At 43.9% G+C, this 72,089-nt stretch overlaps 2 protein-coding genes and 1 pseudogene across 3 annotated transcripts in view; 2 read left to right on the forward strand and 1 right to left on the reverse strand.

Annotated features, from left to right (window-relative positions):
- The window catches only part of LOC145867115 (NLR family CARD domain-containing protein 3-like), a 2,268-nt gene extending 594 nt beyond the window's left edge, over nucleotides 1–1,674 (forward strand). Inside the window, exons 1-2 of the mRNA XM_082971164.1 lie at nucleotides 1–1,206; nucleotides 1,470–1,674. The exon at nucleotides 1–1,206 is cut by the window's left edge and continues 594 nt beyond it. Coding sequence (XP_082827290.1) covers nucleotides 1–1,206; nucleotides 1,470–1,659 — 1,396 coding nt within the window. The 3' untranslated portion in view covers nucleotides 1,660–1,674. The remainder of the gene's footprint in view (nucleotides 1,207–1,469) is intronic.
- A 10,418-nt stretch (nucleotides 1,675–12,092) lies between these two features.
- On the forward strand, nucleotides 12,093–16,550 carry LOC145867093 (stonustoxin subunit beta-like). The gene is made up of 2 exons (XM_082971139.1): nucleotides 12,093–12,171; nucleotides 12,535–16,550. The coding sequence occupies exons 1-2, from the start codon at nucleotides 12,093–12,095 to the stop codon at nucleotides 13,062–13,064; spliced, it is 609 nt and encodes a 202-aa protein (XP_082827265.1). The 3' UTR covers nucleotides 13,065–16,550.
- A 22,034-nt stretch (nucleotides 16,551–38,584) lies between these two features.
- Nucleotides 38,585–50,715, reverse strand: LOC123741912 (tripartite motif-containing protein 16-like; annotated as a pseudogene). Its single transcript, XR_014383221.1, has 6 exons — nucleotides 50,047–50,715; nucleotides 49,519–49,614; nucleotides 43,034–43,267; nucleotides 40,040–40,200; nucleotides 39,855–39,914; nucleotides 38,585–39,623 (listed from the first exon to the last, which is right to left on the reverse strand). The product of XR_014383221.1 is annotated as a tripartite motif-containing protein 16-like (transcript).
- Nucleotides 50,716–72,089: the final 21,374 nt, after the last annotated feature.

Raw genomic sequence — 72,089 nt, forward strand, 5'->3', positions numbered from 1 at the left:
AGTGGATGTTCTGATGACAAATCTCATCAAGGGAAATCTGCTTCCCTCTGCTCTCCTCTGGATAACTACCCGACCTGCAGCAGCCAATAAGATCCCTTCAGGGTGTGTTGACCAGGTGACAGAGGTACGAGGGTTCAATGACCCACAGAAGGAGGAGTACTTCAGGAAGAGATTCAGTGATGAGGAGCTGGCCAGCAGAATCATCTCACACATAAAGACATCAAGGAGCCTCCACATCATGTGCCACATTCCAGTCTTCTGTTGGATTTCTGCAACAGTCCTCGAACACATGCTGAAACATAAGAGAGAAGAGATGCCCAAGACTCTGACTGAGATGTACACACACCTTGTGGTGTTTCATACCAACCAGAAGAATGAAAAGTATCTTGGGAAAGAAGAGACAGATCCACACTTGAATAACGAGAGCATTCTGTCACTGGGAAAACTGGCTTTTCAACAGCTAGTGAAGGGCAATCTGATTTTCTATGAAAAAGACCTGAAAGAGGCTGGCATTGATGTCAATGAAGCCTCAGTGTACTCAGGATTGTGCACACAGCTCTTTAAAGAGGAATGTGTGCTGTACCAGGACAAGGTGTACTGCTTCGTTCATCTGAGCATTCAGGAGTTTCTGGCTGCTGTGTATGTGTTCCTCTCATTCATCAACAACAATGAGAATCTAATGGACAAACCACAATCAATGTTCAGATACTTTTTCTCGCTGTTCAGAGACAAGCCTGAAGTTACTGAAGTTACTGTCTACAAGAGTGCTGTGGATAAAGCCTTACAAAGTGAGACAGGAAACCTGGACCTTTTCCTCCGCTTCCTTCTGGGCCTCTCACTGGAGTCCAATCAGAAGCACTTACGAGGTCTACTGACAAAGACAAGAATCAGCTCACAGACCCATGAAGAAACAGTCAAGTACATCAAGGAGAAGATCAGGGAGAATCCCTCTCCAGAGAGGAGCATCAATCTGTTCCACTGTCTGAATGAACTGAATGACCATTCTCTAGTGGAGGAGATCCAAAGCTACCTGAGATCAGGAAGTCTCTCAAAACCCAACCTGTCACCTGCACAGTGGTCAGCTCTGGTCTTTGTGTTGCTGACTTCAGAAAAGGAGCTGGATGTGTTTGACCTGAAGAAATACTCCAGATCAGAGGAAGGTCTTCTGAGGCTGCTGCCAGTGGTCAAAGCCTCCAGAGCTGCTCTGTGAGTACATAAAATGACATACAAGAACTAATCATCAGGAAGCAATATTCAGTTTAGAGAAAAATATGTAGTGTAATATGTATATAATATTATATTGAATAACATATTGAATAAATGCATTGATTTTCACATTAGTATAACATTATGACCATACAAATCTATATGTTGTTTGAGAGAATAAACCAAATGCATCGTCCATTGTCCTTCTACACTACTCATTAAATTAACAGTATGTTTGTGAAGTCATGATGATCTCGTTGCAGGCTGTCAGGCTGTGGAGTCACAGAGGAAGGCTGTGCTTCTCTGATCTCAGCTCTGGAGTCAAACCCCTCACACCTGAGAGAGCTGGACCTGAGTAACAATGACCTGAAGGATTCAGGAGTGAAGCTGCTCTCTGCTGGACTGGAGGATCCACACTGCAGACTGGAGACTCTGAGGTCAGTATTCCTGTAGTTGGTCAACAAGTGATAACTGTTCACCAGATCCACATGTGTTTACCAGGCACACATAGTCCACACCATATGTGTTTGGACAGTGAAGCTTATAGTTTTAAATGTGGTGCTATGCTCCAGCATTTTGGATTTGAGATAGAATTTTTCATATCAGGTGACAGTACAGAATGTCACCTTTTATTTGAGGGTATTTTCATACATAGCTGTGTTACTGTTAAGAAAGGACAGCACTTTATGTATTTAGTTCTCCCATTTGAAAAAGTTGTACATATTCGGACAAATTCACTTATATTGTATTAAAGTAGTCATAAGTTCAGTATTTAGTCCCATATTCCATGCCTGCAGTGATTACATCAAGCTTGTGATTCTACTAACTTGTTGAATGCATTTGCAGATTGTCTTGGTTGTGTTTTGGATTGTGTTTTTTCCTAATAGAAACTGAATGGTGAATAATGTCCTGTCATTTTGGAGTCACTTCACTTGTATTGTCAGTAAGAATAGAAGATGTTTCTGAACACTAATACATTCATGTGGATGCTACCATGATTATGAATAATCATGAATGAATCGTGAATGATGATGAATGAGAAAGTTACAGAGGCACAAAGATCAGACCCCCTCTGTTATTGGTGTTATTCTGTATACTTCTGGCCCTTCTTTGGACACTGTGTTAACTAACCTCCAGACGAGCTTCAATGCCATACAGCTCTCCTTCCGTGGCCTCCAACTGCTCTTAAATACAAGTAAAACTAAATGCATGCTCTTCAACCGATCGCTGCCTGCACCTGCCCGCCTGTCCAGCATCACTACTCTGGACGGTTCTGACTTAGAATATGTGGACAACTACAAATACCTAGGTGTCTGGTTAGACTGTAAACTCTCCTTCCAGACTCACTATAAGCATCTCCAATCCAAAATTAAATCTAGAATTGGCTTCCTATTTCGCAACATAGCATCCTTCACTCATGCGGCCAAACATACCCTTATAAAACTGACCATCCTACCGATCCTCGACTTCGGCGATGTCATTTACAAAATAGCCTCCAAATACCCTACTCAATAAATTGGATGCAGTCTATCACAGTGCCATCCGTTTTGTCACCAAAGCCCCATATACAGTGGGGGAAAAAAGTATTTGATCCCCTGCTGATTTTGTACGTTTGCCCACTGACAAAGAAAGGATCAGTCTATAATTTTAATGGTTTATTTGAACAGTGAGAGACAGAATAACAACCAAAACATCCAAAAAAACTCATGTCAGAAATGTTATAAATTGATTTGCATTTTAACGAGGGAAATAAGTATTTGACCCCGTCTCAATCAGAAAGATTTCTGGCTCCCAGGTGTCTTTTATACAGGTAACGAGCTGAGATTAGGAGCACACTCTTAAAGGGAGTGCTCCTAACCGCAACTTGTTACCTGTAAAAAAGATACCTGTCCACAGAAGCAATCAATCAATCAGATTCCAAACTCTCCACCATGGCCAAGACCAAAGAGCTCTCCAAGGATGTCAGGGACAAGATTGTAGACCTACACAAGGCTGGAATGGGCTACACGACCATCGCCAAGCGGCTTGGTGAGAAGGTGACAACATTTGGTGTGATTATTCGCAAATGGAAGAAACACAAAAGAACTGTCAATATCCCTCGGCCTGGGGCTCCATGCAAGATCTCACCTCGTGGAGTTGCAATGATCATGAAAACGGTGAGGAATCAGCCCAGAACTCCACGGGAGGATCTTGTCAATAATCTCAAGGCAGCTGGGACCATAGTCACCAAGAAAACAATTGGTAACACACTACGCCATGAAGGACTGAAATCCTGCAGCGCCCGCAAGGTCCCCCTGCTCAAGAATACATATACATGCCCGTGTGAAGTTTGCCAATGAACATCTGAATGATTCAGAGGACAACTGGGTGAAAATGTTGTGGTCAGATGAGACCAAAATGGAGCTCTTTGACATCAACTCAACTCGCTGTGTTTGGAGGAGGAGGATTGCTGCCTATGACCCCAAGAACACCATCTCCACCGTCAAACATGGAGGTGGAAACATTATGCTTTGGGGGTGTTTTTCTGCTAAGGGACAGGACAACTTCACTGCATCAAAGGGACGATAGACGGGGCCATGTATCGTCAAATCTTGGGTGAGAACCTCCTTCCCTCAGCCAGGGCATTGAAAATGGGTTGTGGATGGGTATTCCAGCATGACAATGACCCAAAACACACGGCCAAGGCAACAAAGGAGTGGCTCAAGAAGAAGCACATTAAGGTCCTGGAGTGGCCTAGCCAATCTCCAGACCTTAATCCCATAGAAAATCTGTGGAGGGAGCTGAAGGTTTGAGTTGCCAAACTTCAGCCTTGAAACCTTAATGACTTGGAGAAGATCTGCAAAGAGGAGTGGGACAAAATCCCTCCTGAGATGTGTGCAAACCTGGTGGCCAACTACAAGAAACGTCTGACCTCTGATTGCCAACAAGGGTTTTGCCACCAAGTACTAAGTCATGTTTTGCAGAGGGGTCAAATACTTATTTCCCTCATTAAAATGCAAATAATTGTATAATATTTTCACATGCGTTTTTCTTGATTTTTTGTTGTTATTCTGTCTCTCACTGTTCAAATAAACCTCCCATTAAAATTAGAGACTGATCATTTCTTTGTCAGGGTGCAAACGTACAAAATCAGCAGGGGATCAAATACTTTTTTTCCCCCACTGTACTACCCACCACTGCGACCTGTACCCTCTCGTTGTCTAGCCCTCGCTTCATACTCGTCGCCAAACCCACTAGCTCCAGGTCATCTACAAGACCCTGCTAGGTAAAGTCCCCCCTTATCTCCGCTCACTGGTCACCATAGCAGCACCCACCTGTAGCACGCGCTCCAGCAGGTATATCTCACTGGTCACCCCCAAAGCCAATTCCTCCTTTGGCCGCCTCTTCTTCCAGTTCTCTGCTGCCAATGACTGGAACGAACTACAAAAATCTCTAAAACTGGAAACACTTATCTCCCTCACTAGCTTTAAGCACCAGCTGTCAGAGCAGCTCACAGATTACTGCACCTGTACATATCCCATCTATAATTTAGCCCAACTACTTCTTCCCCTACTGTATTTATTTATTTAGCTCCTTTGCACCCCATTATTTCTATTTCTACTTTGCACTTTCTTCCACTGCATGTCTACCATTCCAGTGTTTTACTTGCTATATTGTATTTACTTTGCCACCATGGCCTTTTTTTGCCTTTACCTCCCTTATCTCACCTCATTTGCTCACATTGTATATAGACTTATTTTCTACTGTATTATTGACTGTATGTTTGTGTAATACCCTTGTTTGAACCAAGTATTGAGTTTATTTGTTATAATTAATTGGTATTATATTTAAAAGATGATTGAATTTCTCCTAAACTGTAATGTTGTTAATGCATTATGCTTTTTGAAGAAATATTTATTTAATGTATAAGTGAATAGTTTGTTTTACTTTGAAGTTTACGTTTTGACCAATAAGGTCGCTTGTTAAGTTGTGGCCAATGGGAGTTGACCTGGTTAACGGGAGGGAAAAAGACGTTGATGAAAGGATGGACGTTTTACCTCAGGACGGTTGGTGAAGAAAAATTATAAAAGAAGACGACAGAACTACAACAAAACCCATAGCTACTAAGACATGAAGGGAAATACATGTTTTATTTAATAAAAGAGTTGTTATAATTTAGCTAAAACTTAGTAAAGACTGAAGCTACCGTCTCGTTGTGGAGGTATTAGCCAGCTAGAGGTTAGCCTAGCATCGTGTGACACCGGGAGATAATTGCTTGGGAAGCTTAACGAGTTCGTGTTGCCATGGGGATATCGGTTACTAAGGAGTACTGTCTGCATGGGTAGCTGTGCTGCCTTGGACTTGGTGAGGAAACCTGCATGGAACTGCCATACTTCGCTGAGGGAATATCTACCATGTAGTGAGTAACCACAATGTGAGGTGCTTATAAATAAATACATTGGTAATGGTGAGAGGTTAGCATGTTTTATTGTAGTCTCTGTTATTGGTAATGGTGAGAGGTTAGCATGTTTTGTTGTATCCTCTGTTATTGGTAATGGTGAGAGGTTAGCATGTTTTGTTGTAGCCTCTGTTATTGGTAATGGTGAGAGGTTAGCATGTTTTGTTGTAGTCTCTGTTATTGGTAATGGTGAGAGGTTAGTATGTTTTGTTGAAGCCTCTGTTATTGGTAATGGTGAGAGGTTAGCATGTTTTGTTGTGGCCTCTGTTATTGGTAATGGTGAGAGGTTAGCATGTTTTGTTGTAGCCTCTGTTATTGGTAATGGTGAGAGGTTAGCATGTTTTGTTTTAGCCTCTGTTATTGGTAATGGTGAGAGGTTAGCATGTTTTGTTGTAGCCTCTGTTATTGGTAATGGTGAGAGGTTAGCATGTTTTGTTTTAGCCTCTGTTATTGGTAATGGTGAGAGGTTAGCATGTTTTGTTGTAGCCTCTGTTATTGGTAATGGTGAGAGGTTAGCATGTTTTGTTGTAGCCTCTGTTATTGGTAATGGTGAGAGGTTAGCATGTTTTGTTGTAGCCTCTGTTATTGGTAATGGTGAGAGGTTAGCATGTGTTGTTGTAGCCTCTGTTATTGGTAATGGTGAGAGGTTAGCATGTTTTGTTGTATCCTCTGTTATTGGTAATGGTGAGAGGTTAGCATGTTTTGTTGTAGCTTCTGTAACTTTCTCACTATTATTCATGATTCATTCATGATTTTTCTTAATCATGGCATCATCAGGATGCTTTTAGTAGTGTTTAGAAACATGTTATCTACTCACTTGTAAATAAAATGACTCCAGTCACCATCTGTAATGAACACGATGGGAGACAGAGAGCTGGTTTCAAGCGCAGGGCTCAGCAGGTGTTTATTGTAAAGGACCACAGGAGGAGGCAGGTAGCTGGGTCCAGGGGCAGGCAGAAGGTCATACACAGGGGGTCCAAAAAGGCAACAGTACAGGCAGGGAAACGGCAAAAGGCATCATTAGTGAGGCAGGCAAAAACTATCATTCACAGGAGGATTATATACAGTCACCTCATATGAAACATTTGATCTGAAATCCAAAATGTTGGAGTTTAGAGCCACATTTAAAATGTTATCTTCACTGTCAAAATAGATATGGTGTGGACTGTATACTCAATACAATCTAAATCTGATACCTCACTGTCTGTCTTTTGACTGATACTGCTTTTAAACTGGTCTGGTCAGTCTACTCAAATATTTGTACTATACATGTTTCTATCTGCAGGAAAAACTTTGATAATTTGTAATTTATAATATGATACTTTAATTTATGAGTAGATATGGCAGGTTTCAGGACACTGATATATCTGAATATGTTGAAGAAATATACTGCCACTATTTTCACCACCAAAGAATAGCAGTGTGGTTTTAATATGATTTGACTCTTTGCAGGCTGTCAGGCTGTCTAGTCACAGAGGAAGGCTGTGCTTCTCTGGTCTCAGCTCTGAGGTCAAACCCAACACATTATTTGTAAACGGGTAACAGCGTAAACAGAGGAAGCTAAGCGTATCATTTTAATACAAAGTGTCTGTCATTGTATTTCTTCTGTGTTGGCAGACTCACTGGCTGTAAACTCACAGACACATCCTGTAAAGTGTTGGCCTCAGTTCTCAGTTCAAACCCCTCACACCTGAGAGAGCTGGACCTGAGTAACAATGACCTGAAGGATTCAGGAGTGGAGCTGCTCTCTGCTGGACTGGGGAATCCCCACTGCAGACTGGAGACTCTGAGGTTAGTATTCCTGTAGTTGGTCAACAAGTGTTTCGTTGTCGTCTCTGTTATTGGTAATGGTGAGAGGTTAGCATGTTTTGTTGTAGCCTCTGTTATTGGTAATGGTGAGAGGTTAGCATGTTTTGTTGTAGCCTCTGTTATTGGTAATGGTGAGAGGTTAGCATGTTTTGTTGTAGCCTCTGTTATTGCTAATGGTGAGAGGTTAGCTTGTTTTGTTGTAGCCTCTGTTATTGGTAATGGTGAGAGGTTAGCATGTTTTGTTGTAGCCTCTGTTATTGGTAATGGTGAGAGGTTAGCATGTTTTGTTGTAGCCTCTGTTATTGGTAATGGTGAGAGGTTAGCATGTTTTGTTGTATCCTCTGTTATTGGTAATGGTGAGAGGTTAGCATGTTTTGTTGTAGCCTCTGTTATTGGTAATGGTGAGAGGTTAGCATGTTTTGTTGTAGCCTCTGTTATTGGTAATGGTGAGAGGTTAGCATGTTTTGTTGTAGCCTCTGTTATTGGTAAGGGTGAGAGGTTAGCATGTTTTGTTGTATCCTCTGTTATTGGTAATGGTGAGAGGTTAGCATGTTTTGTTGTATCCTCTGTTATTGGTAATGGTGAGAGGTTAGCATGTTTTGTTGTAGCCTCTGTTATTGGTAATGGTGAGAGGTTAGCATGTTTTGTTGTATCCTCTGTTATTGGTAATGGTGAGAGGTTAGCAGGTTTTGTTGAAGCCTCTGTAACTTTCTCACTAATTATTGTTCATGATCTTTCTCAATCATGGCAGTCACAAGCTTGATGTAGTCATTGCAGTCAAAGAATATGGAACCAAATAGTAAACTTTTGACTAATTTAATACACTATGAGTGAATTGGTCAGGAACCATATGACTTCTTTAACCTCTCTAGGGCAGGTGGCACCAAATCGTCCCACCTACGTAACAGCCAGTGTAATCCTGTGGCGCGTTATTCAAAAACCTCAAAAATGCAAAAACTTCAATTTCTCAAACATATGACTATTTTACACCATTTTAAAGACAAGACTCTCGTTAATCTAACCACACTGTCCGATTTCAAAAAGGCTTTACAACGAAAGCAAAACATTAGATTATGTCAGCAGAATACCCAGCCAGAAATAATCAGACACCCATTTTTCAAGCTAGCATATAATGTCACATAAACCCAAACCACAGCTAAATGTAGCACTAACCTTTGATGATCTTCATCAGATGACAACCCTAGGACATTATGTTATACAATACATGCATGTTTTGTTCAATCAAGTTCATATTTATATCAAAAACCAGCTTTTTACATTAGCATGTGACTAGCATGTGACTAGCATTCCCACCGAACACTGCCGGTGAATTTACTAAATTACTCACGATAAACGTTCACAAAAAGCATAACAATTATTTTAAGAATTATAGATAAAGAACTCCTCTATGCACTCGATATGTCCGATTTTAAAATAGCTTTTCGGTGAAAGCACATTTTGCAATATTCTCAGTAGATAACCCGGCATCACAGGGCTAGCTATTTAGACACCCAGCAGGTTTAGCACTCATCAAAGTCAGATTTACTATAAGAAAAATGTTATTACCTTTGTTGTCTTCGTCAGAATGCACTCCCAGGACTTCTACTTCAATAACAAATGTTGGTTTGGTCCAAAATAATCCATCGTTATATCCAAACAGCGGCGTTTTGTTCGTGCGTTCTAGACACTATCCTAAAGGCTAAATAAGGGTGACGAGCATGGCGCAATTCGTGACAAAAGAATTCTAAATATTCCATTATCGTACTTCGAAGCATGTCAACCGCTGTTTAAAATCAATTTTTATGCCATTTTTCTCATAAAAAAGCGATAATATTCCAACCGGGAATCTGCGTTTAGATAAACAGACAAAGGAAAAGAAAGCATTCGGTCGACGCGGGCACGCGCCTAAGCCCATAGTACTCTGAGTGGCCACTTGCCAAAAGCGATAAAGTGTTTTAGCCAGAGCCTGCCTCGATATCGTTCAACTTTTTCCCAGGCTGTGAGAGCCTATGGGAGCCGTAGGAAGTGTCACGTTAGAGCAAAGATCCTCAGTCTTCAATAAAAAGAGCCAAGATGAAACACAACTTGTCAGACAGGCCACTTCCTGCATGAAATCTTCTCAGGTTTTTGCCTGCCATAGGAGTTCTGTTATACTCACAGACACCATTCAAACAGTTTTAGAAACTTTAGGGTGTTTTCTATCCAAAGCCAATAATGATATGCATATTCTAGTTACTGGGTAAGAGTAGTAACCAGATTAAATCGGGTATGTTTTTTATCCGGCCGTGTCAATACTGCCCCCGAGCCCTAACAGGTTAAATAGGGGGACTAGATAGATAAAGTGCTTTTATTTTTCTAAATGGTGAAACAGATATGTATGAAAATATCCTCAAATAAAAATACATGTTTCTATCTGCATGCAAAACTTTGATCATTTGTAATTTATAATATGATACATTAATTTATGAATAGATATGGAAGGTTTCAGGACACTGATATATCTGAATATGTTGAAGAAATATACTGCCACTATTTTCACCACCAAAGAATAGCAGTGTGATTTTAATATGATTTGACTCTTTGCAGGCTGTCAGGCTGTCTAGTCACAGAGGAAGGCTGTGCTTCTCTGGTCTCAGCTCTGAGGTCAAACCCCTCACACCTGAGAGAGCTGGACCTGAGCTACAATCACCCAGGAGACTCAGGAGTCAGACTGCTCTCTGCTGGACTGGAGGATCCACACTGCAGACTGGAGAAACTCAAGTATGTAGAGGGTTTATGTCAATGTTCATATCAGACATGTTTGACTTTTCAGGCTGGTTAATACCAACATTCTTACCACCACTTGGACAAGGTTGTGTGTGTGTGTGTGTGTGTCCAGTGTGTGTGTGTGTGTGTGATTGTCTTGTGTGTGTCTGTGTGAAACACAGGACACATAAACACACACACTGGACAACCACACTGGACACACACACACACACACAGGACACACACACAGGACACACACACAGGACACAAACACACACAGGACACAAACACACACAGGACACAAACACACACACGACACAAACACACACACACACAAACTGGACACACAATCTGGACACAAACACTGAACGCAGACAAATATTCTTACCATGTGTGTGTCCTGTGTGTGTCCTGTGTGTGTCCTGTGTGTGTTTGTGTCCTGTGTGTGTTTGTGTCCTGTGTGTGTTTGTGTCCTGTGTGTGTTTGTGTCCTGTGTGTGTGTCCTGTGTGTGTGTGTGTGTGTGTGTGTGTGTGTGTGTGTCCTGGACAGGACACACACACACACACACACAGGACACACACACAGGACACACACACAGGACACACTCACACAGGACACTCACACAGGACACACACACACACACACAGGACACACACACAGGACACACACACACACACACTCACAGGACACACACACACTCACAGGACACACACACTCACAGGACACACACACACACACTCACAGGACACACACACACACACACACTCACATGACATACACAGGACACACACAGGACACACACAGGACACACACACACACACAGGACACACACACACACACAGGACACACACACACACAGCACACACACACACGGGACACACACACACACGGGACACACACACACACACACACGAGACACACACAGGACGGACACACACACACACACACAGGACGGACACACACAGGACGGACACACACACACACACACAGGACGGACACACACAGGACGGACACACACAGGACGGACACACACAGGACGGACACACACAGGACGGACACACACAGGACGGACACACACAGGACGGACACACACAGGACGGACACACACAGGACGGACACACACAGGACGGACACACACAGGACGGACACACACAGGACGGACACACACACACAGGACGGACACACACACACAGGACGGACACACACACACAGGACGGACACACACACACAGGACACACACACACACACACACAGGACACACACACACACACACACACAGGACACACACACACACACACACAGGACACACACACACACACAGGACACACACACACACACAGGACACACAGGACACACAGGACACACACACACACAGGACACACACACACACACACACAGGACACACACACACACACACACAGGACACACACACACACACACTGGACACATACACACACACTGGACACACACACTGGACACACACTTACTGGACACACACACTGGACACAAACACTGAAAATGTTCTTACCACGCTTGACCGTGTGTGTGTGTGTGTGTCCTGTGTGTCTTTTTGTCCAGTTTGTGTGTGTGTGTGTGTGTCCAGTGTGTGTGTGTTTGTGTCCAGTGTGTGTGTGTTTGTGTCCAGTTTGTGTGTGTGTGTGTTTTTGTCCAGTGTGAGTGTGTGTGTGTGTCCAGTGTGTGTGTGTCCAGGTGTCCAGTGTGTATATATGTCCAGTGTGTGTGTGTGTGTGTGTGTGTGTGTGTGTCCAGTGTGTGTCCAGTGTGTGTGTGTGTCCTGTGTGTGTGTGTATGTGTATGTGTGTGTGTGTGTATGTGTATGTGTATGTGTATGTGTGTGTGTGTGTGTGTGTGTGTGTTCAGGTGTATCCCTCAATGACTGTCTGTTTTTCTGCTTACCGCTACAGTGTGGAACATGGTGGAGAGAACAGAATGAAACCTGGGATTAGAAAATGTGAGTTGACTGCTGTGAAGAATATGACTAAGAATAAGTCTTAATTCAAGTTAAGTCAAAGACCACCATCATTACTGACTTGGTCATATTAAATATCATCTGTAGTTCTACAGAAGCAAAAATCAGGGACACCAACGTTTACAAAGACTTGATATGACAGTGTGTGTGTGTAATTATTGTGAATAAGTGTGTATTATATTACCATACAGTATAACATATGATCATTCAACAAGTCTCAAGTTACCTTAACTTCTCCTTTTGATACCTAGAAACATCTACATTAAATGAATTAGTGAAAAGTGAGTTAACATTCTAATGTGAATGATGATGATTTCTAATATTGTGTCTGGTTTCATCCATCAGATGTCTGTGATCTCACACTGGACCTAAACACAGTAAACAGACGCCTCTCTCTGTCTGAGGAGAACAGAAAGGTGACATGTAGGAGAGAGAAGCAGCCGTATCCTGATCACCCAGAGAGATTTGAGGTCTGTAGACAGGTGCTGTGTAGAGAGGGTCTGACTGGGCGCTGTTACTGGGAGGTAGAGTGGAGTGGGAGAGAGGCTGATATAGGAGTGACATATAAAGGAATCAGCCGGAGAGGAAGGGGTGATGACTGTTGGCTTGGATGCAATGACAAGTCCTGGAGTCTGTTCTGCTCTGACAACAGTTACTATGCCAGGCACAAAAATCATCTCACTACCATAGACGTCCTCCCCTCCAGCTCCCACAGAGTAGGAGTGTATCTGGACTGGTCAGCCGGCACTCTGTCCTTCTATAGAGCCTCTTCTGACACACTGACCCACCTGATCACATTCACCTCCACATTCACTGAGCCCCTCTATCCAGGGTTTGGGGTTTATTATATTGGCGACTCAGTGTCCCTGAAATAATAACTGGACACACACACACACACACACACACACACACACACACACACACACTGGACACACACACACACACACATTCTGGACACACACACACATACACAAACACATTCTGGACACACACACACACACACTGGACACACACACACACACACTGGACACACACACACACTGGACACACACACACACTGGACACACACACACACTGGACACACACAAACACACACTGAACACACACACACACACACACTGAACACAAACACACACTGAACACACACACACTGGACACACACACACACTGGACACACACACACACTGGACACACACACACACACTGGACACACACGTACACTGGACACACACACACAAATACATTCTGGACACACACACACTGGACACATACACACACACTGGACACACACAAACACACACTGAACACACACACACACTCAACACACACACACTGATCACAGACACTGGACACACATACACTCACTGGACACACACACACACACTGGACACACACACACACACTGGACACACACACACTGAACACACACACACACACTGAACACACACACACACTGAACACACACACACACACACTGGGCACATACTCACACACTGAAACACACACACACACACACTCTGAACACACACACACACACACCTGGAAACACACACACTGAAACACACACACACACACTCAATGGACACACACACATACTCACTGGACACACACACACACACACACACACACACACACACACACACACACACACACACACACACACTGGACACACACACACACACTGAAACACACACACACTGGACACAGACACACACACTAGGCACACACACACACGCTGGCCACCCACTCAAACTGGACAAACACCCATACACACACACACTCACTCAAACGGACATACAAACACACTGGAAACACACTGGACACACACACACACACACTGGACACACACACACACTGGACACACACAAACACACTGGACACACACACACACACACACACACACACACACACACACACTGGACCCACTAGATAAACACACTCACTGGACACACACACTCACTGGACACACACTGACACACACTGACACACACACGCTTGACACACACACGCTTGATACACACACACAAACACACTGGATACACACACACAAACACACTGGATACAGATACACACACACACACACACACACACACACACACACACACACACACACACACACACACACACACACACTGGATACACACACACACACACACACACTGGATACACACACACACACACACACACTGGATACACACACACACACACACACACTGGATACACACACACAAACACACTCTGGACACACACACACACACTGACACACATAACACTGAAACACACACAATTGACAAACACACACTGGAAGATGACACGTGTTAAATCAGTTTCTGGACCACAGGTTCTAGAACAGCTTATATCCCAGTTCTATCTGCCTGTTAAATCAGTTTCTGGACCACAGGTTCTAGAACAGCTTCTATCCCAGTTCTATCTGCCTGTTAAATCAGTTTCTGGACCACAGGTTCTAGAACAGCTTCTATCCCAGTTCTATCTGCCTGTTAAATCAGTTTCTGGACCACAGGTTCTAGAACAGCTTCTATCCCAGTTCTATCTGCCTGTTAAATCAGTTTCTGGACCACAGGTTCTAGAACAGCTTCTATCCCAGTTCTATCTGTCTGTTAAATCAGTTTCTGGATCACAGGTTCTAGAACAGCTTCTATCCCAGTTCTATCTGTCTGTTAAATCAGTTTCTGGATCACAGGTTCTAGAACAGCTTCTATCCCAGTTCTATCTGCCTGTTAAATCAGTTTCTGGATCACAGGTTCTAGAACAGCTTCTATCCCAGTTCTATCTGCCTGTTAAATCAGTTTCTGGATCACAGGTTCTAGAACAGCTTCTATCCCAGTTCTATCTGCCTGTTAAATCAGTTTCTGGATCACAGGTTCTAGAACAGCTTCTATCCCAGTTCTATCTGCCTGTTAAATCAGTTTCTGGACCACAGGTTCTAGAACAGCTTCTATCCCAGTTCTATCTGCCTGTTAAATCAGTTTCTGGATCACAGGTTCTAGAACAGCTTCTATCCCAGTTCTATCTGTCTGTTAAATCAGTTTCTGGATCACAGGTTCTAGAACAGCTTCTATCCCAGTTCTATCTGCCTGTTAAATCAGTTTCTGGATCACAGGTTCTAGAACAGCTTCTATCCCAGTTCTATCTGCCTGTTAAATCAGTTTCTGGATCACAGGTTCTAGAACAGCTTCTATCCCAGTTCTATCTGCCTGTTAAATCATCAACCTAGAAAAAAGAAACGCACACCTTTAAAGGCGAGGTGCTGGCTAGCGGAGTAGAACACTAGAAAATAAAGGATAAGTTCAAGGAGAGGGGGTACAACAATGATCAGATTAATATTGCCATTGAGAAAATTCAAAACAAAACGAGACATGACCTTTTTCAAGGTCAGTCTCGCAAAAAGACGCATTCTTGCGTTCTCACTACCCGCTACTCAAAGTGCTCTGAACAAATTAAAGGAATCGTTCACAAACATTGGCACATTCTGAAATATGATGATAGTCTCGTTAATGTGTTTTCTGACCTTCCCCTGGTCGTATTCTCGCGGGGAAGAAATCTCAGAGACCAATTGGTACACTCTGATTTACCACCCCAAGATATTCCTGAACAACGTCTATTTGCGCCCATACTGGATGGAAATTACAAGTGTAATGGCTGTGCTCAATGTAATGGCACTTATAAATGTAGATCCTTCAAACACCCCCAAACAGGGAAATCTATCCCAATTAAAGGTGTTATTACGTGTTCCACTAAGGCAGTTATTTATCTTATCCTTGTCCTTGTGGTAAAAATTATGTGGGTAAAACAAAGCGTGAATTAAAAGTACGTATCTCAGAGCATCGTAGCACCATTAGGTGCAAAAACTTAACTTACCCAGTTGCGGCCCACTTTTTGGAAGCAAACCATCCGATTTCGTCTCTGCGTTATATTGGTATTGAACATGTCACCCTCCCGAGGAGAGGGGGTGACCTTGATAATTTATTGTTGAAACGAGAGGCTGCCTGGATCTTTAATTTAAAGACCCTTGCTCCCTTCGGTCTCAACATAGACTTTGATCTGAAGCCATTCTTGTGATTATTGTGATTTTGCCATTGTAATTGTTTGTTAGATACATTTTAGACTACAAATGCTATGATCGTATGCTATCCATTTGTTTGTCTTTTTGTATGTTCTTTGTATGCCATTTTTTTATAATATTTGAGTTAACCAATGATATTAGGCCATACTTGGCCATGATTACAAACACCTGTGTGTCTCTTGACACTATATAAATGACTCATCTCGCAGTGTTTGATGATACCCTGATGAAGACAGCTTCGCTGTCGAAACGTTGGTGATTAAATTTTTGCATCTGAGCTCTTAGAGTGTGCGGCTTTCCTTTATTTTCTAGTGTTCTACTCCGCTAGCCAGCACCTCACCTTTAAAGGTGTGCGTTTCTTTTTTCTAGAAGATACTCTACACCACCATTATTTAGGGAGGTCACATTGTAGATACACTACACCACCATTATTTAGGGAGGGTAACATTGTAGATACTCTACACCACCATTATTTAGGGAGGTCACATTGTAGATACTCTACACCACCATCTAGAATACAGTAGGACCTCTTTCCATTTGTCCTATTGAAACACACAGAAAACTATAGTATTTAGCCTAAAGCAGCATATGATTTTACAGTAGACTATAGATGTAGGCTACTGTATAGTCACATGGCTCAGTGTTAAAATGTTAGAGCAGCCCATTGGTCTGAACAAATCCTCTTAGTGAATGTCCCTTATTGAGAAAGAATTATCAAAATGTATGAGAATACTGTATTTTGAAATGCAAATACTATTGAGTCTGTAGACAAATTGAAATAGTGATTCGGACGTCAGTGGATCTGCGTGAGGGATGCATCAGATGAATTAAGGCATTTTGGAGGGGTTGAATGTTGCACCATTGATAAAGCAGATCAACTGAGCTAGGGTTAGAGTTAGGAAGAAAACTACAAAAAGACGCCATATTTGTAGTTCACAACTCTTAAGCCTGACTAACCGATGTCTTTATATAGCCTTGCTACTCTTATTTTCAAATGTATTTTTATTGTTGTTTTATTTCTTTACTTACCTACACACACACACACACACACACACACACACACACACATACCTTTTTTTCGCACTATTGGTTAAAGCCTGTAAGGAAGCATTTCACTGTAAGGTCTGTTGCATTCGGCGCACGTGACAAATAAACTTTGATTTGATTTGAGACCTATTTATTAACATAAAGTCCACCACTGTAAGAGTCCTCAGTTGTAGTGAGAACATTGTGTCATATGTTTAAGGGGGGTTTCATGACTGTGATTCCAAAATGTTCCAGTGCTGAGGAACTGTGTGTCATTATTTTCCCAGTACGGGAAAATAAAAATGTATGAAATGTATGCATTCACTACTGTAAGTCGCTCTGGATAAGAGCGTCTGCTAAATGACTAAAATGTAAATGTAAAACTGTAATGGTTTGAATACACCTGGGCTTTCTGTGAAGAACTACAACTCCCTGTTTCACGTTGCATCGCGTCCAGCGACGGCAACCGGAAATGGCGCCGGAATTGTAGTTCTAACCCCTTTGTGGTTTAGTAGAAAGAGGAGGAAGGGAAGCGCTACTAAGGTACACAATAGTAAATGTTGGTAGACAGAAGGTGCTCTTTGGTAAAGGGGTGAGTAGGTCATCAAATAGAAAGGAGGACCAAGACACTCTTCATATAATTGATTAAAATGCCTTTATTAGTATGGCAGGTTCAATAGAAACAAGGTTTTTGTTTAGAATAATTATTTATTAAATGTGCTACTTTGACCCCACCATGGCCTCCAGTCTCCCCTCTCCTGCAAAGTGAATTTATCTGAAATGACAAGGCTTGATCTCTGAATGTGTTTCTCTGTAGGCTACATACTGAAACCTTAAAGCTACAATCCTTAGTTACTAATTCCATTATTGGACGGTTAAATTTTGCGGGTGCCAGGCAGAATCAGCTGCAGAAGTTATTCATTTATTTAAAGATGACAATGGTGATCTAGATATTCACATGACAATATTTACACAATAATCTACATTGATGATGGTGATCTAGATATTCACATGACAATATTTGCAAAATAATCTAAATTGACTTGCCTAGTTAAATAAAGGTTAAATAAAATATATTTACAAACTCCACAACTAACAGGTCAATAAAAAGACAATACTTTAGAGGAAGCAAACCTGTCTATTCCATTAGACTCTTGGGGTATATCAGGCTCAAGTCAGGTTCTCCTCACCATGACATCAATAGTAAATGACATGCAACAATGGCCTGTATCACATCTAACAATTAAACAGAAATGTGCTTCTTTCAACACCAAAAGAGCAATAAAACATACCATTATAAACAAAGGGCAGGAATACAATGACATCAATTAAAAAGCAATGGACATGTTAAAAACAACACACCATCAGCCTCATTCATCTGTTCCTCCATCAATATCACCATCGTTGTTGTAGTCATCACCCTCAGCCTCATTCATCTATTCCTCCATCAATATCACCATCGTTGTTGTAGTCATCACCATCAGCCTCATTAATCTGTTATTCATGGGAAGAAGAAGCCAGTGTTTTCCCTCTCTTGTTTCTCAGTAACTTAGTCACGTGGCCAAAGACAAAAGGGCCGTCTGAGAGTGACCAGTTTTTTGGTCCATCCTGTTCTTTCCCTATCTTTCAAGGGTACAGCTGTGTGGAGATATGAAGAGAACAGAGGCTAGCTTGAGCAGCAGCGACAATTCTATCAGCAGAAAGAAGTAAGAAAACTGGCATTATCACTTGTTTGTACGCTCTGCCCCCACCATGATCTCACACACCTGCTAAACTCCCATAGAGACAAAAGAGGTTGTATTTTCCTATAAAGGCTGAGACCCAACTCTTGTTTGTTGGGCTTTTGACTGTTGCACCTGTTGTGCGATTATTAACCAGCTCCCTTTCATGCAAATCTTATTTTATTTTAAATAGTTGTTTCGAGGAATCTACTGTCTCTATCTTCCTTTCTGGTTAGAATTTCCACGACAACTTCCTGTGAAGCAACGGAGAAAGAAAAGGAGAGATTAGTCTATATGGCTCCATCTCAAATGATACCCTTTGACACCCCATAGGTCACTACTATTTACCAGAGCCACATAGTACTATGTGTTTACTATATAGGGAATGCAGACCGGAAGCAGTGGTGCTCTCTTGTGGATGACTTATGTGGCTCTGTAAGTCATTTAGGAAATAGAATTTTAACTAAATATACATTTGAGATGAAGCCATATACAATGCAGGGATTTTTCTGCCACAGAAACCCTTGGGGGGGGCCGCCTAAAATAATTTTTGGGACGCTTAAGTCCAAACTGTAATTTTATTTATAATAAAGTATGTAAAAAAGACAATAGACCTACAAGCATGTATGTTTTAATATTATAATATTTGTGAAATTCCAAAAATAATTAATTTAACAGTATTGATATTGTTTTTAAGTTTGAGCAAAATAACACAGCACTTGCCATGGCAAAATGCATAGAATTGCAGGAAATTAACTTTAAAACTGCAAAAATGCATCTTGGCTCCATGCAAATGTGCATGGAAATTGTCTTAAAAATGGCGATAAAAAAAAAACACAAAGATGGCAGCCTTTATAAATTCAGCTGTGCCGACTGCACCAATTGCCGCGCCCTACCACGCCCCCTGTCACACCCACCACCCTAAGCCCCGTTTTAATCCAGAAAAAAACCCTGCAATGTTCAATCACAGTGAAGTTTCTGCACTTCTTGTGAGGTCACAGCCAAGTTTTTGCACTTCCTGCGAGGTCACAGAGGCAGATGAGCACTTCCTGTGAGGTTACAGTGCTTTCAGTGAGAGCCCTCAGTCATTAGAAGCTCTGGTTTGAATTGTAAACAGGGTACACATTGAGGACTGCGACGGCCCCCTACCAAGTCCAGCAAACAATAAATAAAACGTGCCTTTGTGCCCCACGGGTGAGTAGGGTGGGGGGATGTGACGGTGTATGGATGACGAGGAAATATACCATCCCCTAACACTGGAATTACACACACATCAACAGACAGCAACGTTTCTCTCCACACGCTTCCCTCTTGCTCACCTGGGATCTGTCCTGCTCTACTCACAAACCACAAGTAATCCAGCGTCATGTACAAAGAAAAGATTACTAGATGAAAAAAAACATTAGATGATTAGTTGGAGGTTCTCTTCCTCCTCCTCCTCCTCCTCTTGGTTCTCCATGTAGCCTCCACAGGCAGGCAGAGCTCTCCAGTGGGTCTGCCAGGCCCTACCACGACACGCAGCTGTGACCCCAGTTCATAAGGGAGCCAGTGGGTCTGCCAGGCCCTACCACGACACGCAGCGGTGACCCCAGTTCATAAGGGAGCCAGTGGTTCTGCCAGGCCCTACCACGACACGCAGCGGCGACCCCAGTTCACAAGGGAGCCAGTGGGTCTGCCAGGCCCTACCACGACACGCAGCGGTGACCCCAGTTCATAAGGGAGCGAGTGGGTCTGCCAGGCCCTACCACAACACGCAGCGGTGACCCCAGTTCACAAGGGAGCCAGTGGGTCACTGGAAGTGCTCAGCAAAGTCTGGCGAGTTGGAGAGGGTGCCGATGAGGCTGTATTTTGGGGGAGGTAGTGGGGTCACGAGTCCCTCCGGGGTTCGCACGGCACACCAGAACTGAGAGAAGAAGAAACGGTCCACCGATAAATAAGACGGGCAGTAGCTAGATCATTCACATCCCTGTCTTCCTGACTGTATTATACTAATTCTGTTTCTACTGAGTAACTAGATCACATCCCTGTCTTCCTGACTGTATTATACTAATTATGTTTCTACTGAGTGTACAAAAATTAACAATACCTTCCTAATATTGAGTTACCCCCCCCCCCCCCTTTTGCACTCAGAACAGTCTCAATTCGTTGGGGCATTGGACACTACAAGGTGTCGAAAGCGTTCCATAGGGATGCTGCGCCCATGTTGACTCCAATGCTTCCCCACAGTTGTGGCAAGTTGACTGGATGTCCTTTGGGTGGTGGACCACTCTTGATGCACACGGGGAAACTGTTGAGTGTGAAAAAACCCAGCAGCGTTGCAGTTCTTGACACAAACCAGTGCGCCTGGCACCTATTACCATACCCCCGTTCAAAGGAACTTAAATACACTATATATACAAAAGTATGTGAACACCCCTTCAAATTTGTGGATTCAGCAATTTCAGACACCTGTTGCTGACAGGTCTATAAAATTGAGCACGCAGCCATGCAATCTCCATAGACAAACATTGTCAGTAGAAAGGCCTTACTGAAGAGCTCAGTGATTTTCAACGTGGCACCGTCATAGGATGCCACCTTTCCAACACGTCAGTTCATCACATTTCTGCCCTGTTAGAGCTGCCCCGGTCAACTGTAAGTGCTGTTATTGTGAAGTGGAAACGTCTAGGAGCAACAACGGCAGAGATCAATGTGGAAGAACTTGACTGGCCTGCAAACCTCAACCCACCTCAACCCCATCGAACACCTTCGGGATGAATCGGAACGCCGACTGCGAGCCAGGACCTAATCGCCCCAACATCAGTGACTCGACCTCACTAATGCTCTTGTGGCTGAATGGAAGCAAGTCCCCCTGCAGGAATGTACCAACATCTAGCAGCAAAGTGGGGGACCAACTCCATGTCAATGCCCAAGATTTTGGAATGAGATGTTTGATGAGCACGTGTCCACATACTTTTGTAGTGTATTTTGATCTTGCCCATTCACACTCTGAATGACACACACACACACACAATCCATGTCTCAATTGTCTCAAGCATTTTTTTTATACCTGTCTCCTCCCCTTCTTCATCTACACTGATTGAAGTGGATTTATTAACAAGTGACATCAATAAGGGATCGTAGCTTTCACCTGGATTCACCTGGTCTGTCTAATGTCATGGAAAGACAAGGCGTTCTTAATGTTTTGTACATTCAGTGACGCTGTTATAATAACCAAACAGTTGGATAAAAACAAATATTGATGATGTAAACTGGTGTACAAAACATTAAGAACACCTTCCTAATATTGAGTTGCACCCCTTTTTGCCCTCAGAACGGCTTCAATTCGTCGGGGCATGGATAAGGTGTTCCATGGGGATGCTGGGGCCATGTTGACCCCAATGCTTCCCCACAGTTGTGTCAAGTTGGCTGGATGTCCTTTGGGTGGTGGAACAGTCTTGATACACACGGGGAAACTGTTGAGAGTGAAAAACCCAGCAGCGTTGCAGTTCTTGACACTCAAACCAATCTTTTGTGTTGCCCAATTACCCTCTGAATGGCACACATACACAATCCATTGTCTCAATTGTCTCAAGGCTTTAAAAAAAATCCTTCTTTAACCCGTCTCTTCTCCTTCATCTACACTGATTGAAGTGGATTTAACCAGGTAGGCAAGTTCAGAACAAGTTCTCATTTACAATTGCGACCTGGCCAAGATAAAGCAAAGCAGTTCGACAACATACAACAACACAGAGTTACACATGGAGTAAAACAAACATACAGTCAATAATACAGTAGAAAAATAAGTCTATATACAATGTGAGCAAATGAGGTGAGATAAGGGAGGTAAAGGCAAAAAGGCCATGGTGGCAAAGTAAATACAATATAGCAAGTAAAACTCTGGAATGGTAGATATGTAGTAGAAGAAAGTGCAAAGTAGACAGAAATAATGGGGTGCAAAGGAGCAAAATAAATTAATAAATAAATAAATACAGTAGGGGAACAAGTAGTTGTTTGGGCTAAATTATAGATGGGCTATGTACAGTTGCAGTGATCTGTGAGCTGCTCTGACAGCTGGTGCTTAAAGCTAGTGAGGGAGATATGTGTTTCCAGTTTCAGAGATTTTTGTAGTTCGTTCCAGTCATTGGCAGCAGAGAACTGGAAGGAGAGACGGCCAAAGGAGGAAATGGCTTTGTGGGTGACCAGAGAGATCCCTGACCTTATCTTCTCTCAAGAAGATGTCTGGTAGGCCCATTTAAATACCTTTTTTGGACATTTCAAGATAGCAGATGTTTGAGTTGGGTCTATTAACACAGCTGTGAGTTGTTATTTTTTTCATTTGTTCATTTTTGACAAAATGAGCACTCCTGGAAGTGACAGATTTTGACTCATATTGAGTGATAAGACTGAGCTATTTAAAAACACTTTTTCAACATTTCAAGATAGCAGTTAGTTCAGTTTGATCTTACTAAAGACGGCTGTATATTCTTTTTTTGGACCCAAAAATATTCTATGTTCAGGGCTGGGCGATATGGACCAAAAGTCATATCCCGATATATTTAGGCTGAATATCGATATAAGATATATATCCTGATATTTTTTTCTGCAAAGTGAGAGCAAATGTTCAGTCAAAGTCAAAGCCAGATATGACATGTCTCAAGTAGTTTTATTGAAAGCGGCTATTTCAGTGAACAGTTGAAAAATCAAATGAATAAATAATAAACAGGGCTCTTCACCTGGTTCAGATTAAATGCTCAGCTGTTCAAATAACAACAACATGTAAACATAAACACTGTAGAACAACAGGACGACCTTTTGGAAATCAAAGCTCCATAAGGTGAACATTTAAATAAATACAAATATCTTAAACAAAAATAGCCTATAAAATAAAATAGGCCTATCTTTTTCTGAAATAAATATTATATATATTTATGAGAAAAGTCAACTTTTTTTTTAGTTTGACAACTTTAAATGGCTTATTAAAATCAAATTACAGATTTCTTCTCCTTTCTAACAAATCCACAGATGCAAATAACGAACATTACAAAATAATAAACTATGACAAACCCTAGTAAGGGCAGCAATTATATATAAATAAAGAACAAAATAAAGTGCTCAGTTTGAGAAAATGTTTTTTAAACATCAGCCTGAGATTACCATTTGCTTTTTGTTAACTCAATTTCTTATCTGAACAGCTTCAACCAGTTGCACAAGAAACAGACTATCAACTCAATAAACATTTTCCCCCTCTTTTTTTACTTTGATAAACAGTAATGCTGTCTTGAGGTAGACATTAGAAGACAAGCGTGTCCTCCTTCGTTTAAAGATTTTGTGCGAGAAACACCAGCCTGTCAACGGCATCCGGCTTCAGAGATGCTCTGTGGCAGGTCACGATATTGCCACTGCAGCTGAAAACCCTTTCGGAGGGTGAACTGGTAGCTGGTACCAAGAGATACTTTTTTGCCAGGTGGCTCAGAGCTGGAAAGACAACTTCATGATCCTTCCACCACTTGAGGGGATCAGTGTCACTCTCCACACTTGCTGACTGCAAGTAACTTGACAGTTCATTTTCAATAGCCTCCCTCTTGGTTGGTGGCGCAGTGGTGGTGGCTGTGCGCTGCTTGAAGAAGCTTGCCAGTGTCTTAGCTTTTGGTGCCACTGCTGCTTCTCCATCTGCAGGCTCAGGCACAGTTGGCACACGTAGGTAAGGCGGTTGACAGCTGCTCTGATCAGCCAGTAGCGTCTCCACCTCCAAGACAGCTCTGTGCTTCAATGCATCAACTTTTTCACTTGGGATATAGGTGGCCCTGAAGCGTGGATCCACAAATGAAGCCATCTCCAATAGGTCAGTAGTGGCTGGGTCAGAATACTTGCGGTTGAGGTACTCAACAATGCTGGTCTTGATCGATTTGCAAAGCTCGCTATCACCCTCTTCACATGCCAGGAGACTTTCGTTAAAAAGGTGCAGCACAGGTTTTACATATGATAGAGTGACGTACTCCTCACCTGACAAAGCATCGGTAAAGTCCTGGAGAGGTTTCAGGACCTTTTGGACTGCTTCTAGGACCTCTAAGTCCTGCCAGGTAGGGACAAGGTGCCTGGTCTTTTTGTCATTAGACAGGACTTTGGCCAGTGCTCCTTCCTGCTCCAGGACTCTCTCTATCATCTGCTGCCTTGATCCCCAGCGTGTGGCAGACTCGGTTATGAGTTGGTGACTTGGCAGACCCAGCTGAATCTGGACTTCAGCAAGATGTCTCCTTTTCTTCCAGCTCTACCAAAAACAGCTTACAATTCTCTTGCACAGAGAAATGGCCCGGGTGACGCGCTTGTCATTCATGCCATGTCCTGTCAGAAACATAAAAAAAACTATTAAACAAATGTGCTTATGCGAGAAAATTTGACTCTGTTTTCACTTTAACACACTCATACAACTAAGTGCTTTCCAAAATCAAGCTTTAGAAATATTCTACATTAATATTTTCTTGTTTCATAGTTTATTTTTTTTAAATCAACGCCAGTCCTAATCATAAATATCAAATATTATATTCATTTATTTTGTGAATTTGAATCCTGTAAGTGATTTTTATGTATTATTATTTGTGTATAATTTATAAATGATGACTATACTGTATGTACATTTACTGATGTTTCGTTCTTGTTGTTGTTCTTAGTATTTATGTTTAGTATTTAATGCTACTTCATATTTCTACTCCACTAAAAACTCCACAATGTTTAGGCCTACCTACGTGTCAACATTAGTTTCTAGTTACTTTGCAGTTGGCTCTTCAATCCAGAGAAAAAAACTATAGTCTATCATAATAACTAAATATGTTACCTTGATGATATCAACAGGCTAACCAGCATTTTAAAGTCATAATTACCTCACCTTTACCAGCTGTAACATTAAAGTGGTAAACACATCAATGCATCACTAATTCCTAATCCAATAACCTAATAAATATGGTTCTGAAATCTACCATCCTGTATTGTACTGCCAAGACAGCAGCATAAAACAAAAAGTTGCAGACAGACACAAAGGAAAATAATAAAAAACTAATATTTTAATATGTTTTTTTCTTTAAAGTAAAATATGTGAATAGTCCTTAATAAAACACTGCACTCCCCAATAGCCAAGTGTAGTCTGACCGAAGCACTGCATCCTCATCGTTCAGCTCCACCGCTCTGACCACGTCGCTCCCGTTGGCGGTTGTTATAGCAACCGGATGCTTTTCTTGGAGTTTCCCAGCTTGCGTCCTGCGAGGCCTCAGCTATATGCTCACCGGTGTGATCCTGGGGGGAAATAACTTGTTTTGGAGACACGACGCTGTTTTCATCTCCCCCAGTCGTTGAATGAAGTGAACATGTCACGCTTCATGTAAAGGCTCACATTGTCCTGCTCGACCACATATCGCTGGTCAACGCCAAAATGGGTCCCGTTAGCGAGCCGGTCAGCAAGGCTCTGCCTGACTTCAGTGGACATTTGTGGCAGTGCTTCTCGTGTAAAGTAGTTGGGAAGCTCATATCTCGGGTCCATAGTTTTCAGTAGCTTTTTTGAATCCGACTTGTTCCACAGTTGCAACAGGGACCATATCTTTAGCAATGTGATAGGACACCGCTGTAGTTATAGTACACCACTTGCCAATTTTCTTTTCATAAAGGCTCACTGCGGGAAAATGAAGTTTGCAGTGAGCTTTGTTTCGGGACTGGAGCTTTTCCGGGTTGTCGACGGCTTGCTGCTGGGGCTTCTGCAGCGCGCAGTTTCACACACTCTTCGTATTGCAGTTTGTGCCACTGTTTTAGGTGGTGAAAAAGATTTGTAGTGCTTCCACCCCTGGCTGTAACTTTTTTTTATGGCACTGCCTACATATAACGTGATTTTGTTGCTCATCTGATACTTTGAATCCGAACCATCTCCAAATTACTGAGCCAATGCTTTTTCTTTTACTAACCAATTCCTCGTCAAAACGCTCCGCAGACGCTGTTGCTTCCTCCATGTTTGTTGAAGTGTCTGTTCCTGCCCCTCCGCCCTCTGTGCATGAAAGAGGAGGCGCGGGGAGCAGCGCAGAGAGCTCCGGGTCTGCAGCTTGCTTGGAGCAAGGATCAAAGCGTACATTTGAACTATATCGATATATGCGAAATTGTCTAATTTCATATCACATTTAAAATATATATCGATATATTTTTTATATCGATATATCGCCCAGCCCTAGTCAGGCTGATAAGAACAATTCTTATTTTGTATAACGTGTCACTTACGCTTCGAACACAACGACTGCGTCATTGCATCACTGCTACGTAACATTTTGCGCAGCTAGGCAACTATACTGACGCTTCGAACACACCGACTGCGTCATTGCATCACTGCTACGTAACATTTTGCGCAGCTAGGCAACTATACTGACGCTTCGAACACACCGACTGCGTCATTGCATCACTGCTACGTAACATTTTGCGTAGCTTGGCAACTATACTGACGCTTCGAACACACCGACTGCGTCATTGCATCACTGCTACGTAACATTTTGCGCAGCTAGGCAACGATACTGATGCAGGTACCTTTTGCAGATGGTCGCATGCGGTTGGACACATGGAGGAGAGAATCATTTTCGCAGTATCCTCAAAACCGTGTCTTTTTGACACAACTGCTGACAGCTACAGGGATATAAACACAAAAAAATGCTGCTTGGAGACAAGTGTCCACGATAGTAGGATTGCCAGGTCAGTTTAGTAGTGAGCACGTGCTAGATGTGGCTAGTTAGCTAGCTAGCTAACCTAGCTTGCTAACCTAGCCAATGAGGTGTGTGTGTGTGAAAGAAATAGTCAAATAAATTATGCTAGTTACTACCCCTGATAACTTTACCAAATAATCATGTTTGAAAGAGTGAGTGTGTATGTCATAAATAGTCATAGAAATGGTAGATACTACTGTACCCCTGATAATTTGGTCAGATAACCGTGTGTGTGTCTATGTGTACAGTAGGTGACATATCCATGATAGCTATCTAATAACTATAGGTATGCTAGGTAATGGTTTGGCTTATCATGTCTATGTAGAAGAAGACTGGAGGAGGAAGTGGAGAGGACTCAGGGACAGGTATCAGAGAGAGAGAAGGACAGAGAAAGAGAAGAAGAGGTCTGGGTCAGCAGCTTCAGGCCAGCAGCCTTGGTGCTTCTGCCACATTCTTTCTTTTCTGGATCCATTTATTGTGCCTAGGGCAACGAGTGGCAATTTTACAGCCAGACCCTCTACTACATCATCCACAAGTGTTGTCCCCACCGGTGCATCAAGACCCTCAATGTCACCTACAACTGCGACCATCGCCTCCACCGCTGCAGCGAGACCCTCTACAATGTCTACATCATCCACAAGTATGACCACCATCGGTGCTGCGAGACCCTCTACAATGTCTACATCATCCACAAGTATCACCACCATCGGTGCAGCGAGACCCCTCTACAATGTCTACATCATCCACAAGTATCACCACCATCGGTGCTGCGAGATCCTCTACATCATCCACAAGTATCACCACCATCGGTGCTGCGAGACCCTCTACAATGTCTACATCATCCACAAGTATCACCACCATCGGTGCTGCGAGATCCTCTACATCATCCACGAGTATCACCACCATCGGTGCAGCGAGACCCTCTACAATGTCTACATCATCCACAAGTATCACCACCATCGGTGCAGCGAGACCCTCTACAATGTCTACATCATCCACAAGTATCACCACCATCGGTGCAGCGAGACCCTCTACAATGTCTACATCATCCACAAGTATCACCACCATCGGTGCAGCCATGGAAGACGATGAAATGGAGGAAGCACCTCTGGATCTAGGACCACCTGAGATTATTATGAACCTCACGGAAGTGACCACTGAGGACCTCGTTGAACAGGATGTGGCCGTGGAGACAAACAGAGAGAGAAACGAAGAGGAACAACGTCACACCAGGCGTCATCGAAGGTTCCAGATCCACTCAACTCATTTCAGCAGAGGCTCCTCCAAGCCGTCGAGAGGGATGCAGCCCAACCTGATGCTCACAGGAAGGAGGATGAAGAGACCCTCTTTGCCATGAGCCTGGTGCCACAACCCTGAAGAGGCTGCCTCAGCAAAGAAAAGCAGCAGTCAAAGTTAAAATGGATCAGCTGCTTTTCCAAGCCGAGTTCAATGGTACGTTTTTTTTCTTCTCCACATCACAGGTAGTGTCATAAGTGTTGCCACAGTGAAGTAGGTCATTCTTTACAGTATACTCATGTAGGCTAATTGGTATTACAGATCAAAGTATTAATATGAGGCAAATGTACAGCTGTTGTTTCTAGGTTAGAAAATATCCCTAAACAACAGTTTACTGTCTAAATATTTTCCTGTCATATTCATCTTTATCTCTGAAATACAAATTCCATGAGTAAACAGCAAGTATTACCAACTTTACTGCACTGTTCCAATATTTATGCCTCTAACTACACTATACAAGCAGTATTTAGTTAACATAAATCTCACCTTTTATGGTTTTCTATTATGTTAAGCTTGTATGTGTTGTTTTTCTCTTCCCTTCCAGAGATGGAGTCCATTTAGCCGAGCAGCTCACAGGAAGGACAGGAAGAGGAGAGGAGTTGTCTGGTTGTTGTTCCCTTCCAGAGATGGAGTCCATTTAGCCGAGCAGCTCACAGGAAGGACAGGAAGAGGAGAGGAGTTGTCTGGTTGTTGTTCCCTTCCAGAGATGGAGTCCATTTAGCCGAGCAGCTCACAGGAAGGACAGGAAGAGGAGAGGAGTTGTCTGGTTGTTGTTCTTCCCTTCCAGAGATGGAGTCCATTTAGCCGAGCAGCTCACAGGAAGGACAGGAAGAGGAGAGGAGTTGTCTGGTTGTTGTTCCCTTCCAGAGATGGAGTCCATTTAGCCGAGCAGCTCACAGGAAGGACAGGAAGAGGAGAGGAGTTGTCTGGTTGTTGTTCCCTTCCAGAGATGGAGTCCATTTAGCCGAGCAGCTCACAGGAAGGACAGGAAGAGGAGAGGAGTTGTCTGGTTGTTGTTCCCTTCCAGAGATGGAGTCCATTTAGCCGAGCAGCTCACAGGAAGGACAGGAAGAGGAGAGGAGTTGTCTGGTTGTTGTTCCCTTCCAGAGATGGAGTCCATTTAGCCGAGCAGCTCACAGGAAGGACAGGAAGAGGAGAGGAGTTGTCTGGTTGTTGTTCCCTTCCAGAGATGGAGTCCATTTAGCCGAGCAGCTCACAGGAAGGACAGGAAGAGGAGAGGAGTTGTCTGGTTGTTCTTCCCTTCCAGAGATGGAGTCCATTTAGCCGAGCAGCTCACAGGAAGGACAGGAAGAGGAGAGGAGTTGTCTGGTTGTTGTTCCCTTCCAGAGATGGAGTCCATTTAGCCGAGCAGCTCACAGGAAGGACAGGAAGAGGAGAGGAGTTGTCTGGTTGTTGTTCTTCACCTCCCTCATTGTACCTTTCTTTTCACACACGTCTGTTCCGTTTAAATTCAGTCAATTCATAGTCATTAGTTTATAAAGTCTCGGGATAGCATTCATTATTAGTGTTACATAGATTTATGAATTGACAGAATTGAAACTCATACACTGAAGAATTCACAGATGCTCTTTTTGAAATGTTTACACGCACACACACCTCTTTCAATAGTTGTATTTTTTTAAACATTTTTTACACTTACCGGTCATGTTCGTTCCTGTACTTGAATACTTATTAAATGATGTTTTCATAGTCAGTTGTTTATTAATATCTCATTTAGACTTAATCTGCTCATTTCGTCCCTACACCTTCGCAGATCTAAGACAAGATGAAAGTAAAAACACATTCTCTTCCTAATTCATTCTTTTCCCACCTGTATTTTGTCAGGCCAGTGAACATGGTGTTAAACTGTACTATTTGTATGGACCCTAGGTTACCCTTTCCCTTAGTTATCATACTAACTGTATGTCCTATAACCTTAATTAGTGCTCCTGCTCACCTGATGTACCATGCCAGGTGTGTATAATACTGACGTTAATGAGAGAGGGAAGGGGTTAAGGTGTGGTCCTGCTCACCTGATGTACCATGCCAGGTGTGTATAATACTGACGTTAATGAGAGAGGGAAGGGGTTAAGGTGTGGTCCTGCTCACCTGATGTACCATGCCAGGTGTGTATAATACTGACGTTAATGAGAGAGGGAAGGGGTTAAGGTGTGGTCCTGCTCACCTGATGTACCATGCCAGGTGTGTATAATACTGATGTTAATGAGAGAGGGAAGGGGTTAAGGTGTGGTCCTGCTCACCTGATGTACCATGCCAGGTGTGTATAATACTGACGTTAATGAGAGAGGGAAGGGGTTAAGGTGTGGTCCTGCTCACCTGATGTACCATGCCAGGTGTGTATAATACTGACGTTAATGAGAGAGGGAAGGGGTTAAGGTGTGGTCCTGCTCACCTGATGTACCATGCCAGGTGTGTATAATACTGACGTTAATGAGAGAGGGAAGGGTTAAGGTGTGGTCCTGCTCACCTGATGTACCATGCCAGGTGTGTATAATACTGACGTTAATGAGAGAGGGAAGGGGTTAAGGTGTGGTCCTGCTCACCTGATGTACCATGCCAGGTGTGTATAATACTGACGTTAATGAGAGAGGGAAGGGGTTAAGGTGTGGTCCTGCTCACCTGATGTACCATGCCAGGTGTGTATAATACTGACGTTAATGAGAGAGGGAAGGGGTTAAGGTGTGGTCCTGCTCACCTGATGTACCATGCCAGGTGTGTATAATACTGACGTTAATGAGAGAGGGAAGGGTTAAGGTGTGGTCCTGCTCACCTGATGTACCATGCCAGGTGTGTATAATACTGACGTTAATGAGAGAGGGAAGGGGTTAAGGTGTGGTCCTGCTCACCTGATGTACCATGCCAGGTGTGTATAATACTGACGTTAATGAGAGAGGGAAGGGGTTAAGGTGTGGTCCTGCTCACCTGATGTACCATGCCAGGTGTGTATAATACTGACGTTAATGAGAGAGGGAAGGGGATAAGGTGTGGTCCTGCTCACCTGATGTACCATGCCAGGTGTGTATAATACTGACGTTAATGAGAGAGGGAAGGGGTTAAGGTGTGGTCCTGCTCACCTGATGTACCATGCCAGGTGTGTATAATACTGACGTTAATGAGAGAGGGAAGGGTTAAGGTGTGGTCCTGCTCACCTGATGTACAATGCCAGGTGTGTATAATACTGACGTTAATGAGAGAGGGAAGGGGTTTTAAGGTGTGGTCCTGCTCACCTGATGTACCATGCCAGGTGTGTATAATACTGACGTTAATGAGAGAGGGAAGGGGTTAAGGTGTGGTCCTGCTCACCTGATGTACCATGCCAGGTGTGTATAATACTGACGTTAATGAGAGAGGGAAGGGGTTTTAAGGTGTGGTCCTGCTCACCTGATGTACCATGCCAGGTGTGTATAATACTGACGTTAATGAGAGAGGGAAGGGGTTAAGGTGTGGTCCTGCTCACCTGATGTACCATGCCAGGTGTGTATAATACTGACGTTAATGAGAGAGGGAAGGGGTTAAGGTGTGGTCCTGCTCACCTGATGTACCATGCCAGGTGTGTATAATACTGACGTTAATGAGAGAGGGAAGGGGTTAAGGTGTGGTCCTGCTCACCTGATGTACCATGCCAGGTGTGTATAATACTGACGTTAATGAGAGAGGGAAGGGGTTTTAAGGTGTGGTCCTGCTCACCTGATGTACCATGCCAGGTGTGTATAATACTGACGTTAATGAGAGAGGGAAGGGGTTAAGGTGTGGTCCTGCTCACCTGATGTACCATGCCAGGTGTGTATAATACTGACGTTAATGAGAGAGGGAAGGGGTTAAGGTGTGGTCCTGCTCACCTGATGTACCATGCCAGGTGTGTATAATACTGACGTTAATGAGAGAGGGAAGGGTTAAGGTGTGGTCCTGCTCACCTGATGTACCATGCCAGGTGTGTATAATACTGACGTTAATGAGAGAGGGAAGGGTTAAGGTGTGGTCTTTACTCCCAAATGTCACTTAAATATAGCTTCCTAATGAAGAGAGACAATGATACATAAAGTCATCTGGGGGAAAAAATGATATTTTATGGACAACGGTGGATGGTTCTTAAAATAACCTTTGTGTTATTGGGCTCTTCAAAGAGCTGTTTCCCTCCACGGCATACTGCCATGGAACTTCACCTGCTGGCGATGAGAAGTAGGTGGTCAGCTTCTCCCTCACCTGGAGTGCCTGTCTGGGGGCGTTGTTGGCACCTGCCCTGGTGACATCAGGTAGGTGACCATTTGGCGTGCCCATCTCCATCCGGAGCGGCTCCTGGAATGACCTCCGCAGGTAGTTGTGGAGAACACGTGGCCTTCACGCAGGCATCGACATTTGAGGGGCTGAGACCAAGCACTCTCCGATACATTCTCCACCGGGCTGCCAGAATCCCAAAGGCGCATTCAACAACTAACCTTGCCCTGGACAGTCGTTTGTTAAAGATCCTTACAGGCTTTGGCAATGGCAGCTGGCGTCCAGCGTAGGGCCTCATGAGGTTGGGTCTTAAAGGGAAGGCCTCGTCGCCGACGACGACGAGAGGAACAGGTCCCAGGTCTTCAGCCCCAGGGAGTGATGCAGGTGGTGGAATCTCCAGGGTGCCATCCTGAAGTGCCTGGCCAAAGGCAGAGTCCCGGAGGGTCCCGCCATCACTTCCCATAAGCACCAACATCGACAACACGGAAACAGTAGAGGCCATCTACTACAGCCAAGAGTACAACTTCATATGTACCCTTGTACACATTGTACAATTTACAATGTGACCCAGTTCAACGGGTCTGAACAGAACTGGGGGATGTCAGACATGAAGATGTCTAAACACAACTGGAATATCATTAGTTTGTGATTCATTGTTAATGGATTTTCAATCAGGAACACAGAGGAACAACTTGACAACATAACAATGTGTGGGTGGGTGGAGATCTAATATTGTTTTGTGACAAACACTAAAGCATGATATTCTAATAAATCTACACCCTATTCCCTACGTAGAACACTACTTTAGACCTGGTCAGAAGCACCGTAGTGCACTACGGAGGGAATAGGGAACCATTTGGAACAGAGACAGTAATTCCCCTGAATATCTTTCTCTTCCTCATCTGGTTTGTTGAACAGCCCTTCACTCCTCCCCTCTTCCTCTTCCTCCCTTTTCATTCTATTCTATCAGCCACACCACTAGCTCACCTCCACACAATCCATTTACAAGTTAAAGACACACCTTGGAATAAATAACAAAGGAAAACTATTACTAGATGAAGTTTAGTGTTGGATTTTTTATTTCCCATCACCATAAATCATATTTAATCACTGAAAACATCAATTAGGGCCGAGCTGATCAATGATACTGAGGAGAATTACATAGAGACAGAGAACCAACTGAGAAAACATATCAATGGTTCTGAATGACAACCAATATACATCACCACCAGACATCATGATTCATGGAAATGGACCCTACTACAGTTTAACCAGCTCAGCTATAGACTACACCAGCATGACTAGTATCTATGTGGACCCTACTACAGTTTAACCAGCTCAGCTATAGACTACACCAGCATGACTAGTATCTATGTGGACCCTACTACAGTTTAACCAGCTCAGCTATAGACTACACCAGCATGACTAGTATCTATGTGGACCCTACTACAGTTTAACCAGCTCAGCTATAGACTACACCAGCATGACTAGTATCTATGTGGACCCTACTACAGTTTAACCAGCTCAGCTATAGACTACACCAGCATGACTAGTATCTATGTGGACCCTACTACAGTTTAACCAGCTCAGCTATAGACTACACCAGCATGACTAGTATCTATGTGGACCCTACTACAGTTTAACCAGCTCAGCTATAGACTACACCAGCATGACTAGTATCTATGTGGACCCTACTACAGTTTAACCAGCTCAGCTATAGACTACACCAGCATGACTAGTATCTATGTGGACCCTACTACAGTTTAACCAGCTCAGCTATAGACTACACCACCATGACTAGTATCTATGTGGACCCTACTACAGTTTAACCAGCTCAGCTATAGACTACACCAGCATGACTAGTATCTATGTGGACCCTACTACAGTTTAACCAGCTCAGCTATAGACTACACCAGCATGACTAGTATCTATGTGGACCCTACTACAGTTTAACCAGCTCAGCTATAGACTACACCAGCATGACTAGTATCTATGTGGACCCTACTACAGTTTAACCAGCTCAGCTATAGACTACACCAGCATGACTAGTATCTATGTGGATCCTACTACAGTTTAACCAGCTCAGCTATAGACTACACCAGCATGACTAGTATCTATGTGGACCCTACTACAGTTTAACCAGCTCAGCTATAGACTACACCAGCATGACTAGTATCTATGTGGACCCTACTACAGTTTAACCAGCTCAGCTATAGACTACACCAGCATGACTAGTATCTATGTGGACCCTACTACAGTTTAACCAGCTCAGCTATAGACTACACCATCATGACTAGTATCTATGTGGACCCTACTACAGTTTAACCAGCTCAGCTATAGACTACACCAGCGTGACTAGTATCTATGTGGACCCTACTACAGTTTAACCAGCTCAGCTATAGACTACACCAGCGTGACTAGTATCTATGTGGACCCTACTACAGTTTAACCAGCTCAGCTATAGACTACACCAGCATGACTAGTATCTATGTGGACCCTACTACAGTTTAACCAGCTCAGCTATAGACTACACCAGCATGACTAGTATCTATGTGGACCCTACTACAGTTTAACCAGCTCAGCTATAGACTACACCAGCGTGACTAGTATCTATGTGGACCCTACTACAGTTTAACCAGCTCAGCTATAGACTGCACCAGCATGACTAGTATCTATGTGGACCCTACTACAGTTTAACCAGCTCAGCTATAGACTACACCAGCGTGACTAGTATCTATGTGGACCCTACTACAGTTTAACCAGCTCAGCTATAGACTACACCAGCATGACTAGTATCTATGTGGACCCTACTACAGTTTAACCAGCTCAGCTATAGACTACACCAGCGTGACTAGTATCTATGTGGACCCTACTACAGTTTAACCAGCTCAGCTATAGACTACACCAGCATGACTAGTATCTATGTGGACCCTACTACAGTTTAACCAGCTCAGCTATAGACTACACCAGCATGACTAGTATCTATGTGGTCCCTACTACAGTTTAACCAGCTCAGCTATAGACTACACCAGCATGACTAGTATCTATGTGGACCCTACTACAGTTTAACCAGCTCAGCTATAGACTACACCAGCATGACTAGTATCTATGTGGACCCTACTACAGTTTAACCAGCTCAGCTATAGACTACACCAGCATGACTAGTATCTATGTGGACCCTACTACAGTTTAACCAGCTCAGCTATAGACTACACCAGCATGACTAGTATCTATGTGGACCCTACTACAGTTTAACCAGCTCAGCTATAGACTACACCAGCATGACTAGTATCTATGTGGACCCTACTACAGTTTAACCAGCTCAGCTATAGAGTACACCAGCATGACTAGTATCTATATGGACCCTACTACAGTTTAACCAGCTCAGCTATAGACTACACCAGCATGACTAGTATCTATGTGGACCCTACTACAGTTTAACCAGCTCAGCTATAGACTACACCAGCATGACTAGTATCTATGTGGACCCTACTACAGTTTAACCAGCTCAGCTATAGACTACACCAGCATGACTAGTATCTATGTGGACCCTACTACAGTTTAACCAGCTCAGCTATAGACTACACCAGCGTGACTAGTATCTATGTGGACCCTACTACAGTTTAACCAGCTCAGCTATAGACTACACCAGCATGACTAGTATCTATGTTGACCCTACTACAGTTTAACCAGCTCAGCTATAGACTACACCAGCATGACTAGTATCTATGTGGACCCTACTACAGTTTAACCAGCTCAGCTATAGACTACACCAGCATGACTAGTATCTATGTGGACCCTACTACAGTTTAACCAGCTCAGCTATAGACTACACCAGCATGACTAGTATCTATGTGGACCCTACTACAGTTTAACCAGCTCAGCTATAGACTACACCAGCATGACTAGTATCTATGTGGACCCTACTACAGTTTAACCAGCTCAGCTATAGACTACACCAGCATGACTAGTATCTATGTGGACCCTACTACAGTTTAACCAGCTCAGCTATAGACTACACCAGCATGACTAGTATCTATGTGGACCCTACTACAGTTTAACCAGCTCAGCTATAGACTACACCAGCGTGACTAGTATCTATGTGGACCCTACTACAGTTTAACCAGCTCAGCTATAGACTACACCAGCGTGACTAGTATCTATGTGGACCCTACTACAGTTTAACCAGCTCAGCTATAGACTACACCAGCATGACTAGTATCTATGTGGACCCTACTACAGTTTAACCAGCTCAGCTATAGACTACACCAGCATGAGTAGTATCTATGTGGACCCTACTACAGTTTAACCAGCTCAGCTATAGACTACACCAGCATGACTAGTATCTATGTGGACCCTACTACAGTTTAACCAGCTCAGCTATAGACTACACCAGCATGACTAGTATCTATGTGGACCCTACTACAGTTTAACCAGCTCAGCTATAGACTACACCAGCGTGACTAGTATCTATGTGGACCCTACTACAGTTTAACCAGCTCAGCTATAGACTACACCAGCATGACTAGTATCTATGTGGACCCTACTACAGTTTAACCAGCTCAGCTATAGACTACACCAGCATGACTAGTATCTATGTGGACCCTACTACAGTTTAACCAGCTCAGCTATAGACTACACCAGCAAGACTAGTATCTATGTGGACCCTACTACAGTTTAACCAGCTCAGCTATAGACTACACCAGCATGACTAGTATCTATGTGGACCCTACTACAGTTTAACCAGCTCAGCTATAGACTACACCAGCATGACTAGTATCTATGTGGACCCTACTACAGTTTAACCAGCTCAGCTATAGACTACACCAGCGTGACTAGTATCTATGTGGACCCTACTACAGTTTAACCAGCTCAGCTATAGACTACACCAGCATGACTAGTATCTATGTGGACCCTACTACAGTTTAACCAGCTCAGCTATAGACTACACCAGCATGACTAGTATCTATGTGGACCCTACTACAGTTTAACCAGCTCAGCTATAGACTACACCAGCATGACTAGTATCTATGTGGACCCTACTACAGTTTAACCAGCTCAGCTATAGACTACACCAGCATGACTAGTATCTATGTGGACCCTACTACAGTTTAACCAGCTCAGCTATAGACTACACCAGCATGACTAGTATCTATGTGGACCCTACTACAGTTTAACCAGCTCAGCTATAGACTACACCAGCATGACTAGTATCTATGTGGACCCTACTACAGTTTAACCAGCTCAGCTATAGACTACACCAGCATGACTAGTATCTATGTGGACCCTACTACAGTTTAACCAGCTCAGCTATAGACTACACCAGCATGACTAGTATCTATGTGGACCCTACTACAGTTTAACCAGCTCAGCTATAGACTACACCAGCATGACTAGTATCTATGTGGACCCTACTACAGTTTAACCAGCTCAGCTATAGACTACACCAGCATGACTAGTATCTATGTGGGCCCTACTACAGTTTAACCAGCTCAGCTATAGACTACACCAGCATGACTAGTATCTATGTGGACCCTACTACAGTTTAACCAGCTCAGCTATAGACTACACCAGCATGACTAGTATCTATGTGGACCCTACTACAGTTTAACCAGCTCAGCTATAGACTACACCAGCATGACTAGTATCTATGTGGACCCTACTACAGTTTCACCAGCTCAGCTATAGACTACACCAGCATGACTAGTATCTATGTGGACCCTACTACAGTTTAACCAGCTCAGCTATAGACTACACCAGCATGACTAGTATCTATGTGGACCCTACTACAGTTTAACCAGCTCAACTATAGACTACACCAGCATGACTAGTATCTATGTGGACCCTACTACAGTTTAACCAGCTCAGCAGTACCATTATAACTATAGAAACTAAACCCAGGATAGAGGGGCTGAGTGAATGTGGTCTGGACTCTGTGGAGGAGGGTCATTGTGTCAGAGACACTGTAGAAGGACAGAGTACCTGCCTTGTGATCCAGGTACACTCCTACTCTGGAGGACTGAGGGCCTGATACTTTAGTCACAACATTATTGTGTCTGAAATAATAACCACCTCTATAGTACTGTAAACTCCAGGACTTGTTATTGTATCCAAATCCACCATCTGACCCTGTTCTGCTGATGTCTTTATATGAGACTGCTGTAATAACACCACCTCTCCACTCCACCTCCCAGTAACAGCGTCCAGACAGACCCTCTCTACACAACACCTGACAGTAGTTGGTGAATCTGTCTGGATGGTCAGGATATGGTTGGACTTGGCCTGTATAGGTCACCTTTCTGTTCCCTTCAGACAGAGAGAGGAGTGTGTTTGCTGTGTTTGGGTCCAGTGTGAGCTGACAGGAATCTGGGAGAAGAGCAGAGACCAATGAGGGGAGTCAGAACAATAAGTTAAGTCAGATACTGTATCTACCCTGTCTTTGATTAGAGCACAGCAGAGATCAAATCAGAGAAATATGAGGAGTCAGATAGATACCCAGTCTTTGATTAGATCTACTATTGCTATATATTTCTAGAGGGATTGTTAGGAGTGGCAGTAAAAAGAGACTGTTAGTTACTTCACAATAAAGAGACTCACATTGTAACAACTGTTCTCTGGTCTTGGGCTCTGGAGGCAGAACAACCTCCACTATATTCACTACAGACACACAAACACATTGACAGAGAGAGGGAATGTTATCATCATACCATATTCCACATGTATATGACTAGTAGGGAACTTTCAATGGTCTAAAGTTGATGTTCTGATTGTTTTCAACACACCTGTAGTGGAGATCTTGGTCCATTCTCCTTTAAGGAAGTCTTCTAGTTTCTCTCTCAGTTCAGGACACAGTCTTACTCACATCTCCAAAGTACTGAAGAGGACGGACAACGATGCTGGGTAAGACTGAAGATACACTGATACTGGAGAGAGACTGATAACTCTGGAGAGAGACAGAGACAGAGAGAGAGAGAGAGACAGATAGAGAGAGAGAGAGACAGAGAGGGACACAGAGAGAGACAGAGGGACAGAGAGGGACAGAGAGAGAGAGAGACACCGAGAGAGGGACAGAGAGAGGGACACAGAGAGAGGGACACAGAGGGACAGAGAGAGAGAGGGACAGAGAGACCCAGAGAGAGACCCAGAGAGAGGGGGGGACACAGACAGAGGGACAGGGGGACACAGACAGAGGGACAGGGGGACACAGACAGAGGGACACAGAGAGACAGAGAGGGACACAGAGACAGAGAGGGACACAGAGACAGAGAGGGACACAGAGAGAGAGAGGGAGGGACACAGAGAGAGAGAGGGGGGGACACAGAGAGAGAGAGGGGGGGACACAGAGAGAGAGAGGGGGGGACACAGAGAGAGAGAGGGGGGGACCACAGAGAGAGAGAGGGGGGGACACAGAGAGAGAGAGGGGGGGACACAGAGAGAGAGAGGGGGGGGGACACAGAGAGAGAGGGACACAGAGAGAGGGGGGGACACAGAGAGAGGGACACAGAGAGAGAGGGGGACACAGAGAGAGGGGGGACACAGAGAGAGGGGGGACAGAGAGAGGAGGGACAGAGAGAGAGAGAGACAGAGAGAGAGAGAGAGAGAGAGAGAGGGACAGAGAGAGAGAGACAGAGAGAGAGACAGAGAGGGACACAGAGAGAGACAGAGAGGGACACAGAGAGAGACAGAGAGGGACACAGAGACAGAGGGACAGAGAGGGACACAGAGACAGAGGGACAGAGAGGGACACAGAGACAGAGGGACAGAGAGAGAGAGAGAGGGACAGAGAGAGAGAGAGAGAGGAGGGACAGAGAGAGAGAGAGAGAGGAGGGACAGAGAGAGAGACACAGAGAGAGAGACACAGAGAGAGAGAGCGAGGGACAGAGAGAGAGAGAGAGGGACAGAGAGAGAGAGGGACAGAGAGAGGGACAGAGAGAGAGAGAGAGAGAGAGAGAGAGAGAGAGAGAGAGGGACAGAGAGAGAGGGACAGAGAGAGAGAGAGGGACAGAGAGAGAGAGAGAGGGACAGAGAGAGAGGGACAGAGAGAGAGAGAGAGGGACAGAGAGAGAGAGAGAGGGACAGAGAGAGAGAGAGGGACAGAGAGAGAGAGAGAGGGACAGAGAGAGAGAGAGAGGGACAGAGAGAGAGAGAGGGGGACAGAGAGAGAGAGAGGGGGACAGAGAGAGAGAGAGAGGAGGGACAGAGAGAGAGAGAGAGGAGGGACAGAGAGAGAGAGAGAGGAGGGACAGAGAGAGAGAGAGAGGAGGGACAGAGAGAGAGAGAGAGGAGGGACAGAGAGAGAGAGAGAGAGGGACAGAGAGAGAGAGAGAGAGAGAGAGGGACAGAGAGAGAGAGAGAGAGGGACAGAGAGAGAGAGAGAGGAGGGACAGAGAGAGAGACAGAGAGGGAGAGGGACAGAGAGAGAGAGAGACAGAGACAGAGAGAGAGAGACAGAGACAGAGACAGAGAGAGAGAGACAGAGACAGAGACAGAGACAGAGAGAGAGAGAGAGAGAGAGAGAGAGAGAGAGAGAGAGAGAGAGAGAGAGAGAGGGAGAGAGGGACAGAGAGAGAGGGAGAGAGAGAGAGAGAGGGACAGAGGGACAGAGGGAGAGAGAGAGAGAGAGGGACAGAGAGAGGGACAGAGAGAGAGAGAGAGACACAGAGAGGGAGAGAGGGACAGAGAGAGAGACAGAGAGAGACAGAGAGAGAGAGGGACAGAGAGGGACACAGAGAGAGACAGAGAGGGACACAGAGAGAGGGAGGGACACAGAGAGAGGGAGGGACACAGAGAGAGGGAGGGACACAGAGAGAGGGAGGGACATAGAGAGAGAGGGACAGAGAGAGATGGAGAGGGACAGAGAGAGATGGAGAGGGACAGAGAGAGGGACACAGAGGGACAGAGAGGGACACAGAGAGAGAGGGGGACACAGAGAGAGGGGGGGACACAGAGAGAGGGGGGGACACAGAGAGAGGGGGGGACACAGAGAGAGGGACAGAGAGAGAGAGGAGGGAGAGAGAGAGGAGGGACAGAGAGAGAGAGAGGAGGGAAAGAGAGAGAGAGAGAGGGACAGAGAGAGAGAGAGAGGGACAGAGAGAGAGGGACAGAGAGAGAGAGGAGGGACAGAGAGAGAGAGACACAGAGAGAGAGACACAGAGAGAGAGACACAGAGAGAGAGACACAGAGAGAGAGACACAGAGAGAGAGAGAGAGAGAGAGAGAGAGACAGAGAGAGAGAGAGAGAGAGAGAGAGAGAGCGAGGGAGAGAGGGACAGAGAGAGAGAGAGAGGGACAGAGAGAGAGAGAGAGACAGAGAGAGAGAGAGAGAGAGAGAGAGAGAGAGGGAGAGGGACAGAGAGAGAGAGAGACAGAGAGAGGGACAGAGAGAGAGAGAGACAGAGAGAGAGACAGAGAGAGAGAGAGAGACAGAGAGAGAGAGAGAGAGAGAGCGAGGGAGAGAGGGACAGAGAGAGAGAGAGAGAGGGACAGAGAGAGAGAGACACAGAGAGAGAGAGGGACAGAGAGAGAGAGGGACAGAGAGGGACACAGAGAGAGACAGAGAGAGAGAGGGACAGAGAGGGACACAGAGAGAGACAGAGAGGGACACAGAGAGAGACAGAGGGACAGAGAGGGGACACAGAGAGAGGGAGGGACACAGAGAGAGGGAGGGACATAGAGAGAGAGGGACAGAGAGGGACAGACAGGACAACATAATGATTGAGATGAATAGTTTCACATGAAGTTAATTTCATATCACATGTAACAAGACAGTTTAGTTACCTGGAGGAAATGGATGTGATCCTCTGTGTGTGAGAGCTGCTCCAGCTCAGTGCTTCTCTTCCTCAGCTCAGCTATCTCCTGCTTCAGTTGCTCCAGGACTCCTTCAGCTTCACTCACTTGATCCTTCTCTTGGGCTCTGATCAGCTCCTTCACCTCAGAGCTCCTTCTCTCAATGGAGCGGATCAGCTCAGTAAAGATCTGATCACTGTCCTCCACTGCTGCCTGTGCAGAGCGCTGTTGAGAGAGAGAGAGAGAGAGAGACAGAGAGAGAGACAGAGAGAGAGAGAGAGAGAGAGACAGAGAGAGAGAGAGAGACAGAGAGAGAGAGAGACAGAGAGAGAGGGACAGAGAGAGAGGGACAGAGAGAGAGGGACAGAGAGAGAGGGACAGAGAGAGAGAGAGTGGACAGAGAGAGAGAGAGGGACAGAGAGAGAGAGAGGGGACAGAGAGAGAGAGAGGGACAGAGAGAGAGAGAGAGAGAGTGAGAGAGAGAGAGAGACAGAGAGAGAGAGACAGAGAGAGAGAGACAGAGAGAGAGAGACGAGAGAGAGAGAGACAGAGAGAGAGAGACAGAGAGAGAGAGACAGAGAGAGATAGCAGTTAGTTAATACACAACCCCCTGCCTCTGATGCCCCTTCCCTCCCGCTAAGCCCACCTCCGTACGATACAGTAGCCTCTGTGCTGCTTTGAGTCAGAACGCTGCCACCCTGCTCTCCAGGTCCACCAAACCCAGTGATCAGTGGTTCCTCCCAGACCCACGGCCCAGGCACCACCACCCCCCCCTCCTCTCGTGTGGGTCTCAGCAGCTGCCAGGCCCTCAGTACTGCAGCGTAGAAATCAGAGACCCCTGTTGTATTGAGTCTCTCCGGCCGCATGATGAAGAGCTGCTGATCCAGCCACAAACCCAATTCAGTTTTCCCTAAACGGCACCAAAAAAACCTACCTTTTTAATTTACCACTAAAACCTGTTCTTAGGACCAAGCCATAAAAAACTGTATTATTATAATAACTGGTTTACGTTTTAACTACCAACAATTGGTAAAAACTTTCCCCTTTCGGAAACAATGGGACGACCTCAGAGTTGACAAGGTAAAACTCTGTTGTTCTGCCGCTGAACAAGGCAGTTAACCCACTGGTCCCCAGGAGGCCGTCATTGTAAATAGAATTTGTTCTTAACTGACCTGCCTAGTTAAATAAAGGTTTCATTAAAAAGTCTGGCAATAACTTAACTTTTCATTATTTAGACTGACTCCTCTAAATAATAAATATAATAAAATAACAAAAAAAAACAGTTAAATGCTAAGTACTATACATAGGTTTTATTTAAAAAATAACAATAGAACCTATTTAGTACTATAATGGTATTTACTAACATAATATTATTACTATAATAGTTTCTAAAGGGGTTCTAGGCTACCCTACCCTAGAATTAGGGTTCAGGATAAAACAGGTTATACGTAGGGTTAGAGTTTCTGTACAGCACTTTGTGACATCTGCTGATGTAAAAAGGTCTTTATAAATACATGAGATTGATTGTTAGGTTCAGGGTATTTAAAGAGATAAACTGTATGGGTTTATATCTCTCTTGCTCGTCCCTGTGGTCTTCTGTGGGAACTACATACCTCATTCACCACACTTGATAGACTCATAATCTGAGGTAGCAACTGAGTCAGAGCTACAAATCAATGATCTCCACCTATCCATTAGGTTTACAACTCAGTGAACCTGCGCAGCATTCTCTCTATTTGATGTCTACGAACCAACAGATTTCAACGATTATCATATTACCCAGCAGCCATTTAGAAACAAATAAAATAAGGTTAGTTCTTTTTATTCTTTTTTTCTGACTGTTTAAATCGGCCACATCTTGAAAAAGAGAACAGGGACATGCGATTTGTTGATAATTTACACTTTTTTATATATAAAAAATATAGATATACAGTTAACCATGATCAGAACATGTTTAACGTTTGAAGGCTTTGCGCCAACCATCCCTGTAGGTCACTACAATCTATAACCAGGTGAACAGTGAGCTTCCTCACCAAGTAGCTGTAACCTAGTTAATAATAAGTTACCTGAGGTAAACCTACAAGGTTAGTTAATATTAAGTTACCTGAGGTAAACCTACAAGGTTAACGCGGGCTGGAAGAGAATTACTTCAAAACCACAGCAAAAAGCTGGGACATATAGTAATATTATATATATAATATTATATCACTGGGCTCCTCTGTGCTAACAAACCCTGTGTACCACCCCTCCCCTGTTTAACCTTGAATTTCGTTCAGAAAAACACATCCACATTTAGCAAAACGAACCAACTCTTTACGGATCTGTTCGGTGGTAATAAACGGAGGCAGATTAGACACCACTACTCTTGTCGAAATCAGCACCAACACAACCCCTCACATAAATCATACTGGTAACTAGCCGGACAACAAGACTCACCTTTTACATTACCACAACCACCGCCTTGTTCATTCTGGATACAGAGTGTATATGTTCCTCTCCCACCTGTTCACCGACCAGGATCAATAATTCCTCCACACCATTCTCCACAACGCACCTGAAGAGACAGCGTTTCTTCTCCACTCGGTTGAGGACATCAAACTACCCTACTCCCTCCTCAACTCTAACCGATAAACAGCGGAAACCGATAAACAAACCCTCCCACCATGACAAAATACATTTGGAAAATAGGCAAAAGAATAGCTGCACTCTTTACGAACGACAAAACCTCACGTTACCAACTTCTTCTTCTTCTATGGTATAATGGCGGTCCTCAAACCAACGTTAAAGGAGCATGGCGCCTCCTACTGTGCTGGAGTGTGTTCAATCACGGTTTACACCATTTCTAAATCCTCCTACCTAACTCAGTACTTCTGAGAAAATAAAAAAGATCCCTACTAACTTCTAATAGACCCTCCCCCATCCCCCAAATCCCTTCCAACCCCCCCAACCCCGTCCAACCTCAATGACCCTACACTTCAATCTTTCCATCTCTTCAACATCCTTACAACAATATAACAACACATGCTCCACCGTTTCATTGACAATACCCTCCAGACACAAACCATTCACATGCTGCCAACCAGATGGAAGGACCAGTTCAATGTACAATGTCCTAAACACAATCGAGGAAACACCACCTCTTCCTTCCTAATCTGACCTTTGAACCTTGGTCCACCGACCTTTCTTTGGAGGGCATATAAATGCCGTCCCTTGTGCTCAGAGTCCCATCTCTTCTGCCACACATCTATCAAAATGTCTCTGATCTCACATTTGTCCTCACCTCTACCCAGTGGAACATTAATATATATTATATCTTGTTTTAAAGTTATTTTAGCTAACTAGTCTACAATTTCATTCCATTCCACACCTGAATGTGCTGGGACCCAGCAGAATCTCACTACTAGACCCATTCTCTCAATTCTCCATAATAACATTAATACCTCCAATAGTAGCTCACTCCTAATAGATTTACCAGATGATAAACTATTCAATACAGACAGAGAATCTGAGGATACTATAACTCTAACAGGCTGTACGTCCTCCACCCACTGGAGGACAACTATTATCACCAACAGTTCAACTGAGTTCACTGACAGTTCATCTGTTAGTCTTCTACATATCTGCACATCACATTCAGGAAGGTAAACACCTGCTCCTGTGGGCCCACTATCTGGGCCCTTGGATCCATCTGTGAAAAGAGGTAAAAAAGCATAACAACTTCTACCAATGTAATTGTCAACCAGTTTCCCTTTATCACTGACTTCTGACCCAATCTTTTCCTTTTGTCTACCAAGGTTAGATCAACAACAGGATCTGGGAGTAACCATGGAGGAACATCCCCTATCACCACAGAAAGGGCCAACCTCCAACTCCCTGAAACTACTCTCATCAGCAAGCTTTCCAACTGTCCAACCAAAACCACTGCCTTGTCTACAAGTATATTCCCAACAGTCATCTAGAACAGTAGCAGTGGGATGCTCAACCTCACAGCCTTTCAACCCAATAAGCTAATGACAATTTATTACGTCGTATATCCAAAGGCATCTCACCTGCCTCAACTGGACTATAATATAAATCCATGATATTATGGGATACAAAATGGGAAAAGGGGAAATTATGATAATACTAAAAAACACCCTTCTAACTAACCCTACACTCATTAAAAACCCACTACCCCCATTCCACTACTTTGACCCTATCTGCTCCTGCACCAGGCCAACTAACCCTACACTCATTAAAACCCACTACCCCATTCCACTACTTTGACCCTATCTGCTCCTGCACCAGGCCAACTAACCCTACACTCATTAAAACCCACTACCCCATTCCACTACTTTGACCCTATCTGCTCCTGCACCAGGCCAACTAACCCTACACTCATTAAAACCCACTACCCCATTCCACTACTTTGACCCAATCTGCTCCTGCACCAGGCCAACTAACCCTACACTCATTAAAACCCACTACCCCATTCCACTACTTTGACCCTATCTGCTCCTGCACCAGGCCAACTAACCCTACACTCATTAAAACCCACTACCCCCATTCCACTACTTTGACCCTATCTGCTCCTGCACCAGGCCAACTAACCCTACACTCATTAAAACCCATTACCCCATTCCACTACTTTGACCCTATCTGCTCCTGCACCATGCCAACTAACCCTACACTCATTAAAACCCACTACCCCATTCCACTACTTTGACCATATCTGCTCCTGCACCAGGCCAACTAACCCTACACTCATTAAAACCCACTACCCCATTCCACTACTTTGACCCTATCTGCTCCTGCACCAGACCAACTAACCCTACACTCATTAAAACCCACTACCCCATTCCACTACTTTGACCCTATCTGCTCCTGCACCAGGCCAACTAACCCTACACTCATTAAAACCCACTACCCCATTCCACTACTTTGACCCTATCTGCTCCTGCACCAGGCCAACTAACCCTACACTCATTAAAACCCACTACCCCATTCCACTACTTTGACCCTATCTGCTCCTGCACCAGGCCAACTAACCCTACACTCATTAAAACCCACTACCCCATTCCACTACTTTGACCCTATCTGCTCCTGCACCAGGCCAACTAACCCTACACTCATTAAAACCCACTACCCCATTCCACTACTTTGACCCTATCTGCTCCTGCACCAGGCCAACTAACCCTACACTCATTAAAACCCACTACCCCATTCCACTACTTTGACCCTATCTGCTCCTGCACCCTTCTAACTAACCCTACAGTCATTAAAACCCACTACCCCATTCCACTACTTTGACCCTATCTGCTCCTGCACCAGGCCAACTAACCCTACACTCATTAAAACCCACTACCCCCATTCCACTACTTTGACCCTATCTGCTCCTGCACCAGGCCAACTAACCCTACACTCATTAAAACCCACTACCCCCATTCCACTACTTTGACCCTATCTGCTCCTGCACCAGGCCAACTAACCCTACACTCATTAAAAACCCACTACCCCATTCCACTACTTTGACCCTATCTGCTCCTGCACCAGGCCAACTAACCCTACACTCATTAAAACCCACTACCCCATTCCACTACTTTGACCCTATCTGCTCCTGCACCAGGCCAACCAACCCTACACTCATTAAAACCCACTACCCCATTCCACTACTTTGACCCTATCTGCTCCTGCACCAGGCCAACTAACCCTACACTCATTAATACCCACTACCCCATTCCACTACTTTGACCCTATCTGCTCCTGCACCAGGCCAACTAACCCTACACTCATTAAAACCCACTACCCCATTCCACTACTTTGACCCTATCTGCTCCTGCACCAGGCCAACCAACCCTACACTCATTAAAACCCACTACCCCATTCCACTACTTTGACCCTATCTGCTCCTGCACCAGGCCAACTAACCCTACACTCATTAATACCCACTACCCCATTCCACTACTTTGACCCTATCTGCTCCTGCACCAGGCCAACTAACCCTACACTCATTAAAACCCACTACCCCATTCCACTACTTTGACCCTATCTGCTCCTGCACCAGGCCAACGACCTGGGAGGACGGGACACCACCACTCAACACACACTGGAACTCTTCTGAAGTCAAATCTAGTATGACCAAATACTTCTCTGCAGCTGCCACCAAAACATATTTTTTTTCTGTGATTTACATTCCATTTCTGCAGTACAGTTGATAACCATTTGCTATGAACACTAAGAAGCCAACCTTACTGAAGCATATATCACTGGTTGGCCCATCCCTCTGTGCTGTCACAGATCTACTACTCACAGGGATCCTCTCAGGATCCCTCAGCCTTGACCCATCCTCCTCTACTTTCTTCACTGCCTCAGCAGTGACAACCTGTTCCCAACAGTGGGGTCAGTGGGATTGGATAGGGGCCCCTCTACTTCTCTCTCTCTCTCTGACTGGAGGGGACAGGTGAAATGGTGTGTCTCCTCTGGTCAACAATACTCACCTTGAGAGACTCCACAGCCTGTTGGAGCTCCTTCAGCTCCTTCTCTCTCTCCTGGAATCTCTGCTGGACCTTCTGCTGACTCATCCCCAGCTGCCTCTGTGGAGAATCACTCTTCAATGAGCTATCAAGCTTTATTAGTCCAGTAGATCAATAGTATAGTAATGTGACATAGGGCCCATAGAGAGGAAGGTCTAAAAAATGGATGGTCCATTTACTAAATGATATTTATTTGTTGCTATGTGAATGATTATAGTTTTTATGGTAGGACTACATGTATCAACAGGTTGAGACTGAACTTTGGACTCATAAAAGGGCATTCAGAATGATAATAGTGTTTGACATTATAAAATGGTGATACATCTGGAGAATCTGGGTTGACATATCTATATAGTCAAGGTTTGTGTTCATATTTGTTCTGCTGAGGATCTATTTCATTTCAATGATCTCATATTCAAACAGCCTTAGTTCCTACTGTATCTTTAATTCTTTGTTTATCAGACAGTCACCAACAAGTTGTTCTGGTCTTACCTGTTTCTCAGTCCTCTCTGCTGCAGCTGACACTGTATCATGGCCTTTATGTTCATCCATCACACACAGCAGACAGATACACTGCTGATCGGTACGACAGTAAACCTCCAGCAGTTTGTCATGATGAGAGCAGATCTTCTCCTGTAGTTGTGCGGTGGCTTTGACCAGCTTGTGCTTCTTCAAAGCAGGAAATTCGTAGTGAGATTGGAGGTGAGTCTCACAGTAAGAGGCCAGACACGCCAGACAGGACATGAGGGCTTTCTGCTTTCTGGTCCCAGTGCAGACATCACACGCCACATCTCTAGGTCCAGCATAGCACAGAGCAGGAGGGGGAGCAGCCTGGAGTCCTGTCTTCTTCAGTTTCTCCACCAGCTCAGCCAACATGTTATTTTTCCTCAGATTAGGCCTTGGAGTGAAGGTCTCTCTGCACTGAGGACAGCTATAGACCCCTTTCAGAACATCCTGATCCCAGCAGCCCTCAATACAGCTCCTACAGTAACTGTGTCCACAGGGGATGGTGACTGGTTCCTTCAGTAGATCCAGACAGACAGAACAACAGAACTGGTCCTGGTCCAGCAGAACTCCCTGTTGAGCCATTTGGACGGTTGTTCACTCTCACACAGACAGACGAGACAGAGACTCAGATCAGTTTCGTTTCCTCAGAAGAGAGTTTGTGGGAGGGGGATGGATTTCCTGGTTCTGCCAGAGGGGTGGGGTTAGAGGGAGGGAGGAAGAGAGAGGAACTGCATGCAACAGCAAGAGGGAGACAAATAGTCTTGTTCCTTGGTTAGAGCCCTTAACATGGAATAAATGAAATAATGAATCTTAAAATGTGAGTTATTAGAATATAAAGGGTAACCGTTTCTATGAAGTACATATTAGAATTATTTTAATGACCTTTATAATGCCTTATAATACACTTATGTGTTCTAATAAGCAATAAGGCCTGAGGAGGTGTGGTATATGTAAGGATTGCGGACCTGGTGGCAGTGAAGTCAGACGCAGGAGAGCAGAGATAGGTAATAGCCGGAGCAGTTTAATACAAAACGAACCTACATGGGTACAAAACCCGATGCGCACCAGTAACAGAGTACAAGCACTTACAAACAAACAATTCCACACAAGGACATGGGGGGAACAGAGGGTTAAATACACAACAATTCATGATGGAAATGGAAACCAGATGTGTAAGAAAACAAGACAAAACAAATGGAAAATGAAAAAAAGTGGATCGACAATGACTAGAAGACCGGTGACGCCGACCGCCGAACAAGGAGAGGAAATGACTTCGGTGGAAGTGGTGACAGTATATGGCTAATATACAGTACCACGGCTAAGTGCTGTTTTTAGGCACGACGCAAAGCGGATTGAGAATTATGTAACACTTTCAAAAATACAATCAAATAAAAATGTTATTGGTCACATACACATATTTAGTAGATGTTATTGTGGGTGTAGTGAAATGCTTGTGTTCCTGGTTCCAACAGTGCAGTAGTATCCAACAATACACCCTAATGTAAATGTCGTGGGTGTCGTAGGGTTTAAACCAAGACGCAGTGGGAAAATGTACACTCATCTTCTTTTATTAAAGGACAAAGAAGGAAAACCCAAAACGACGACAAAGAACAGGCCAGTAAGGCACAAAGCTATACACAGCAACAATCTGCCACAAAATCCCATGACAAACAAACTCCTAATTATAGGACCTTCAATCAGAGGCAACGATAACCAGCTGCCTCCAATTGAAGGCCCAACCCCAATTAACTAAACATAGAACTACAATAGACAAGACAGAACATAGAAATACACTAACATAGAACATAGACTAACAAACCCCTGACCACATAAACCAAACACCCCTCTACCTAAATACATAGCCCGAACCACATAAACCAAACACCCCTCTACCTAAATACATAGCCCGAACCACATAAACCAAACACCCCTCTACCTAAATACATAGCCCGAACCACATAAACCAAACACCCCTCTACCTAAATACATAGCCCGAACCACATAAACCAAACACCCCTCTACCTAAATACATAGCCCGAACCACATAAACCAAACACCCCTCTACCTAAATACATAGCCCGAACCACATAAACCAAACACCCCTCTACCTAAATACATAGCCCGAACCACATAAACCAAACACCCCTCTACCTAAATACATAGCCCGAACCACATAAACCAAACACCCCTCTACCTAAATACATAGCCCGAACCACATAAACTAAACACCCCTCTACCTAAATACATAGCCCGAACCACAGGATGCCTATTTAAAAACACTTTTTCAACATTTCAAGATAGCAGTTAGTTCAGTTTGATCTTATTAAAGACAGCTGTATCATTTTTTAATTCATTTTGACATATTGTTTGGGACCACTTTTTTTGCTCTGTTTGAAGGCTGTCAGCTTCTTCTCAGGAAGAGAATCACTTAGCCTTTCGACTAATTTTCAAATGATAGGATGCCTATTTTAAAACACTTTCTCTACATTTCAAGATAGCAGTTAGTTAATTTTGATTATATCAAAGACAGCTGCTACTTTATTTTATTAATTTTCACAATTTTTTTTTTTTACCCAAAATTATTCTAAGTCCACAGTCTCTGTCATTGAACTATGTTGAGCCGTGTGCCTGGCGATTGAACAGGTTACCAGGTGGGTTTTTGAATATAGTTCTTAATGGCTTCAGTGGTGTGCTGGGGTCCATTGCTTGCTAAGGGGGAACCTCCCACCCGGGTTCAGCCAACAGGGGGCGCACCCAACCCCTCTAGTAAAACTGAATGTCTCTCTCTCTCTCTCTCTCTCTCAGGCTATGAAAAAAGCCCCACCTCCTCTCGCTCAGCCATTCTAACAGTGGAAGCCAGGATCTGTGAGAAACTATGATAATAAACTGTGAACAATAATGAAGCCATGTTTGTCTGTGTGAGTGAGGATTTAATTATTTAATTGTGTGATAACTTTAATTCTGTGATAACTTTATGTAATACATCCTCTGTCTCCTAACTGAATAAACATTTTAAGATAGCAGTTGGTTCAGTCTGATCATCTCATGTACTGTTGGAACTTTATTTTAATCCTTTTTCACTATTTAAATGTTTATTTTTTTATGACAAATTCCAGAGCCTCTGTATACATTTTTACACATTTGTCCCCCACTCTCTACTTTGTACAATGACAGAGAAGTGGGACTCTGTCGTTTTTCTGACAGGTTCTCTCATTGATCTCAGGTTCAGCCACCAGGGGGCACCCACCCTACATGAAAACTTTCATAGGCTCTCTTTCACTCAGTAATCATGGAACAAGTCGACAGGCTCCCAGAGGCAGGGCAATAAAACGCTCAACAGCCAGTGTAATCCCGTGGCGCGTTATTCAAATTCCTCAAAAATGCAAAAACTTCAATTTTTCAAAAATATGACTTTTTTACACCATTTTAAAGATAAGACTCTCGTTAATCTAACCACACTGTCCGATTTCAAAAAGGCTTTACAACGAAAGCAAAACATTAGATTATGTCAGCAGAGTACCCAGCCAGAAATAATCAGACACCCATTTTTCAAGCGAGCATATAATGTCACATAAACCCAAACCACAGCTAAATGTAGCACTAACCTTTGATGATCTTCATCAGATGACAACCCTAGGACATTATGTTATACAATACATGCATGTTTTGTTCAATCAAGTTCATATTGATATCAAAAACCAGCTTTTTACATTAGCATGTGACTAGCATGTGACTAGCATTCCCACCGAACACTGCCGGTGAATTTACTAAATTACACACGATAAACGTTCACAAAAAGCATAACAATTATTTTAAGAATTATAGATACAGAACTCCTCTATGCACTCGATATGTCCGATTTTAAAATAGCTTTTCGGTGAAAGCATATTTTGCAATTTTCTCAGTAGATAGCCCGGCATCACAGGGCTAGCTATTTAGACACCCAGCAAGTTTAGCACTCATCAAAGTCAGATTTACTATAAGAAAAATGTTATTACCTTTGTTGTCTTCGTCAGAATGCACTCCCAGGACTTCTACTTCAATAACAAATGTTGGTTTGGTTGAAAATAATCCATCGTTATATCCAAACAGCGGCGTTTTGTTCGTGCGTTCTAGACACTATCCTAAAGGGTAAATAAGGGTGACGAGCATGGCGCAATTCGTGACAAAATAATTCTAAATATTCCATTACCGTACTTCGAAGCATGTCAACCGCTGTTTAAAATCAATTTTTATGCCATTTTTCTCATAAAAAAGCGATAATATTCCGACCGGGAATCTGCGTTTAGGTAAACAGACAAAGGAAAAGAAAGCATTCGGTCGAAGCGGGCACGCGCCTAAGCCCATAGTACTCTGAGTGGCCACTTGCCAAAAGCGCTAATGTGTTTCAGCCAGACGCTGCCTCGATATCGTTCAGCTTTTTCCCGGGCTCTGAGAGCGTATGGGAGCCGTAGGAAGTGTCACGTTAGAGCAAAGATCCTCAGTCTTCAATAAAAAGAGCCAAGATGAAACACTACTTGTCAGACGGGCCACTTCCTGCATGGAATCTTCTCAGGTTTTGGCCTGCCATTTGAGTTCTGTTATACTCACAGACACCATTCAAACAGTTTTAGAAACTTTAGGGTGTTTTCTATCCAAAGCCAATAATTATATGCATATTCTAGTTACTGGGCAGGAGTAGTAACCAGATTAAATCGGGTACGTTTTTTATCCGGCCGTGTCAATACTGCCCCCTAGCCCGAACAGGATAAGGAGGGGACGACTGGGAGGCAGGTTGGCATTTATTGTCATGAATTACATTTTAGTCATTTAGCAGACACTCTTTTCCAGAGCAACTTACAGTAGTGAATGCATATATTTCATACATTCCATACATTTTTTTTTTTTTTTGTACTGGCCCCCCGTGGGAATCAAACCCACAACCCTGGCATTGCACACACCATGCTCTACCAACTGAGCCACAGGGAAGACTTGCACTGGAGGCAGGTTGGCATTTATTGTCATGAATCTTGCCCTGGAGGCTGTTCAGCAAAGTATTACCTCGCTGGCACAGGCACAAAGAAATACAATCCGATTTTAATCCTAACCTCAACCCTAACCACACTGCTAATCGTTCCCTTAAATTAAGACCATAAAACAACATTATTTTCCACAGCCAATTCTGACTTTGCTGCTGACATATCTAGAGGAAATCGCACAGTTCTGCCTCCAGGTCAAGATTCATGACAAACGTCAACATGAGACAGGGAGAAGCAATGTAAAAATCAATAACGAAATTGTTTTCACAATTAACATGGTTTTTCTTGTTTCAAGTATGTTTTATTATGAAAAGTACAATATATCCATGTATACTTGTACAACTATGGAGCGTATGTCCACATATAATTGTACAATTTGTTTTTCCAACATAAAAGACAAGAAATGATCACATTGGTATTTTAACGGTGTTATTGTAAGAGTTTAAATGTTTAAACAGAGGATACATCTAAAACAGGATAAAACAAGTGCACTATGTTGTGAGAATGTTACTTTAACGTCGACTCATAACGTCACACTATAACTTCATGGGAGTCTTGTGGCAAGACTGCATGTTGTTTTGGGTGGATTGAGTGACGTCTTCATCAACATTTTGCAGAATATTCCGGTAATATTTTCACCTCTTGTCGGCTGCAGACATTCATAAGGAGTTCCAGTAGTTTGTCATTTGCAGGTATTAAAAGTAATACATACATTGTAATTCCTTGTTGGATCTCTCTCACATACAGGACAGTACATACCAGAGGAGGCTGCTGAGGGGAGGACGGCTCATAATAATGTCTGGAACAGAGTGAATGAAATGGAACACATGGAAACCACGTGTTTGATACCATTCCACTTATTCCACTCCAGCCATTACAAGCCTGTCCTCCCTAAATAAGGTCCCACCAACCTCCTGTGGTACAAACACAAACAGTAAAATATATCATAAAAAATGCAAAGTGGTAAAAGATCAGAAAATATTACAAGCCTGTCATGTGTGAGTGTCCCGTGTGTGTTTGTCCAGTGTGTTTGTGTGTGTGTGTGTGTGTGTGTTTGTATGTCCAGAGTGTGTGAGTGTCCAGTGTGTGTTTGTCCATTGTGTGTCAGTGTGTGTGTGTGTGTTCAGTGTGTGTGTCAGTGTTTATGTGTGTCAGTGTTTATGTGTGTTTGTGTGTGTGTTAGTGTTTGTGTGTGTATGTGTGTGTGTATCCAGTGTGTTTGTCAAGCATGTGTGTGTCAAGCGTGTGTGTGTTTCCAGTGTATGTGTTTGTCCAGTGTGTTTTCAGTGTGTTTGTATGTCCGTTTGAGTGTGTGTGTGTGTGTGTCCAGTGTGTTTGCCCAGTGTTTGTGTGTATGTGTGTTTGTCCAGTTTGAGTGGGTGGCCAGCATGTGTGTGTGTGCCTAGTGTGTGTGTCTGTGTCCAGTGTGTGTGTGTCCAGTGTGTGTGTTTGTTCAGTGTGTGTGTGTGTGTGTGTGTGTCCAGTGAGTGTGTGTGTGTGTGTGTTTCAGTGTGTGTGTGTTCTGAGTGTGTCCAGTTTGCGTGTGTCCAGTGTGTGTGTGTCTGTTCAGAGTGTGTGTGTGTGTGTTCAGTGTGTTCAGTGTGTGTGTGTGTTCAGTGTGTGTGTGTTCAGTGTGTGTGTGTGTGTGTGTGTTCAGTGTGTGTCCAGTGTCTGTGTTCAGTGTGTGTGTGTCTGTCCAGAGTGTGTGTGTGTGTGTGTGTTCAGTGTGTTCAGTGTGTGTGTGTGTTCAGTGTGTGTGTGTCCAGTGTGTGTGTGTGTGTGTGTGTGTGTGTGTGTGTGTGTGTGTGTGTGTGTGTGTGTGTGTGTGTGTGTGTGTGTGTGTGTGTGTGTGTGTCCAGTTATTATTTCAGGGACACTGAAGAGTCAACATCATCAACCCTAAACCCTGGATAGAGGGGCTCAGTGAATGTGGAGGTGAATGTGATCAGGTGGGTCAGTGTGTCAGAGGAGGCTCTATAGAAGGACAGAGTGCCGGCTGACCAGTCCAGATACACTCCTACTCTGTGGGATCTGGAGAAGGGGATGTCTATGGTAGTGGGATTATTATTATGCCAGGCAATGTAACTGCTGTCATAGCAGAACAGACTCCAGGACTTGTCATTCCATCCAAGACCACAGTCATTAACACTTCCTCTCCTGCTGATTCCTTTATATGTCACTCCTATACCAGCCCCCCCACTCCTCTCTACCTCCCAGTAACAGCGCCCAGTCAGACCCTCTCTACACAGCACCTGTTTAAGGTCCTCAAATCTCTCTGGGTGATCAGGATACGGCTGCTCCTCTGTCCTACGTGTCACCTTTCTGTTCTCCTCAGACAGAGAGAGGAGTCTGTCTACTGTGTTTAGGTCCAGTGTGAGATCACAGACATCTGATGGATGAAACCAGACACAATATTAGAAATCATCATCATTCACATTAGAATGTTAACTCACTTTTCACTAATTAATTTAAGGAGATGTTTATCTTTCAAATGGTGTAAAATAGTTGTATTTTTGAAAAATTTGAATTTTGACATTTATTTGGATTCAAATTTGCCGCTCTTGAAATGCACCTGCTGTTGATGGAGTGCACCACGGGTGGCACGCTAGCGTTCCACCTAGCCCCAAGAGGTTAATAATAGGACCTACTGAAGAGATAAGTCTTCAGTAAAGACTTAAAGGTTGAGACTGAGTCTGCGTCTCTCACATTGGTAGGCAGACCATTCCATAAAAATGGAGCTCTATAGGAGAAAGCCCTACCTCCAGCCGTTTGCTTAGAAATTCTAGGGACAATTAGGAGGCCTGCGTCTTGTGACCTTAGCGTACGTGTAGGTATGTACGGCAGGACCAAATCGGAAAGATAGGTAGGAGCAAGCCCATGTAATGCTTTGTAGGTTAGCAGTAAAACCTTGAAATCAGCCCTTGCCTTAACAGGAAGCCAGTGTAGGGAGGCTAGCACTGGGGTAATATGATCAAATTTTTTGGTTCTAGTCAGGATTCTAGCAGCTGTATTTAGCACTAACTGAAGTTTATTTAGTGCTTTATCCGGGTAGCCGGAAAGTAGAGCATTGCAGTAGTCCAGCCTAGAAGTAACAAAAGCATGGATTAATTTTTCTGCGTCATTTTTGGACAGAAAATTTCTGATTTTTGCAATGTTACGTAGATGGGAAAAAGCTGTCCTTGAAACAGTCTTGATATGTTCTTCAAAAGAGAGATCAGGGTCCAGAGTAACGCCGAGGTCCTTCACAGTTTTATTTGAGACGACTGTACAACCATCCAGATTAATTGTCAGATTCAACAGAAGATCTCTTTGTTTCTTAGGACCTAGAACAAGCATCTCTGTTTTGTCCGAGTTTAAAAGTAGAAAGTTTGCAGCCATCCACTTCTTTATGTCTGAAACACAGGCTTCTAGCGAGGGCAATTTTGGGGCTTCACCATGTTTCATTGAAATGTACAGCTGTGTGTCGTCCGCATAGCAGTGAAATTTAACATTATGTTTTCGAATGACATCCCCAAGAGGTAAAATATATAGTGAAAACAATAGTGGTCCTAAAACGGAACCTTGAGGAACACCGAAATTTACAATTGATTTGTCAGAGGACAAACCATTCACAGAGACAAACTGATATCTTTCCGACAGATAAGATCTAAACCAGGCCAGAACTTGTCCATGTAGACCAATTTGGGTTTCCAATCTCTCCAAAAGAATGTGGTGATCGATGGTATCAAAAGCGGCACTAAGATCTAGGAGCACGAGGACAGATGCAGAGCCTCGGTCTGACGTCATTAAAAGGTCATTTACCACCTTCACAAGTGCAGCCTCAGTGCTATGATGGGGTCTAAAACCAGACTGAAGCGTTTCGTATACATTGTTTGTCTTCAGGAAGGCAGTGAGTTGCTGTGCAACAGCTTTTTCAAAAAATTTTGAGAGGAATGGAAGATTCGATATAGGCCGATAGTTTTTTATATTTTCTGGATCAAGATTCGGCTTTTTCAAGAGAGGCTTTATTACTGCCACTTTTAGTGAGCTTGGTACACATCCGGTGGATAGAGAGCCGTTTATTATGTTCAACATAGGAGGGCCAAGCACAGGAAGCAGCTCTTTCAGTAGTTTAGTTGGAATAGGGTCCAGTATGCAGCTTGAGGGTTTAGAGGCCATGATTATTTTCATCATTGCGTCAAGAGATATAGTACTAAAACACTTTAGTATCTCCCTTGATCCTAGGTCCTGGCAGAGTTGTGCAGACTCAGGACAATGGAGCTTTGGAGGAATACCCAGATTTAAAGAGGAGTCTGTAATTTGCTTTCTAATGATCATGATCTTTTCCTCAAAGAAGTTCATACATTTATTACTGCTGAAGTGAAAGCCATCCTCCATTTGCGAAGGCTGCTTTTTAGTTAGCTTTGCGACAGTATCAAAAAGAAATTTCGGATTGTTCTTATTTTCCTCAATTAAGTTGGAAAAATAGGATGATCGAGCAGCAGTAAGGGCTCTTCGATACTGCACGGTACTGTCTTTCCAAGCTAGTCGGAAGACTTCCAGTTTGGTGTGGCGCCATTTCCGTTCCAATTTTCTGGAAGCTTGCTTCAGAGCTCGTGTATTTTCTGTATACCAGGGAGCTAGTTTCTTATGACAGATGTTTTTAGTTTTTAGGGGTGCAACTGCATCTAGGGTATTGCGCAAGGTTAAATTGAGTTCCTCGGTTAGGTGGTTAACTGATTTTTGTCCTCTGACGTCCTTGGGTAGGCAGAGGCAGTCTGGAAGGGCATCAAGGAATCTTTGGGTTGTCTGAGAATTTATAGCACGACTTTTAATGCTCCTTGGTTGGGGTCTGAGCAGATTATTTGTTGCAATTGCAAACGTAATAAAATGGTGGTCCGATAGTCCAGGATTATGAGGAAAAACATTTAGATCCACAACATTTATTCCATGGGACAAAACTAGGTCCAGAGTATGACTGTGGCAGTGAGTAGGTCCAGAGACATGTTGGACAAAACCCACTGAGTCGATGATGGCTCCGAAAGCCTTTTGGAGTGGGTCTGTGGACTTTTCCATGTGAATGTTAAAGTCACCAAAAATTAGAATATTATCTGCTATGACTACAAGATCCGATAGGAATTCAGGGAACTCAGTGAGGAACACTGCATATGGCCCAGGAGGCCTATAAACAGTAGCTATAAAAAGTGAGTGAGTAGGCTGCATAGATTTCATGACTAGAAGCTCAAAAGACGAAAACGTCATTGTTGTTTTTTTTTTTGTAAATTGAAATTTGCTATCGTAAATGTTAGCAACACCTCCGCCTTTGCCGGATGCACGGGGGGTATGGTCACTAATGTAACCAGGGGGTGAGGCCTCATTTAACACAGTAAATTCATCAGGCTTAAGCCATGTTTTAGTCAGGCCAATCACATCAAGATTATTATCAGTGATTAGTTCATTGACTATAACTGCCTTGGAAGTGAGGGATCTAACATTAAGTAACCCAAATTTGAGATGTGAGGTATCACAATCTCTTTCAATAATGGCAGGAATGGAGGAGGTCTTTATACTAGTGAGATTGCTAAAGCGAACACCGCCATTTTTAATTTTGCCCAACCAAGATCGAGGCACAGACACGGTCTCAATGGGGAAAGCTGAGCTGACTACGCTGACTGTGCTAGTGGCAGACTCCACTAAGCTGGCAGGCTGGCTAACAGCCTGCTGCCTGGCCTGCACCCTATTTCATTGTGGAGCTAGAGGAGTTAGAGCCCTGTCTATGTTCGTAGATAAGATGAGAGCACCCCTCCAGCTAGGATGGAGTCCGTCACTCCTCAACAGGCCAGGCTTGGTCCTGTTTGTGGGTGAGTCCCAGAAAGAGGGCCAATTATCTACAAATTCTATCTTTTGGGAGGGGCAGAAAACAGTTTTCAACCAGCGATTGAGTTGTGAGACTCTGCTGTAGAGCTCATCACTCCCCCTAACTGGGAGGGGGCCAGAGACAATTAATCGATGCCGACACATCTTTCTAGCTGATTTACACGCTGAAGCTATGTTGCCGTTGGTGACCTCTGACTGTTTCATCCTAACATCGTTGGTGCCGACGTGGATAACAATATCTCTATACTCTCTACACTCGCCAGTTTTAGCTTTAGCCAGCACCGTCTTTAGATTAGCCTTAACGTCGGTAGCCCTGCCCCCTGGTAAACAGTGTATGATCGCTGGATGATTAGTTTTAAGTCTAATACTGCGGCTAATGGAGTCGCCAATGACTAGGGTTTTCAATTTGTCAGAGCTAATGGTGGGAGCCGTCGGCGTCTCAGACCCCACAACGGGAGGAGTAGAGACCAGAGAAGTCTCGGCCTCCGACTCCGACTCGCTTAATGGGGAGAACCGGTTGAAAGTTTCTGTCGGCTGAATAAGCGACACCGGTTGAGCATTCCTACAGCGTTTCTCTCCAGAAGCCATGAGAAAGATGTCCGGCTGCGGGGACCGTGCGAGGGGGTTTATACTAACGTTACTATCTGTACTTACTGGTGGCACAGACGCTGTTTCATCCTTTCCTACACTGAAATTACCCTTGCCTAACGATCGTGTCTGAAGCTGGGCTTGCAGCACAGCTATCCTTGCCGTAAGGCGATCGTTCTCCTGTATATTATAAGTACAACGACTGCAATTAGAAGGCATCATGTTAATGTTACTTAGCTTCGGCTGTTTGAAGTCCTGACGAACCATGTCCAGATAAAACCTCCGGGGTGAAAAAGTTGAATGAAAAAAGTTGAGTGAGGGAAAAAGTAAAAATATACGGTAATGAAAAAGTAAAAAACCGTCAGGTAGCAAAGTAAGATCGGCAACAAAACGCACAGCAGCGTAAACAAGTTTGCAAGTTGTGACCGGAAACAGATGCAGTGAACCTGCTGAGAGATGAAGGAGGGGATGAGAGGGGATGAGAGGTCAGAACATCAACCTCATCTTCATGGAGGACATTGATTCCAGATGCAGCTACATGTGCAAGTAATGAACTTTATTTAATCAAGATCTCATTGATTTTAACATTTGAATATCAGTTTTCTCCAACAATAGTTTTAACATGAACATTTTGTCCATAACTTTTTAGAGAAACTTTCCGGAATTGAATCATGGGACCAGATTGGTTGATCCAGTTTTCCATGCTGATGGACATGACTTGCCATGTCAGGTACTTGAACAGGATCATTAATATTATCAGTAGGTATTTATTCATATTTTATAAGGTTTAACCAAATAACCCTTTTACCATGGTATGACATGATTTTATATTTCTAGATGAAATTCAACACCCGATATGTGGAAGGTGCTGGACTGGCAGATGGGGAGCAGATGGAGAGGCTGTGGTCGTATCTGAGGCGCTTTGGGAAGGTCACCAAAGAAATGAGGCCGTCCCATCTTATTGACCTCCTGACTGATGCACTTCTCCACCATGGGAAAACGCCAGAGGCTACGTTAGTACACTTGGAATTGTTATTCATTTACTTGATGCTGGTTGACTCTAGTGATGTTCCTAACATTTCCTGTTGTTTTGATGTAGTGGACTCTCTGCCATAGAGGGTTTTTCCCAGCAACAGAAGTTGCAACAGAGGCAAAAAGGGAAATGGAAGAAATTGCACAGTCTCTTCCAGGTAAACCATTGTATCAATAATCTAAGCATAGAATTTCAGTATTGATTAGAAATGTTGTCACATCTGTCACTGTTGTTATGTTTTAGGAACAACACTGGACACCATTAGGGATTGGGGCAGGAATGTCAGTGTTGTTATGTTGTAGGAACAACACTGGACACCATTAGGGATTGGGGCAGGAATGTCAGTGTTGTTATGTTTTAGGAACAACACTGGACACCGTTAGGGATTGGGGCAGGAATGTCAGTGTTGTTATGTTGTAGGAACAACACTGGACACCATTAGGGATTGGGGCAGGAATGTCAGTGTTGTTATGTTGTAGGAACAACACTGGACACCATCAGGGATTGGGGCAGGAATGTCAGTGTTGTTATGTTTTAGGAACAACACTGGACACCGTTAGGGATTGGGGCAGGAATGTCAGTGTTGTTATGTTGTAGGAACAACACTGGACACCATTAGGGATTGGGGCAGGAATGTCAGTGTTGTTATGTTGTAGGAACAACACTGGACACCATTAGGGATTGGGGCAGGAATGTCAGTGTTGTTATGTTGTAGGAACAACACTGGACACCATTAGGGATTGGGGCAGGAATATCAGTGTTGTTATGTTGTAGGAACAACACTGGACACCATTAGGGATTGGGGCAGGAATGTCAGTGTCACCCTTGAGAGGCAAAAACCTGCTCTGTGCTGGGAGGAGCAATATGTTGCAATGCTCCAGCAACATACAATTGCAATGTATGTAATTCATTTCAAATGACTAAACAAAGTTGTTATTTTTCGACATGCATTATTGTATGCCCTCTGTAATCCATGTTTTATTTTCAGGGCACAGCAGGAAAGTGGAGATGGAACAGCTGGTTTTCAGCTTGTGCAGTTCGATAGGTACTTCCTCAGTTTTTAACAGTGTCATTGTTAGATCAATGAATATAATTGATCTCCCTGGTCAAAGTATTTAGAACCTTTCTGATGACAGAAAACTGAAGACGATGGAGAGGAAGAACAGCATCCATCCTCCATCGATGGTCCCCCACCAGCAATCTCATCCAGACTGCAGAGTAACATATTGATGGTCCCCCACCAGCAGTCTCTTCCAGACTGCACTCCACAGACTGCAGAGTAACAGATTGATGGTCCCCCACCAGCAGTCTCTTCCAGACTGCACTCCACAGACTGCAGAGTAACAGATTGATGGTCCCCCACCAGCAGTCTCTTCCAGACTGCACTCCACAGACTGCAGAGTAACAGATTGATGGTCCCCCACCAGCAGTCTCTTCCAGACTGCACTCCACAGACTGCAGAGTAACAGATTGATGGTCCCCCACCAGCAGTCTCTTCCAGACTGCATTCCACAGACTGCAGAGTAACAGATTGATGGTCCCCCACCAGCAGTCTCTTCCAGACTGCACTCCACAGACTGCAGAGTAACAGATTGATGGTCCCCCACCAGCAGTCTCTTCCAGACTGCACTCCACAGACTGCAGAGGAACAGATTGAGGACCAATCTGGAGGGAACCTTCAGTCTGCTGCTAGAACGGAGGTTCCTCTGTGGCCTGAAAATATGCAGGTTATAGATATATATTCAACAATAGGAACAAGTCAACTCATATCAGTTCTATGATAATTCTGGGTGGTCAAACACAATAATAATGTTTATTTGTATCTGTTTCTGAACTTGGTTTCTGTTGCTAATGATCTATTGTTGGATGGTAATCAGAGTAATTTTATAGCAGCTTTAAGTCATTTTTTATTTATTTTTTGTTTAGATTGGATTACCTTTAACATATTTTCTGTCTGTATTATCTGTTATCAATAGATGGTCAAGGTATTGATTATGTCACACTCTGACCTAGGAGAGCTGTGTTTTCTCTGTTTAGCTAGGCCAGGGTGTGATAGGTGGGTGGGCAATCTATGTTTTATTTTCTATGTTTTGGCCGGGTATGGTTTCCAATCAGAGGCAGGTGTCTTTCGTTGTCTCTGATTGGAAGCCATACTTAGGCAGCCTGTTTTTCCTTTGTCCTTGTGGGTAGTTATTTTCTGTTTAGTTGGTGAAACCTGACAGAACTGTTTTGCCGTCGTTTTGTTTGATAGTCAGAGTGTTCTGAGTAAAATAAATACAAGATGAACATCTTCCACGCTGCACCTTGGTCTACTCCTTTCGACAGCTGTGACAGATTATCTGTTATCAATCGATGGTAAAGGTATTGATTATCTGTTATCAATAGATGGTCAAGGTATTGATTATCTGTTATCAATAGATGGTCAAGGTATTGATTATCTGTTATCAATAGATGGTCAAGGTATTGATTATCTGTTATCAATAGATGGTCAAGGTATTGATGATCTGTTATCAATAGATAGTCAAGGTATTGATGATCTGTTATTAATTGATGGTCAAGGTATTGATTGTCTGTTATCAATAGATGGTCAAGGTATTGATTATCTGTTATCAATAGATGGTCAAGGTATTGATTATCTGTTATCAATAGATGGTCAAGGTATTGATTATCTGTTATCAATAGATGGTCAAGGTATTGATTATCTGTTATCAATAGATGGTCAAGGTATTGCCAACTGCCTGTCCAAAAGGCCACGGTCGGTAGGAGCATAAAAACACATGTGAAGGACTACAACCTGAGGAGACGAGGTTTGTCCTCACAGCTCCTACAGGCCCTGGTGTATGAGGATGCAGTGCAGGTGGACAGCACTGATTGGTCCTGGAAAGCAGGAGGAGCAGAGGATGATGGGGAGGTGCACCTCAAGCTAAGGCTCTTGGTGCTCTTTGTGAAGAGAAGCGGTAGATTGAGGATGATGTCTTCACTGCCAAGATGTTCTACTCACATGAGCAGGAACTGATCGTGGAGGCCTTACAACATTACACAGAGCAGGAACTGATCGTGGAGGCCTTACAACATTACACAGAGCAGGAACTGATCGTGGAGGCCTTACAACATTACACAGAGCAGGAACTGATCGTGGAGGCCTTACAACATTACACAGAGCAGGAACTGATCGTGGAGGCCTTACAACATTACACAGAGCAGGAACTGATCGTGGAGGCCTTACAACATTACACAGAGCAGGAACTGATCGTGGAGGCCTTACAACATTACACAGAGCAGGAACTGATCGTGGAGGCCTTACAACATTACACAGAGCAGGAACTGATCGTGGAGGCCTTACAACATTACACAGAGCAGGAACTGATCGTGGAGGCCTTACAACATTACACAGAGCAGGAACTGATCGTGGAGGCCTTACAACATTACACAGAGCAGGAACTGATCGTGGAGGCCTTACAACATTACACAGAGCAGGAACTGATCGTGGAGGCCTTACAACATTACACAGAGCAGGAACTGATCGTGGAGGCCTTACAACATTACACAGAGCAGGAACTGATCGTGGAGGCCTTACAACATTACACAGAGCAGGAACTGATCGTGGAGGCCTTACAACATTACACAGAGCAGGAACTGATCGTGGAGGCCTTACAACATTACACAGAGCAGGAACTGATCGTGGAGGCCTTACAACATTACACAGAGCAGGAACTGATCGTGGAGGCCTTACAACATTACACAGAGCAGGAACTGATCGTGGAGGCCTTACAACATTACACAGAGCAGGAACTGATCGTGGAGGCCTTACAACATTACACAGAGCAGGAACTGATCGTGGAGGCCTTACAACATTACACAGAGCAAGATGGATGTTGTCTTGGGGAAAGAGCTGTCCTTGCTGGAAAGCTTGATGAGCTACAGCACGCAGAAGGACAATGTGAATCGTTCAGAAGGGCTTTTATTGAGGGCAGAAACTATGAAGAGGAGGAGGATGACTATTATGATGTCGACGATGACGATGACAACGATGGTGATATTGATGGAGGAATAGATGAATGAGGCTGAGGGTGATGACTACAACAACCATGGTGATGTTGATGGAGGAATAGATGAATGAGGCTGAGGGTGATGACTACAACAACGATGGTGATATTGATGGAGGAATAGATGAATGAGGCTGAGGGTGATGACTACAACAACCATGGTGATATTGATGGAGGAACAGATGAATGAGGCTGAGGGTGATAACTACAACAACGATGGTGATGTTGATGGAGGAATAAATGAATGAGGCTGAGGGTGATGACTACAACAACGATGGTGATATTGATGGAGGAATAGATGAATGAGGCTGAGGGTGATGACTACAACAACGATGGTGATATTGATGGAGGAACAGATGAATGAGGCTGAGGGTGATGACTACAACAACGATGGTGATATTGATGGAGGAACAGATGAATGAGGCTGATGGTGATGACTACAACAACGATGGTGATATTGATGGAGGAATAGATGAATGAGGCTGATGGTGTGTTGTTTTTAACATGTCCATTGCTTTTTAGTTGATGTCATTGTATTCCTGAACCTTTGTTTATAATGGTATGTTTTATTGCTCTTTTGGGGTTGAAAGAAGCACATTTCTGTTTAATTGTTAGATGTGATACAGGCCATTGTTGCATGTCATTTACTATTGATGTCATGGTGAGGAGAACCTGATTTGAGCCTGATATACCCCAAGAGTCTAATGGAATAGACAGGTTTGCTTCCTCTAAAGTATTGTCTTTTTATTGACCTGTTAGTTGTGGAGTTTGTAAATATATTTTATTTAACCTTTATTTAACTAGGCAAGTCAATTTAGATTAGTGTGTAAATATTGTCATGTGAATATCTAGATCACCATCATCAATGTAGATTATTGTGTAAATATTGTCATGTGAATATCTAGATCACCATCATCAATGTAGATTATTGTGTAAATATTGTCATGTGAATATCTAGATCACCATTGTCATCTTTAAATAAATTAATAACTTCTGCAGCTGATCCTGCCTGGCACCCGCAAAATTTAACCGTCCAATAATGGAATTAGTAACTAAGGATTGTAGCTTTAAGGTTTCAGTATGTAGCCTACAGAGAAACACATTCAGAGATCAAGCCTTGTCATTTCAGATAAATTCACTTTGCAGGAGAGGGGAGACTGGAGGCCATGGTGGGGTCAAAGTAGCACATTTAATAAATAATTATTCTAAACAAAAACATTGTTTCTATTGAACATGCCATACTAATAAAGGCATTTTAATCAATTATATGAAGAGTGCCTTGGTCCTCCTTTCTTTTTGATGACCTACTCACCCCTTTTACCAAAGAGCACCTTCTGTCTACCAACATTTACTATTGTGTACCTCAGTAGCGCTTCCCTTCCTCCTCTTTCTACTAAACCACAAAGGGGTTAGAACTACAATTCCGGCGCCATTTCCGGTTGCCGTCGCTGGACGCGATGCAACGTGAAACAGGGAGTTGTAGTTCTTCACAGAAAGCCCAGGTGTATTCAAACCATTACAGTTTTACATTTTACATTTTAGTCATTTAGCAGACGCTCTTATCCAGAGCGACTTACAGTAGTGAATGCATACATTTCATACATTTTTATTTTCCCGTACTGGGAAAAAAATGACACACAGTTCCTCAGCATTGGAACATTTTGGAATCACAGTCATGAAACCCCCCTTAAACATATGACACAATGTTCTCACTACAACTGAGGACTCTTACAGTGGTGGACTTTATGTTAATAAATAGGTCTCAAATCAAATCAAAGTTTATTTGTCACGTGCGCCGAAAGCAACAGACCTTAGAGTGAAATGCTTCCTTACAGGCTCTAACCAATAGTGCGAAAAAAGGGTATGTGTGTGTGTGTGTGTGTGTGTAGGTAGGTAAAGAAATAAAACAACAGTAAAAATACATTTGGGCACATATTTTTTTCAAAATTTCTCAATACTGCCCCCGAGCCCCAACAGGTTAACTGTCTGAGCTAGGCTGTGTGGAAGCGAAGGCCCATATAAATAACTTAACTGTCTGAGCTAGGCTGTGTGGGGGCGAAGGCCCATATAAATAACTTAACTGGCTGAGCTAGGCTGTGTGGGGGCGAAGGCCCATATAAATAACTTAACTGTCTGAGCTAGGCTGTGTGGGGGCGAAGGCCCATATAAATAACTTAACTGGCTGTGCTAGGCTATGTGGGGGCGAAGGCCCATATAAATAACTTAACTGTCTGAGCTAGGCTGTGTGGGGGCGAAGGCCCATATAAATAACTTAACTGTCTGAGCTAGGCTGTGTGGGGGCGAAGGCCCATATAAATAACTTAACTGGCTGAGCTAGGCTGTGTGGGGGCGAAGGCCCATATAAATAACTTAACTGGCTGAGCTAGGCTATGTGGGGGCGAAGGCCCATATAAATAACTTAACTGGCTGAGCTAGGCTGTGTGGGGGCGAAGGCCCATATAAATAACTTAACTGTCTGAGCTAGGCTGTGTGGCTTAACAGCATCTTTCACAAGACAACAACATGGCCTAATAGAAGAGGGATTTGTATTTATTTATTAGGCCGACTTACAACTGCAACATGGCCAAAAAGGCAGCATCCTACATAAAACAATCATTTAAATAATAAAAGGTGATGTCTGTGTCTGAGTGTCTGTAGCCCTGTACCAGAGTGACCAGAGTAACCTGAGTGTCTGTAGCCCTGTACCAGAGTGACCATAGTAACCTGAGTGTCTGTAGCCCTGTACCAGAGTGACCATAGTAACCTGAGTGTCTGTAGCCCTGTATCAGAGTGACCAGAGTACCCTGAGTGTCTGTAGCCCTGTATCAGAGTGACCAGAGTAACCTGAGTGTCTGTAGCCCTGTATCAGGAGTGACCAGAGTAACCTGAGTGTCTGTAGCCCTGTATCAGGAGTGACCAGAGTAACCTGAGTGTCTGTAGCCCTGTATCAGAGTGACCAGAGTACCCTGAGTGTCTGTAGCCCTGTATCAGGAGTGACCAGAGTAACCTGAGTGTCTGTAGCCCTGTATCAGAGTGACCAGAGTAACCTGAGTGTCTGTAGCCCTGTATCAGAGTGACCTGAGTGTCTGTAGCCCTGTATCAGAGTGACCAGAGTAACCTGAGTGTCTGTAGCCCTGTATCAGAGTGACCAGAGTAACCTGAGTGTCTGTAGCCCTGTATCAGGAGTGACCAGAGTAACCTGAGTGTCTGTAGCCCTGTATCAGAGTGACCAGAGTAACCTGAGTGTCTGTAGCCCTGTACCAGAGTGACCATAGTAACCTGAGTGTCTGTAGCCCTGTACCAGAGTGACCAGAGTAACCTGAGTGTCTGTAGCCCTGTATCAGGAGTGACCATAGTAACCTGAGTGTCTGTAGCCCTGTACCAGAGTGACCATAGTAACCTGAGTGTCTGTAGCCCTGTATCAGGAGTGACCAGAGTAACCTGAGTGTCTGTAGCCCTGTATCAGAGTGACCATAGTAACCTGAGTGTCTGTAGCCCTGTATCAGAGTGACCATAGTAACCTGAGTGTCTGTAGCCCTGTATCAGGAGTGACCAGAGTAACCTGAGTGTCTGTAGCCCTGTACCAGAGTGACCAGAGTAACCTGAGTGTCTGTAGCCCTGTATCAGAGTGACCATAGTGACCTGAGTGTCTGTAGCCCTGTATCAGGAGTGACCAGAGTAACCTGAGTGTCTGTAGCCCTGTATCAGAGTGACCAGAGTAACCTGAGTGTCTGTAGCCCTGTATCAGGAGTGACCAGAGTAACCTGAGTGTCTGTAGCCCTGTATCAGAAGTGACCAGAGTAACCTGAGTGTCTGTAGCCCTGTATCAGAGTGACCAGAGTAACCTGAGTGTCTGTAGCCCTGTATCAGAGTGACCAGAGTAACCTGAGTGTCTGTAGCCCTGTACCAGAGTGACCAGAGTAACCTGAGTGTCTGTAGCCCTGTATCAGGAGTGACCAGAGTAACCTGAGTGTCTGTAGCCCTGTATCAGGAGTGACCAGAGTAACCTGAATGTCTGTAGCCCTGTACCAGGAGTGACCAGAGTAACCTGAGTGTCTGTAGCCCTGTATCAGAGTAACCTGAGTGTCTGTAGCCCTGTATCAGAGTGACCAGAGTAACCTGAGTGTCTGTAGCCCTGTATCAGAGTGACCAGAGTAACCTGAGTGTCTGTAGCCCTGTATCAGAGTAACCTGAGTGTCTGTAGCCCTGTATCAGGAGTGACCAGAGTAACCTGAGTGTCTGTAGCCCTGTATCAGAGTGACCAGAGTAACCTGAGTGTCTGTAGCCCTGTATCAGGAGTGACCAGAGTAACCTGAGTGTCTGTAGCCCTGTACCAGAGTAACCTGAGTGTCTGTAGCCCTGTACCAGAGTGACCATAGTAACCTGAGTGTCTGTAGCCCTGTATCAGGAGTCTGGGATAACCTGAGTGTCTGTAGCCCTGTATCAGAGTGACCATAGTAACCTGAGTGTCTGTAGCCCTGTATCAGAGTGACCATAGTAACCTGAGTGTCTATAGCCCTGTATCAGGAGTCTGGGGATAACCTGAGTGTCTGTAGCCCTGTATCAGGAGTCTGGGGATAATCTGCTCCTGTAACGACAAAACAAACAGAAAATACTGTCAGCATGAGACCTAAAATAGCCATCGATAAGCACTAACAATCACAATAATAATAATAACAATAATAACAATTATAATAATAATAATAATAATTACTATAATGTTAGTAGCCTATATGACTATTTATTAAAAACTAAGTTATTTACTTAATGGGAAAAGTTGCATTTCCCCTCGGACACGATCTTGTGGATGTCAGGTGAGAGGGATGTGATGTTGATGCCCAGGCAGTCCTCCATTGACTAATGTGAAAGTCGGTTCCTGTCGTGAGTCTTGATTGACTCATGTGAAAGTCGGTTCCTGTCGTGAGTCTTGATTGACTCATGTGAAAGCTGGTTCCTGTCGTGAGTCTTGATTGACTCATGTGAAAGCCGTTTCCTGTCGTGAGTCTTGATTGCGTTCAAAGAGGAAAAGGAGGAGTTGCAGGAGTCGATCCAAACATTGTTAGCACTTAAAAGGCAAGTATCTTTATTGTGCTGTATTCCTCTGAGCTGCCACCCAAAACACACACAAGGACTCGGCACTCCATGAGTGCATCTCTGATTTGGCTCGATGGTTGGAATTCAATCAGATCAGTTTGAATTGCGGCCTAATCCAGCGAGGGTATCGTTTTCTTAGCAAGGGAGGAGAATTCCCCACCTGGGCGGACTGTGAAAGGATCTCGAACAAACGCACTGATATCAGATCTGGTGGAGAAGTTGTCCCTCAGCTATTTGATGAAATCTTCCAAATCGGCCTGGTCTCTCTCTGCCTGTCGTTTCTTCAGTGTGCTGAAGTGCAGATCGCCTTCCAGAGGACAAGTCCAAATCCAACAACTCAAGCTTCCTAGTAAAGGCCTCAAGTCCACGACTGTTTTCCCTCTTCCTTGTAAA

The sequence above is a fragment of the Salmo salar genome, unplaced genomic scaffold, assembly GCF_965601325.2.
Source record: "Salmo salar unplaced genomic scaffold, fSalSal1 ptg000206l, whole genome shotgun sequence".
Classification (NCBI taxonomy): Eukaryota; Metazoa; Chordata; class Actinopteri; order Salmoniformes; family Salmonidae; genus Salmo; species Salmo salar.

Bases quoted from the DNA above. Each gene is read 5' to 3' on its own strand.
- LOC145867093 (XM_082971139.1), top strand. From the start codon at position 12,093: ATGACTGTCTGTTTTTCTGCTTACCGCTACAGTGTGGAACATGGTGGA. The intron at 12,172-12,534 runs GTGAGTTGACTG...TTCATCCATCAG, and splicing joins GAAACCTGGGATTAGAAAAT to ATGTCTGTGATCTCACACTG.